The 68,336-nt window shown below is 45.3% G+C and overlaps 3 protein-coding genes and 1 long non-coding RNA gene across 4 annotated transcripts; all 4 read left to right on the top strand.

The window, feature by feature from the left end:
• Positions 1-8,254: 8,254 nt before the first annotated feature.
• On the top strand, positions 8,255-66,131 carry LOC147614294 (uncharacterized). The gene is made up of 3 exons (XM_086780869.1): positions 8,255-9,003; positions 64,814-64,854; positions 64,947-66,131. The coding sequence occupies exons 1-3, from the start codon at positions 8,622-8,624 to the stop codon at positions 66,033-66,035; spliced, it is 1,512 nt and encodes a 503-aa protein (XP_086636995.1). The 5' UTR covers positions 8,255-8,621; the 3' UTR covers positions 66,036-66,131.
• On the top strand, positions 34,950-36,796 carry LOC147614296 (uncharacterized). The gene is made up of 2 exons (XM_086780867.1): positions 34,950-36,580; positions 36,664-36,796. Exons 1-2 carry the CDS (start codon positions 35,094-35,096, stop codon positions 36,767-36,769), a joined length of 1,593 nt encoding a protein of 530 aa, XP_086636993.1. The 5' UTR covers positions 34,950-35,093; the 3' UTR covers positions 36,770-36,796.
• LOC147614295 (uncharacterized) lies at positions 36,740-37,790 on the top strand. Its single transcript, XM_086780870.1, has 2 exons — positions 36,740-36,992; positions 37,115-37,790. The coding sequence occupies exons 1-2, from the start codon at positions 36,855-36,857 to the stop codon at positions 37,574-37,576; spliced, it is 600 nt and encodes a 199-aa protein (XP_086636996.1). The 5' UTR covers positions 36,740-36,854; the 3' UTR covers positions 37,577-37,790.
• Positions 66,132-66,375: 244 nt separating the features above from the next.
• LOC147614293 (uncharacterized) lies at positions 66,376-66,961 on the top strand. Its single transcript, XR_015263103.1, has 2 exons — positions 66,376-66,609; positions 66,693-66,961. It is a non-coding gene; the product is annotated as an uncharacterized LOC147614293 (long non-coding RNA).
• The last annotated feature ends 1,375 nt before the right edge of the window (positions 66,962-68,336 follow it).

Genomic DNA, 68,336 nt, shown 5'->3' with positions numbered 1-68,336 from the left:
GTTTGGAAATGTACCTATTATTACTTGAAATACTTGCGAATCAGGGCCTCCAGAAATAATAATCCATCTTTCTTCTTACACCTTTCAACACCCTTTCAAAGAGAGCTTCCAAACCCCACTATAATGTGAAATCATGTTCATCTTGTATAGGGGGAAATTCACTGCTTTAAGCTACACACATACAAACAAATAAACATTGATTTTATGTTGTGATAAGATAATCCTTATTTCTTAAAAGATAAGATACAGTTTGAGGTAATATACTTACAAATACTACTAGGATATCTACTCCTCCTCTACACGTGTAATAGTGTGTGACAAGTTGCTGCCATCTATCCATGTGCATAAACATAAATACTTAAAACTCCTATGCATAAGACTAAGCATCATAAACTCTATACATAATCTACGCATGAAGCCTATGAGGAATATACATGGATCATACATAATCTATACATAAAAGCATAGAGCATTGAGTATGCACACATAGACTATATGCTTATTTCTTCTCCATGGGTGGCAACGCAGTGAAAACGACCTAAATTTCTTCTTTTTCTACTGTTGCGCTGCGCAAGTTCCACTCTGAGAGAAGACGTCATTTTCTTTTAAAGTCTTTGTAAGATTACAAAAAGCTTAATATTATATGCTTTTTTTTAAAGGGAAAGCTTTCATTTTAACCTTATAAAAGCTTACATAAGTTTATAAAGCTTCTCAAAAGTTCTCAAAGAAGAAAAGGGCTCAATAAAAATTTTAGGTTTGCAAAAAATTAGCAGAAAAGTTACAGAAAAAACACAACTCTTTTTCAAAAAATTGGAAGGTTTGTAGCAACTAAAATTTTGGGCATCAAAAGGGAATAAAAAATTGGAAGTTTTTGGAAGGTGTTATTTTTGGCTCCGGTTTCTTCACTACGTCAACCTCGTCAGGATATTGAAGTGCCTTTAAAAATCTTGCCAAAGTCGACCAATACTTAAGTTTTTTGACCATGCTCGAATTTCATTCAGAATTGAAGTAAAAGGATAGTGTCAAGATCAACCATTTAAGGACTTCAAACCCGAATTCAACACGGTTCAAGAGCTAAGTTTCTCGTCTTTATTTATTTATCCGCATTAGTAAATTGCACTTTTTTTATTGAATTATTTGCAATGAAAAATCTATATGCACAACCCACTATGCAAGAGTAAATTTTTTGCACTTCAAGAGAAAAAATGCAAGTGAGGTGTGAACTCTGACGCACGCTAGGGTCAAGTGAAGCGTTCTAAGTGCAAGCGTGACTTCTTTAACTCTGACGAGGAGGAAAATGATCATGTTAGGCGTAGAGTTCCCAAAAAGATTCACGGATTAGCCGAAAAGCGCCCACTTTCCAGAACTATGATTGCAAGAAAGATGCACGAGTACTTATTGCATGGCTTAGCTAATTGGATGATTATTTTTTCAAAAATCTTGAAAAAGGACAAGAAACTTGATTGAAAGTGATACTGTATGGTCGAACGTGATAAAGCCAGGTAAACATCGACCTACAACATGCAAAGAGTTCTAGAAACTCTTAAAGAAGCACTTTCTATCTTCTCAATATAAGTCTAAAGCGCATCAACGATGGGACACTTTACGTGAGGTCGAGAAAGAGAATGTCCAAGTATATATTAACAAATTCTAGGACATTCTATTACAGGTTCAAGTGATTGAAAAAGTCAAAGAAAAAGAGCAATGAAGGAAATTTATTGCTGGACTTAAGCTTACTATTAGGACTGATGTCAATATGTTTCATCCTCGTGGTCTTAGTTCTGCCATGGATCTCACTTTAAATTTTAAACGTAAAACATTTATTTCTAGGGATTCCATGATGCAAGAAAAGTCTTTTATAAAGTCTTCTAAACATCTTTTCCTGCAAGTACTTTTGATAAATCCAGGATGTACAAGGGTAAAGATGTGGTCAAAGGAGATGCTCAAAAAGACAACAACAAACCCTCTAATGGACAGTGGAAGAATTCATCAAGTGTTTCAGATGTCACAAGGAAGGACACCTCATGCCAGATTGTCCTCATCAGAAGAAGAAGAACTCCGCATCTATGGCTTGTCTCTCAACGTTATTGAAGAAGATGACAATGATTCTTTCAAGGAAGAGGGTAATTCTGATCCTGATTATTCGGATGAAGGTAAGCTTTCAATTCATGCTTTATTGAGAATTCAGGAAAAAATATAAAAAAATCAATTTCTATATTGCATGATGATGGTAGTTCTGTTAACCCAATTCTAGGGTTAACAAGATCTACCTCCATTATCTTACATCAAGGAGTCACGATAGATACGCTAAAGGGTTATACATTCAAGATATGAAGCAATAGTGTCCAAAGTTACAACTTGGACGGGCGCCCGTAATGGTGTGACAGAGTATTTATGGCGATTCCCGCTTTCAAGAGCATGTGGTAGTAAGTTAGGATGAAGTCCGAAGTGATGTACTTCATGGATATATTATGAGAGTAGTCATTGTAATAGCATTAGGCCTCTTATGAGCCTAAAGTGCTTGGCTGGCCACAATTTAAGTGTGTGTGAACACTTAAGGCCATGTATATAAGTGAATCTCTCTTACAATACAACAGACTCTCCCATTGTGCAATTGAGTCTTGCTCTTGTTAATCTCTCTCCCCAATGCATGCTAGTGTGTGTGAGTGAAGTGAGGTGAGAGGAGGGTCGAGTACCCGTAGTGCAATGTGGCGGTGTGACAACACTTGTGGGCAGGCACGGTGGAATTGCTTCTCAAGGAGTTGTAGAGTCGTACTCGTTCAGGTTTTCATCATGCCTCTTATGCATCAGATTGTTATGCTTTGGCTGTGTCTAGTATGTGGGAAGAGGAAGAACCTCTTTCATTTGATGAGGCACAAAAATCAGAAAATTGATTGGTTGCAATGCAAAGTGAATATGATGCTATAATGAAGAATGGTACATTCAAAATCAATGCCCTTTTCTTGAGCATAACCCTTCGCAATCAACACTGCCATCTAGCTTTCGTTTCAACTTAAAAACCCACTTACAACAAGTCTAGCCTTATAGTAATCAACACTGCCATCTAGCTTTCGTTTCAACTTAAAAACCCACTTACATCCAATGACCTTTTTACCAATACGCAAATCACACAGACCCTGTCTTCGGAATATGCCATCAACCTTTTGGTATCGTGCCACATATTCCTCAAAGTCATGGTGAAAAAACCTGATTTTCTCAACCTAGGACATCTTTGCACGGTAGTCATTATCATTATTATGATCCCATGCAAGAAGTTTTTCCTCTTCAATTGTGAGAGCAACATAGATTTTGCAATCTATAGTTCTATAGTAAAGGACTATTTGGATTTTCCTTTAATAGTTCCCTCCTAGCTTCAGTAGAGTGTGAGCCCCCAATGACATAATAGTTATAATTATGACATTCCATACAAATAGAGAGTTGGGGACTTGAACCTCATCATCACAGTTATTGTGGCTACACCATGCTCTCTTCGGGAGGAGGGGAGGGGATGAACTACATTTATTTTACCCCCTCCCCTCCTCCCATCTACAAAAAAAAAAAGAGAATCAGTAGGCATATGAGATTTAAAAACCAAATAAACATCCTTTAAAAAAAATCCGCCAAAGCATAACATAAAAGCACTATTGAGATAAACAAAATATGATGTTTTTGAGATATACAAAATACCAACTTTGTGTCCAAAGTCATAACCTCCAAGCACTATTTCATGTCCCACTCACTATTGTCACTCTCATCAGCCGAGTCATGATCACCAAATACAATTCTCACATTTGTCCTCTCTCTCTCTCTCTCTTTAAACATTACTCTAGCAAGATTGTCTCTCCTTTCTGTGCCCCCAACCTGGGATGAATCAGGCGGTGCTGTTTCGGATGATTGTGCCCTCTGCACAACCACTGAGGTCTCGGTCTGCACCAAGGTTGTAACCCCAGCAAGACCCACTTGTAGGCCATTCTGAATGATTGGATCCAAATCCAATGCATCATTGTTTGCTCTATCCACCTTCGCTTGTCTCTCGAACCCAACCCTCATCAAATGAATCTCCATGCACAATGCACATGTTATGAAGGACCAAACAAGTGCCAACCATGCACAATGCACATGTTATGAAGGACCAAACAAGTGCCAACCATCTTCGGCACATTCTGCAATAACATGTCACATCTCTTCAATAAAATATGAAAGCGGGCTTTCAGCATTCCAAAAGCCCTCTCCACAAGCATTCGTGAACTAGACTGAATGTAGTTCCAAAAGTACCGCTCAAGGGATAATCCATCTTTACTTCCTTTGAATGGAGGAAGCATCCAAAACCTTGTAGGGTAAGCACAATCACCAAGTAAACAATAATTGCCTAAGCTGTTTGATTCACACCTCTGTCCTCGATCACTTCTTTGGAATACATAGAACCTGCCCAACCAATGTAATAATCCCAAACCAAGCAGTTAGAAGCAACAGTCATCTACAAAATTATAGAATGAAACCCCTTCCGATTAAAGTAGTCCTCATGGTGCACATGAGGGGCAATAATTGGAACATGGCTACCATCCACTGCACCAATGGCAAACAAAATGCCATGTATTGCCTCAAATCCTTCAGCCATGATACACATCCTATAAGAAGAAGGCCATTTAATGTACAGGTCATGATGTGGAGATTGCATGACAGAACTCCATAATGATCTTTTGGCATGAAGATGTGGAAACCCCATACAAATCTGCTATTACTTATAAGTTTGATCCGAGAGCTAGACGGTGCAAAGCCACACATACACGCTTCTCCACATTGATTGCCTTTTGATAATTAGTGTTAGACCATTGCAAGCGAGGAGCAAGCCATGCAGTCAAGAAGTGAAATGTTTCCTTGCTTAGGCGGAGCCTACTCTTGAACATTCTGTCTGAGTAGCTTCCAAGCAAACCACGCTCCATAAAAGTTTGGGGTCTAGGACATGACCGCCGCTCATATCTCCTCCTAGAAATCTGAGCTTGCCGTGCAGGCCAAACTCGAGCCATGCGCATTGACTCAGCATGGATACATGTTGCATGCATAAATCGTCCTCATCATAATATGAATCCATCATCTCAATCATTGCAATCAAAGAAATGATGATTGCAATGAGACAAAGTACGAGAATTAACTCATCTTCCATCCCTTGCAATACATGGAAGAATGGCTAAATTCCTATGATTACATAACATTAGTGTATTTACATGTTAAAACTTGAAATTAGCTGAAAATGAAGTGTTTCATGATGGCAAATTTCAATTATAGTAAACATGTTAAAACACCATAATTTATAGTAGAGATAACAAAGTGAAATCACGCCTTTTTAAAACTTTTCACTACACCCAAAAGGCCAGTCACAACTGAAGTAAGCTGGCCTAGCATTTGTAACTTTTGGGCTTCTACTGCCTTGCGATCCACAAGAGAGTCCTTGTGTTGATCTGCCATGACTTTGGCCGTGCTGGCCATGTCGACAAGGGAATCCTCAATCTTTCGATCTTTTCGTGGTACATTGGGCACATTGCTCTTTGGCGCTTCTGTTTTGATAGAGGATTGTGTACCCTCTCCTTCATCTACTTCCGCAATTGGGCCATCGGTAACACAACTAAAGCATGGGTGTAGCTAACCACGTTTGCCCAATTGTGCATGTACTCATGAATGATATCAAACCATTGACATGTTACCTTATGATCATTTCTAGAGATCGAATTATGGGCCTTGTCCGTCTTGTAGTCTGTATAAACACGACCCCATTTCTTTCTACAACTTTCAGAGTCTGTGTCACACTTTGGGAATAGCCCTGCAAGTTGAGTGGCAACTTTAGACCATAGATCAACCCCTTGCTTTGGAGTTTTTCCAAACTCATCGTGCATTGAGCCTCGAATGTGAATGAGCTGAACAACCCATGCATCCTTCCAAACCTCCCTCTTCCGTGTTTGTTCATCTACATTGGTCTTTGGTGTTGAGGCCTTCCTACCTCTCTTGGTCGGGGTTTTATTGGAAACTTCAACCTCCTACACCTCTGCATCATCTGATTGTTGGACTCTACATTTTACTGGTAGCTTTTTTACCTTTTCTGGGGCAGAAACCCCATCCACATCACTTCTCCTTTCTGGAGGCAAAGATGAGATCTTCGTCTCTGCTTGTGAGGGTTGCGGACTTTTGATGCACAGACTGGTAGCCGATTGGGTTGGGCTGTATGGCATAAATGCAAACGGTGAACCACTGAAAGCAGACAAAGGAAAAGTCCCTGGGGCCTGGAACAAGTGGGGGACATGCAAATGCTGAGGATGAGGATGCGAGCAGTGTCAAACTATTGGTTGGAGTGACTGGCACATGCATGTCTGGAAAGTAGGATGCCTAAGAATATTGGGAGTATAAGGGCGTGTACTCATTGTCTTGCAAGTTCTGGGAATCTATTGGGGGATTACTGGAACAATAAAGGGGTCAATCAAATACTAATCAAAGCACTCAATGATGATTAACAATAATCAAAGAAGATGCAAATCAAAACATGCAGATGCTACAGGCGCTTTACACATTGCCGACTGCCCACTGAAATGCGTGGCGCTCAGCCAATCAAATACCCCGCCATGCAACCCTGCCTTATACAGATAATACAGAATAAAGATGATATAGAATATGTAGAACAAAGAGATACGGAATACCACGTTCATTGGTCCAACCTGCACCAAGGGAGGAATACATAACATGCAGAAAATACAAAATATACGGGGTTATACATAACATGCAGAGTTCTTATGAAGTGCTTAAGGAAAGGCTATTACCTACCACCATCCATAAAGACAAAAAACTAGAAAATCAGACATCTTGTCATTCCATTGGGATTTGAAACAAGATGCGGCCAAGGTGGTGATCTACACCAAATGTCAAGTAATTTAAACTCCTAATAACCTATGATTTTAAATTGATTCAAATACAGATATATACAAGCAAATACGACCCTTTACATTGAAATCAATCTGCATTTGTAACATGTGCCATGCATTCATGCCTTACACACTGTTCCAGGCGCCTTGCATTCATGCAATAGAGTATACAAGTGCACAGTACATGCATAGTATACACAGAGACTATGCAGAGTATATACATGCATAGTACACGCAGAGTATATACACACAGAGACTATGCAGAGTATACGCAAAGTACACACATATATATACATGCAGATATATATACGCAGAGTATATACATGTAGAGTACACGCAGAGTATACACAACATGCATCAAAATATGCATCACAACAGAGTATATATACAAGCAATAACTATATGTGCGGAGTATACACACAGAGTATGCACAACATGCATCACAACATGAAGTGACGAGTATACAACATGCATCAAAATAAAAAAACATGCAGATACACACACAGAGATTGAGGAGCAAGAAAGTGAAAAATACGTAGAGCATACCTGGATGCTTTTCACTCTACAAATCGATTCTAGAGCAGTATATACACGCAGAGAGCCGGTGGTGTATATATACGCAGAGTACACGCATATACATATATACATATATATATACACATATATATATACACACACACACACATATATATATATATATATATATATATATGTATATATATATATATACACACACACACACGCAGAGTATAAAAATACGCAGAGCATAACTAGAGCAGTATATACACGCAGAGAACCGGCGGTGTATATATACGCAGAGTACACGTAGATATATATACATGTAGATATACACGCAGAGTATAAAAACGAGTATACAACATACATAAAATAAGCAATAACATGCAGATATATACGCAGAGTTTGAGGAGCAAGAAAGTGAGAAAAACGCAGAGCATACCTGGATGATTTTCGCTTTGCTAATCGATTGTGGAGGGCTAGAAAAAACGCAGAACCAAGAACGTAGTGTGCTGGAAAAAACGCAGAGCCAAGAACCTCGATTTATCGTTGCAGAATGGCGGGAAGGATCGATGACATGGTCCACCAACTGCAACGCGATTGGATGGAGGTAGGTGCGCCCATGTTTGGGCAGCCAAGCTCGGCTGCCCAGGCTCTGGCGAAACAGGGGCAGGAGGTGGAGGCCACTTGGCAGACGAGCACCCAGGAGACATGGCTGTGTGTAAGGCACCAATGCATGGTGCCGCACCCCATTGGTCGAGTGCCACACGTTTAGGTGGCCTTTAGGTTGTGTGTAAAGAGCCTCAGTAGTACTCTTTCTATTTTGAGTTTCAATTAGACTTTGGTTAATGATAAAGGATCTTTCTCTGTCAGCTTGCAACATTGAGTCCTCGCTTTCTTTCTTGCGTGTACTCCCTTCTTCCCTCTGTGGGCAGGCCAAGCAGAGCTCCCGTCTCCACTGCTCCTGTTCTGCAGAAGCCAATCGGAACTGCTCCCGTATTTCTGAGCTTTCTAGGGTTTCCTCCACACCAGTAGCGGCAGTAGATCCCGAAATCTCATAGAAATCTCTTGCAGACATCTGATCTCTAGGTTTAGGGTTTTGCCGAAGCCAATCTATTTCGCCTGAGGGAGTTTTTTTGTCGTCGAGCAAGACGGGGCCGCTCGAGCTTTATAGGGTTTTTTCGCTTTTCTACCTATATGGGGTCGGTTTGCTGCACGGCCACGAGGCCAAGGGACCCCGCGGGGGCACGTGATGGATGGTCCATGGAGCAGACTGGTCATAGACATCACAGGAGGAGCCATGGCGCATTATCGCCTCCACCGCTCTCTTCACGGTGGGAGCGGAAATTGCACTCCTCCGAGGCGCCAGCAGCCCACAGCTGCATGCCCCTTCACAGGACATCGTTTTCTTCCAGCAGGAGCTATATAAGTAACACCAGCGGCGGCGGTGCCACCTCTTCTCACCATCGGCACGAAACAGCCAACGGCCTGCTCGCCATTTTCAACAGCCCTTCTGAGAGTTTCCGTTACTCTCAGCGCTCTTTTGATGACATTGCGGATCCCATAGCCATGCCCTCAGGTAAGGAAGCTTCATCATCACCTCTGATTCTGAGATGTAAATCAGGGTATGCCATGGATATTTTAGATACATTAGGGTATGAGACAGTGTGCTGCAGCTCATTGTGTATGATGAGAATTCTGAACTGGTACAATTGACCCTATGCCATATACTTCACATGCCACACATATTTGTTTCGGCAATCTTTCTACTGAAATCTAGACGCTAGATCCGATTTAGCTTGTGTATTTCAGTTTTATTTGGTCGTTCATTGGCATTTGGTTTGAGCTTCAGCAGTCACTTTTAAGACGTGTAATGAGGACTGGGGTTTGAACTATGCTAGCCACACCTGCTGGATGTTCTGTTGTACGAATAAATTATGTTCTCTAAAAAAAAAAAGTTGGTGGAGACTTGTTGCAGTCATTAGTTTCAAACCTGAGTTGCATGTGTCATTCTAGGGCTACTCATTCTCAGGGTAAGGGTTTACCATCGACCCCTAATCTATAGGCCTTTGAGGCTTGGGCCTTTGCCTCTCTCTCTTGCCTTGGCCTTTGAGGCTTGGCCCTTGCCTCTCTCTTTTGCCTATCTATATAAGAACAAGAATACAAGGCTACAAGCACACACACACACACACCTTCAAGCAACTGTCTCTCTCTCTCTAGTCTCTTGAGTCTTGAGTCTTTGGCACTTTGCAAGTTTGCTCATTGCTTAAGCCTCAAACTTCAAGCGGCAAGCCACACTTTGAGTGTATCTACTCTCTCTAGTCTCTCTCCCTCAAGCTTCTTCCAACTTCCAAGTTCCAAGCCTCACACAAGGCTCTACTCTCTAGACTCTCTCTCTCTCTCTCTCACCTCTCCCTCAAGCCTCTTGAGTCTTCCAACTTCCAAGCCTCTAGGATCTCACACGAGCACTCTAGTCTCTAGTCTCTCTCTCTCAAGGCTCAAGCCTCTCTCTCTCTCTCTCTCTCTCTTGGTCAAGCCATCCTCAATCATGGCATCCTCCTCACGTGTGCTGGGCCTTCTTGTAGAAGGACGACACGATGGACATGGTGGGAGGAGGTTAACTACACCCCATCCGCTCATGGAGGTAGTTCTCGGCCATGGGTATGCAAGCTTTGCCTGTATTGGCGAACGGGTGGAGCCGACAAAGTGCAAGCCCACCTCTGGCATGAGAGTGGGCATGAGGTGCGGTTTTACACGAATGTCACGCACGAAAAGAGACGGGAACTTCTTGACAAGCTTGCCGTCTACGAGACGGTTGAAGCTGCAAGGAGGACACCACGAGTGGCCGTGGATTTCGCTACGATGGGAAGAAGAACTCAAGCCTCTACGATGGAGTCATGTAGTGGATCGGGATCATGCACGCCATCACCTTCACCATCGAGTCGGAATGTTGCTCCATCCATGATGTTGGCACCCTCCATCTCCACGGCCTCTCAACCCTTGCATGGTCCACGGTGACAATCTACAATTGGGGAGGATTGGAATCCCAAGTTGAAGGAGGAGGTGGATATGGCAGTGACTTGCTTCTTCTTCCACAGCCACATTACCTTTCATGCGGCTAGGTAAGTGCAATCGATCATTGCTAATTCATCCTTCATGTTTTCGTCATCCTAGTAGCGGTTGACAACACAAAGCGGCAATGGGAGAGGAACGGGATCTCCCTCATTGTGGATGGATGGAGCGACACCCGCAAGAGGAGTATTCATGGCGTGGTTGCATATTCTCGCGGAGAGATGTTCTTCATCTCATCTCACGATGCATCCGGCACGGCACTGGAAAGAGCGCGGATGTGCTTGCGGCAGAGTGGGCTATCACCATGGAGATCATTGGCTCTCCCTCTCACCTCTCCCTCAAGCCTCTTGAGTCTTCCAACTTCCAAGCCTCTAGGATCTCACACGAGCACTCTAGTCTCTAGTCTCTCTCCCTCAAGGCTCAAGCCTCTCTCTCTCTCTCTCTCTCTCTCTCTCTCTCTCTCTCTCTCTCTCTCTCGGTCAAGCCATCCTCAATCATGGCATCCTCCTCACGTGCTGGGCCTTCCTGTAGAAGGACGACGCTGTCACGTGCATCCCGCACTTGGATGCCACGTAGACATTTCTGTACAGAAGGTGCAGGACCTGGGATGGCGAACTGGTCCCATGTGAGCCCAGTCCGGGACGAGTCAGCCAGGGATCCATCTCAGATGTCCGAGGTCAGGTGTGCATTGTCCTGCACAGGAGTCTAAGGTCAGGTGTGCATTGTCCTGCACAAGAGTCTAAGGTCAGGTGTGCACTGTCCTGCACATGAAACAGTGCCAGTCCGCGCTGTGAGTCTCCCTCTAGAATGATATTAGTGGTTCTGTGTATCTGGTATGGTACCGGATGCCAGATCACTGAGTAGATTATGTTTAGGACAAGGGGCCAGCCCATAGGGCTACCCCGGAGCTTAGTATGGGCATAGGAATGGTGTGAAAACCATCCCCATGAGGGCCAGGAAGGCCCGCCCAGGCTGGATCCACCAGCCATGGAAGGGCTGTGGGACAGCCCTAGGGCAAAGATAAGGCTATTTTCACGAGCATACAGCCTTTAGATGGCTGTAGGGCATGTATGGGGCAGCCCATACAGGCTGCCCAGCCTTGGGATTGTGGACAAAAGTGGTGTCCAGCCAATCAGAAGCAGGCGCATCACTTTCAGCCTCTTAGGAAAAAAAGGCAGTGTTTTTTGAGATTTAATTCAGCTTTTATTGCTGAATTTCCACCAGTCGTGGGACATAGCCTGATTTTCAGTTGGCTGACTGCTCCTGAGGAGGAGTATAAATAGTGGAGGCCATAATCCCATCATTCATCTCAGTTTTCACCAAGTGCTCAAGCCAATCAAGGGCCAGTCAAGCCAAGGAGATTGCCAATCAAAGGGGTGGACTTCTGAAGGTCAAGGGCAGGATTTCCAGCCAAGAAAAGGTCAAGTTTTCTGTATTTGTTTTCAGATTTACATCATTCTAATAAAGCAAATACACCATCCATGGTGGGGGCCCTACAGAGGGTAATTGGGACCCAATACTGTGTCCTCTCCATCTCCCCCTTCTCTCTCTATTTTTCTGCACATCTTTCAGTTTGTGCGTTAATTCCGTCGCGAAAAGAGTGCTGATTTCTGAGTTTTGAAGTACCGATCCTTCTCCGAAGCTTCCGCATATTGCAGACGCGATGGACATGGTGGGAGGAGGTTAACTACACCCATGGAGGTAGTTCTCGGCCATGGGTATGCAAGCTTTGCCTGTATTGGCGAATGGGTGGCGCCGACAAAGTGCAAGCCCACCTCTTGCATGAGAGTGGGCATGAGGTGTGGTTTTACACGAATGTCACGCACGAAAAGAGACGGGAACTTCTTGACAAGCTTGCCGTCTACGAGACGGTTGAAGCTGCAAGGAGGACACCACGAGTGGCCGTGGATTCCGCTACGATGGGAGAAGAACTCAAGTCTCTACGATGGAGTCATGTGGTGGATCGGGATCATGCACGCCATCACCTTCACCATCGAGTCGGAATGTTACTCCATCCATGACGTCGGCACCCTCCATCTCCACAGCCTCTCAACCCTTGCGTGGCCCACGGTGACAATCTGCAATTGGGGAGAATTGGAACCCCAACTTGAAGGAGTAGGTGGATATGGCAGTGACTTGCTTCTTCTTTCACAGCCACATTACCTTTCATGCGGCTAGGTAAGTGCAATCGATCATTGCTATCTCATCATTCATGTTTTCGTCATCCTAGTAGCGGTTGACAACACAAAGCGGCAATGGGAGAGGAACGGGATCTCCCTCATTGTGGATGGACGGAGCGACACCCGCAAGAGGAGTATTCATGGCGTGGTTGCATATTCTCGCGGAGAGATGTTCTTCATCTCATCTCATGATGCATCCGGCACTTGGAAGAGCGCGGATGTGCTTGCGGCGGAGTGGGCTACCACCATGGAATCATTGGCTCTCTCTCTCTTCTCTCCCGCAAGCCTCTTGAGTCTTCCAACTTCCAAGCCTCTAGGATCTCACACGAGCACTCTAGTCTCTAGTCTCTCTCCCTCAAGGCTCAAGCCTCTCTCTCTCTCTCTCTCTCTCTCTCATAGCCAAGTACAATCTCTCTCTCTCTCTCTCACTGCCAAGTTGACATGCTAGGCTTCACAACTATGGTTGGTACTACACGGGCTTCAGCTTCAGGCTTCAGAACATTATTTGAACAAACCCCTTCTCTTTTTATTATACGGTGCACACAAACCTAAAAATTTTGCCTTAGTCTCTCTCGTAGTTTTAGACTCCAAGTGGCAGAGATAATTTTCTCTCTTGTAGTCTCTGTCTATCTCTCTTTCTTTCTCTCTTCCGCCCCCTTTTCCCACCCTGCCCGGCTTCCGCCCCCTTTTCCCACCCAGTTCGCCAGTTCGCTGCCTCTCTGCCCGCTTTTCCCCCAGTTCGCCAGTTCGCTGCCTCCAGTTCGCCAGTTCGCTGCCTCTCTGCCCGCTTTTTCCCCAGTTCGCCAGTTCGCCTCTCTGCCCGGCTTTCGCCCCCTTTTCCCACCCACCCATGCTCAGGCCCCCAAGGCAGCTACATAACTCTCTCTCTCTCTCTCTCTCTCTCTCTCTCCTCCCTGCCTGTGGGAAGGACTGCAGAGTGATTTGGAGGAATGGCCCGGAGTCTCCAAGAGAAACTCGAGGCCCTCGAGATGGCAATGAAGGCATTAATCAAGGAGAACAAGAAGACATCCGATTCCAACCTCAATGAGGTGGAAAACAAACTACACAAGCACATCATAGCTCTCGAAGCACGGGTCACGAACCTCGAACAAGAGAACACGGCACTCAAGGAGGAGGTGAGTGCATTGAAAGTGGAAATGGTAGCCATCAAGAATGCTGAGAAGGAAGAAGGGGAGATCAATGACAACACTCTCACGGCCATCAAAGAAGAGATCTCCAAGGAGATCACAAAGGACATGGAGGGAAAGCTCGAAGCCAAGCAGTCAGGATGGGTCGAGGTGGTGAAGAAGAACATCCGTAAAGAAGTGAGGGAGGAGACTCAAAGGGAAGAAAACCAAATCATTCACACTACCATTGAGGAGGAGAAGATGAGGCATGCCCGCCGCCTCAACATTCGAGTCACAGGTATAGCCGAGACACCCGACTCCACTCCCGAGAAAGATGGACAGCTTCTATGCATGAAGCTCGGCTACAAGGAAGAGCACCCTCTCCCCTTCACCAAAGCATGGAGAGCCGGAAAGACTCAACACGCAAGCGAGCCCTCATCCTACAGTTTGCAGGAGAGACGGAGAGGGTCACCTTCATGAGGAAGAGGGTCATACTACGGGGTTTAGAGGGAGCTCCTATTTTCTTGGATGATGATCTCACGAGGATGCAGCTTGAGCATAGGAGAACTTGCATGCCACGAGTCTTACACGCGAGGAGAGAAGGCAAGAAGGCCTTCTATCGAGATGGTCGGGTCATCATTGATGGCTGGCCCATGGATTAGCGGTTTGGGGCCTATGGGACACAGACCAGGCCACTGACAGAGATACACATAGTAGTATGGAACTGTAATGGTTCACTATGGGTGCAGCCTGGACGACTGGAGCATGTTATGGTGGGGAGAGACATCATACTTCTGACAGAGACACATCAGAGCCCAGAGAGAGGGCTACCTCGAGTAGAGGGATTCCAGTGGGAGTCAGCATACAGGAGGACCACACGCCAGGGTACCTCGAGAGGGTCGGGGGGAGTAGCAGTCCTATTCAGACGGGAGCTACAGGGGAGACTGAGAGTGGTAGCACAGGATCCAGAGGCCAGATACATGTGGATCAGCTTACAGCTCTCACAGGACAGGGTTATATACATAGCTCTATGTTACTTTTCTCCATCAGGATCCTCCTACGTCATTACAGAGGACATGCCACAGGAGGAGGAGATAGGAGCCTCGCCATACACTTGTTTGCCAGAGGAGATTATGCATTATTCTACACTAGGGGAAGTATTTCTTACGGGCGACTTCAATGCCCACACACAGAGCAGACAGTGTGAGGTGTATGACTATGATGACATGGAGATCCTCCACCCTGTGGATCCAGAGGAGATAGGGGCTAGTCGGGCATCAGAGGACACTGGACCAGACAGAGGGCATTATGGGGACCACTTACTAGAGTTGGGAGCCAGGCATCGTCTCGTTATTTATAACGGGATGCTACAGTGGCCGGGATCAGGAGGGCTGACATGCTTCCCACATGGGGGTCATACACGGACCGGAGGCACGGTGGTAGACTACATTATGGGGTCTTTGGAGGCATCACAGCTTGTCACCTCATTCTCCATTCCACCTCGTCCTATTGGGGCAGATCATACATACTTGGCATTTTCACTAGCCGGATCACCAGTATCACCAGCCCCCCACATACCGACGCCACACACTACCATCTACTTCACACATGACATGGCAGACATATACACTGGCAGAGTAGAGGATGGGCTCCTACTCATGGATCCCCTGGCATCTATGGATACCATTACAGCCCAGCTCGCATCACTCCTACACACGGCTGCATTACAGAGCTTCCCACAGCGTGTACACTCAGGAGAGCCTGCGAGACCTGGGACTATGCCCCAGAACAGATGGTATGATGACGAGTGCAGAGCCCTATACTCACGACTCCGCATACAGAGAGCCTTGGGAGCCATCACAGAGGAGGAGTCGAGGAGAGAGATGAGGAGACTTACTCGCCGCAAAAGGCGGGCCTTTGCAGAGATACAGGAGCTAGAGATCTTTCATTTCTTCATGAGTAGAGATAGCCCTGTCTCATGGCGGCACTTCAGAGAGCCCCGGACCCCGACACCTATTGCAGACCCACATACATGGCACACATATGCAGAGGGTCTATACCATGCCCCACAGCAGCCACCTATACCTCAGCCACAGGAGCCTCGACCTACCACAGCTAGCTTCTTTACCCACTCGATGGTACAGGAAGCTATCCGCCGCCTACAGCATGGACGGGCCGCCGACCATATGGGCCTGCAGGGTGAGCATCTCATATATGCAGTAGATTCTTTAGCTCCTTTTCTTGCACACCTGTTTAACAGGGCACTAGCAGAGGGTTTGCCTGCGGAGTGGACGATGCACACCATTGTGCTGATTCACAAAACAGGGGATATGCTCGATCCGAGCAACTACAGGACGGTTATGGTTGGCCACGTGCTAGCCAAACTCTATGGTGCAGTGCTGGAGCAGGAGCTTAGCTTATATGCTGAGCGAGCAGGTTTACGCTCATCAAGGCAGGCAGGCTTCAGGAGAGCTTTCTCTACCACTGACCATGTATTCACTTTGAGATGTATGATTGATCAGGCCAGAGTGAGGAAGAGAAAGCTCTATTGCTGCTTCGTGGATTTCCGCAAGGCATTTGACACAGTACCACGAGAGAGGCTCTTTCAGCGCCTGCAGTCTCTTGGCATACCAGCAGATATGACATGGGGCATCTATGCATTATATGAGCAGGTTTTTGGGCGAGTCAGATGTCCAGGAGGTATGTCCGAGACTATTGCTAGCACCATTGGTGTGAAGCAAGGATGCCCACTTTCCCCCACGCTATTTGGGTTATACATTGATGAGGTGGCTGACTTCATTACACGGGGAGGCGGAGATGGAGTTGATTTAGCAGGTTCCTCAGTACATATTATGCTCTATGCTGATGATATTGTATTAGTGTCTGAGTCCCCAGGTGGTCTACAGCAGCATCTACATGCACTCCGTGATTTCTGCACACATGGGGGTCTTACTGTGAACCTTGGGAAAACCAAGGTTATGGTCTTTCATACATCGAGACAAAGGCAGGAGTCAGCTGACATTCACTCTCGCAGGATGCCAGGTGGAGGTGGTGACATCATACGTGTACCTAGGGGTTACCTTCTCTGCAGCAGCCACACGCTTTACCATGGGTTCAGCAGCCAGAGCTAGATTGACACGGGGATATGCAGCATTGGCTATGCTAGAGAGACAGTGCCACCAGGCGCATTTTCAGGAGCCCCGGACGAAGGGGTGGCTATTTGACACATTAGTCACACCGGCATTGATGTATGGAGCAGCAGTATGGGCGCCAGGCCTTGCTACTCATTGGTGGACACAGATAGAGAGACCACAGGCCCTCATGATGGCACGCATGATACGCAGCAAACCGTCAGTACCTCATGACATTATCCGAGCAGAGTTTGCTGCGCCTCCTATGATGGTAGAGGCCATATTTCAGACTATATGCCTGCTAGACAGATTCAGAGAGATGCCACAGGACAGATTATCATACAGAGCTTTTCAGGCATCTAGACAGTTGGCTGAGGCAAGAGACAGAGGATCATGGTATGCACAGGTCACACATTGGTTCTCACAGCATGGCCTAGACATGGATCATCTACCACCATTCCAGTATGACAGGGATGCACCACATATCCGGCTCTCTCATAGTGAGAGGAACAGAGTATTGAGACAGGATCTATGGCAGCTCTATACACGAGAGACATGGATATCGCCTACACAGCCTCTTCCACCGAAGATGCTATACTACAGAGATCACTTCATGAGTATCACTGATGATGGATTTATAGAGAGGCCTAGATACATGGAGGGCTTTTTACCACACGGCTCCCGAGTGGCTATTGGTCAGCTCAGAGTTTCATCACACCGATTGGAGATTGAGACTGGCAGAGCAGCACGGATCCCCCGAGAGGAGAGGGTATGCAGATTGTGCAGAGAGGAGGTGGAGAGTGAGGAGCATTATGTATGCAGATGCAGAGCATATACAGCCATCAGAGAGAGATATCCCATTTTATTCAGAGAGCCACATTCCCTACGCCAGATCTTTGAGACAGCAGACCAGCGCATACTGGGGAGATACATTCTAGACATACAGCGCCACAGAGAGACATTATTACAGGCTCAGACAGCTCCAGAGGGGGGGCGACAGACACAGATTACTACATTTTTTCAGAGATCCATACCCCTCCCAGCCCCTACACGGCAGGGAATTACTCTCCAGAGAGCAGAGACACTTAGAGCCCGCAGGAGACAGAGGACACCTGGCTTTCGGACACCACGCCTATACCAGAGAGAGATGACAGAAATTAGAGCTCAGTTTCACAGAGAGGGTGCGGAGCGACTGGCTCGCTTCAGAGCACACCCAGGCATGTTCTTCAAGGAGCTGTGGACACCCCCTTCACTGATGTATACCATTTTATACCCCCAGTATGGTATAGGATGGAGCTAGCTAGGTTGCATATCATGATTGTATACTCCATGCATATAGCTTTGCATTCTCCTAGTAATAGAGCTCCATCCCCTGCACACCCAGATTCAGCTTTTTTATTCAGTACTTTTTCATTTTGTTGGGATGACAGAGGATACCCCATACAGGTACTCCGATTTGTCTCATAGGCCGAGTTCGGTCTTTTGGAAGACATTAATAAAATCTTTCTTTCTTTCTTTCTTTCTCTCTCTCTCTCGGTCAAGCCATCCTCCATCATGGCATCCTCCTCACGTGCTGGGCCTTCTTGTAGAAGGACGACGCGATGGACATGGTGGGAGGAGGTTAACTACACCCCATCCGCTCATGGAGGTAGTTCTCGGCCATGGGTATGCAAGCTTTGCTTGCATTGGCGAATGGGTGGCGCCGACAAAGTGCAAGCCCACCTCTTGCATGAGAGTGGGCATGAGGTGCGGTTTTACACGAATGTCACGCACGAAAAGAGACGGGAACTTCTTGACAAGCTTGCCGTCTACAAGACGGTTGAAGCTGCAAGGAGGACACCACGAGTGGCCGTGGATTTTGCTACGATGGGGAGAAGAACTCAAGCCTCTACGATGGAGTCATGTGGTGGATCGGGATCATGCACGCCATCACCTTCACCATTGAGTCGGAATGTTGCTCCATCCATGACGTCGGCACCCTCCATCTCCACGGCCTCTCAACGCTTGCGTGGCCCATGGCGACAATCTACAATTGGGGAGAATTGGAACCCCAAGTTGAAGGAGGAGGTGGATATGGCAGTGACTTGCTTCTTCTTCCACAGCTACATTACCTTTCATGTGGCTAGGTAAGTGCAATCGATCATTGCTATCTCATCATTCATGTTTTCGTCATCCTAGTAGCGGTTGACAACAAAAAGCGGCAATGGGAGAGGAACGGGATCTCCCTCATTGTGGATGGATGGAGCGACACCCGCAAGAGGAGTATTCTGTGTGGGAGAAGGAATTAGGGTTAAGTCATGTGGGAGACATACACAGAGAGAACAAGGGAGAGAGAGAGTTGTGGGGATAAGTCAACTCACCAAGTGTGAGTGTGTGACTCCCCTATCACACATGTATATTGCACTAGTACACATAGTGCACTTAGTACATTAAAAGTACTAAGTGTACTATGTACTATAACTTATGGGCTTGTACACACTATAAGGGTGGGCATTATGCCTTTACCCCAACAACCTCCCACTTAAAGGCAAAGTGCCCTTAAGTAAAGGAAAAGAAAAAATCAGCATGTACATGATAATATACAAGGCCAAATCAAGGCTGAAACTGGCCTCATCCAATGCCCATCAAGTGTCTGCAATGAGCAAACCGCTCCGGAGGCAAACTCTTTGTCAACAGATCAGTCGGGTTGTCATCCGTATGAATCTTAACAAGCTGAATTTGCTTGTTCTCTATCACCTCTCTGATGAAGTGATACTTCACATCCACATGCTTCGTCTTTGCATGAAAGACAGGGTTCTTTGCCAACTGGATGGCAGTCTGACTATCACAATGCAACAATGGAATATCCCCTGTATAGCCCAAATCAACCACTAACCGAGATAGCCATAATGCCTCCTTGCAAGCCTCTGTGGCTGCAATATACTCGGCCTCTGTAGTAGATAAGGCAGTACACTTCTGCATCCTGGATATCCATGACACAGCACCTCCTGTGAATGTAAACACATAACCGGTAGTAGACTTCTGGTTATCTGGATGACCGGCATAATCCGAGTCCGTGTAACCATGCACTAATGCATCCTGTTTGCCAAAGCAAATGCACATATCCTGTGTGCCCTTCAGGTATCTCATGACACCTTTCACTGCTTCCCAATGCTTCTTGCCAAGGTTGGCCATGTATCTAGAAACCACTCCCACTGCAAATGCAATGTCCGGCCTAGTAGCAACCATGGCATACATGAGACTGCCACAAGCTGAAGCATACAGAATCTTGGCCATATCAGCCCTGTCTCTATCTGACTGTGGGCTGTCCATAGCACTGAGTTTCACATATGGAGGCAAAGGAGTACTAGTCTTCTTCCCCCCATCCATATTGAACCTCTACAAGACTTTGCCAATGTATTCCTTCTGAGACAAATACAACATTCTGTCCCGAAGTATCCGCATACCCAAGATGTGATTTGCATCACCCAAATCCTTCATATCAAAGGTTTGATGCAGCCTCTGCTTCAAGGTATCCATCTCCTTACGAGATTTTCCGGCAATCAACATATCATCAACATACAAGATGAGGATCAATAGACTGCCATCCAAAGCTTTTTTGGTGTACAAGCAGTGATCTATGTCACTTCTCCTGAATTTCTGAGATTTCATGAATGTATCAAATTTATGATACCATTCCCTTGGTGCCTGTTTGAGCCCATAAAGACTCTTTTTCAGCTTGCATACAAGCTTCTCCTTTCCACTTACTGCATAACCCTCTTGCTGCTGCATATATATCTCCTCATGGAGATCACCGTGAAGAAAAGCAGTCTTCACATCCATCTGAATCAAGTCCAGATCATCATGCGCAACCAAAGCCAACACAGCTCTAAGTGTGGTCATTTTGACCACTGGAGAGAAGATCTCATCAAAGTCCACACCATATTCTTGCTTGAAGCCCTTAGCCACTAACCTGGCTTTATATCTTGGCTTTGCATCAGATGCAACTTTGAGCCTGTATACCCACTTGCATGGCAAAACCTTCTTGCCTGTGCAGGCAAAGGCACCAACTTCCAAGTTCCATTTTTGTGCAGAGAATCCATCTCTGACTTCATGGCACGCTCCCATAGAGCTTTGTCTGCCCTCTGTAAAGCCTCCTTATAACATGAGGGCTCCCCACAGTCAGTAAGCATCAAGTAGTCAACCCCTGGAACAAACCTGTCAGGGGCTCTGGAGGGTCTAGTGGACCTCCGTACCCAATGACCATCATTTACAGGTTGCTGTCCAGCCTGCATATCACCCATTGGTGGCTCCTGTTCCATGCCATAAGGCTGAAAAATCATGCCCGGTATCTCCTCCAACTGTGGTATATCCATAGGGATATCTTCTGCCATCTTTGGCTGTCCATTTGGACCATTTTCAGCACCATTTAAGGGCTGGTTTTCCTGCTGTAATGGCTGATTTACAGCCCTTTGTTGTTGTCCATGATGTCCATCATCATCAAAGATGACTCTGCCAGGCTCTTGTTGCCTTGCAGGCTCCTTATACATGCATGTTTCATCAAAAATGACATCATTGCTGCGTATGATCTTTCTATTCATGGGATCCCAAAGTCTATACCCCATTTCACCTCTGTCACCATATCCTAGGAATATGCATTTGTGAGACTTAGGATCAAGTTTGGTGCGCATTTCCCTGCGTATGTGCACGTACGCAATGCAACCAAACACTCTCAAGTGCTTGTATGACGGAGGCTTCCCTGTCCATACTTCTTCTGGCACTTTCCCACCAAGCCTCGTGTTAGGTGACCTGTTTATAAGGTGAACGGCTGTCATAACAGCTTCAGCCCAAAAACCATGAGGTAATGCAGCATGTGACAACATAGAACGGACCTTCTCCTGAATGGTCCTGTTCATCCTCTCTGCTGTCCCGTTTTGTGGAGGATCATAAGGAGTAGAGAGCTCCCTCTTGATGCCTTTAGCATCACAAAAGTCCTGAAACTGTTTGGACATATACTCTCCACCATTGTCGGAACGCAAAGCCTTCAGTGTTTTGCCAGTTTGATTCTCAACAAGAGCAACAAACTTCTCAAACACTGAGAATGTATCACTCTTCAAACGAAGAGGATAAACCCACACCTTGCGTGTGGCATCATCAATAAAAGACACAAAGTATTTTGCCCCTCCCAAAGAAAGCTGAGGCATCTCACATACATCCGTATGCACAAGCTCTAACTGAGCATCTTTCTGTCCAAGAGCTTTCTTGTGGGGGCACTGTAGTTGCCTACCATATATACAATGCTCACAAAACTGAAAACTTGAAAACTTTAGAGAAGGCAAGTAACCCAAACGAGACAATTGCTCCATTCCTTTTACACTCATGTGTCCCAACCGGCTATGCCACATAGAAATTTCCGGCAGCTCGGTTGCATTTACATTAGCATGGTGACAAACACCTGCATGCATAAAGTAAAGAGTGTCCACCTTAGAGCCTCCGGCAACAACCAGTGAGCCCTTACTAATTTTTCACTTTCCACGACCAAATGTGGTAACATAATCAGCATCATCAAGCTGTCCAGTAGAAAGCAGATTCTTCTTGATCTCAGGCACATGCCTGACATCATGGAGCATAAGCTGTGAGCCATCTCAAAATACAAGCCTCGCATCACCTCTGCCAAGAATCTTGCATGCATGGTTATCACCCAAATAAACCACTCCTTCATTGCCAGCAGTATACCTGACAAACAAGTCTCTGCAACCTGTGACATGAAAGGAGGCACCTGAATCAATGATCCATGAGTGCATACCATGACCACCTGTAAGAAGTGAATGGGCATCAAGTGAAGAAGTAATTAGGACCTCATCCTCACTGCCACCTGCATGTGACACATTGATTTCTTCAATCTTGACTCCACTTTTGCCCTTCGGCTTTACATCTTTGGCTTCATCCTTGTCTTTGTCTTTGCCTTTTCCCTTTTCTTTTTGATCATTTTTCCATTTGTAGCATTGCTTTTTAATGTGTCCCTTCTTGCCACAATAATGGCATTCCAAATCCTTTTTGGAGCGAGACTTGCTCCTTCCCCTTTCTTGGCTTTTTCCCCTTTGCTGGGATCTCCCACGTGCATTCATTGCATTGGACTTTCCAACAGAGTTGTTTTTCCTGTTCATCTCTTCTTGAAGAAGAGCACCCTCAACATCTGCATATGACAGCATAGCATGCGAATTGCTAGTGGCTGTCCTGAAAGTGTCCCAACTCTCTGGCAAAGTGCATAACAGAAAAGTGGCTTTGAACTCATCGTCCATTGCCAACTTTTGATTTATAACTTGGCTGACAATACCATTAAACTCATTGAGATGGGCTGTCATAGATTCCCCTTCCTTCATCTGGAGACCTATGAGTTTCTTCAACCAATACACTTTGCTTGAGGCACTTTGTTGGGCATACAAGTCCTGCAATCTCTGCCACATTCCCAAAGCTGTCTTCTCTTCACGAATGCTGAAAAGTAATGAGTCTGACACAGACAACATGATAGTAGATCTTGCCAGCTCATCCATATCTTCCCACTCTTCAGCAGTAAGAGAAGCGGGCATCACACCCCTTTCTTTGATAGGCTTGTGCTGCTTTTTCTGGAGCAACACATTGTAGCACTGGGTTTGCCAAATATCATAATTATGCGAGCCTTCAAGCTTCTTGATGTGAAGCAATGAAGAGCTCTCACCTGTGGTTGCCATAGCAATATGCAACCTGTCAATGCCTGACTCCCTGCAAAATGTGCAAACACTGCACCAAAAGCACACAAAGTGCTCACAGTTGTTCTCCCAAGCTTTATCTCCCATTGCAGAAGCAAGAATGCAACTTTTCTCCCACTTTATGTGATGAAATCACCAAAATCTGGTTGCTGCAGATTTAGGACAGCACCTTAAATGTGCTCTGTTGCCCTTCCAAAGTACTGTACAGCAGTACCAAGTGCTCACCAATGATGTACCAAACCTGTACCGGCAAGTACAGCAGCTGAAATTGAGCCTTTTGGTCACTCAAAACAGTGTACAGCCATGCCAAAACTTGCACAAAGCTGTGCCAAATCTGTACCAGCAGGTACAGTAGCAATAAATGCTCTCCTGGCTGTCCAAATGAGTAAAAATCAGACTTTTACAGTCCCGAACACTGCATAAAACAGTCTCGAACAGAAATTGGGCAAAAGCCCCTTGACTGCAAGCTGATTTTTGAGGATTCAAGGCATAAATGTCTTGCCTGCTGCTTTGCCAAGCTCAACAAGCATACGAACTTGAAAAGCCCCTTGATTTAAGATCAATTTCTGATCATACATGGTACATTGACGCACATGAAGGCATCCAAAGTCTTCGCGATGCTTCCCCCTGGCCACATATACATCAAATACATGAAAGCCCCTTGATTTACAGGCACATTGAGTGCTTGTAAGGCATCAACACATTATCCACAGCATCAAATGCGATTGCTTGCATGCAAATCAACCAAATCGGCACAAAAGCCCCTTGATTTGCACTGCAATTTGCTGCAATTTTGCCCAAATGTGCGATTTTTCACATCATACAGCATGTATGAGTGCTTAATTGCACAATTACATCAAAAGCCCCAAATTTCGACATCCAATTTGCTGCAAATTGATCCTGATTGTGACCAATTTCTTGCAAATTGATCCTAATTGTGACCAATGTCACCCAATTTTGCCAATTTTGCTCAAAATTTGAGCAATTCGGCGCCTGTATCTGCTCAATTAATGATTGCACCTGCCCAATTGCAAATCCCAAAAAAAAATTTGAGGAAAATACCTTGTAATTTCTTGATTTTTCTCTGATTTGCAGGCGGGTTTTGTTGCAGGAAAAGAGGGGTTGATGATTGCTAATGATTGCTGCTTCTGTTCTGTGCAGGTGAGGGGGGCGAAAAAGCCAGGCTGCTGCAGCCAGGCGCCTCCTGTAAGGCCAGTCAGCCTGCGCTCAGCCACGTAGCGCTCAGCGCATATAGCCAGCAAAGAGGCGACTCAACAGCCACGTGTCCTCTGCAGCAGCAGGCAGCTCTGATACCAGTTGTGTGGGAGAAGGAATTAGGGTTAAGTCATGTGGGAGACATACACAAAGAGAACAAGGGAGAGAGAGAGAGTTGTGGGGATAAGTCAACTCACCAAGTGTGAGTGTGTGACTCCCCTATCACACATGTATATTGCACTAGTACACATAGTACACTTAGTACATTAAAAGTACTAAGTGTACTATGTACTATAACTTATGGGCTTGTACACACTATAAGGGTGGGCATTATGCCTTTACCCCAACATATTCATGGCGTGGTTGCATATTCTCGCGGAGAGATGTTCTTCATCTCATCTCATGATGCATCCGGCACTAGGAAGAGTGCGGATGTGCTTGCGGCGGAGTGGGCTACCACCATGGAGATCATTGGCTCTCTCTCTCACCTCTCCCTCAAGCCTCTTGAGTCTTCCAACTTCCAAGCCTCTAGGATCTCACACGAGCACTCTAGTCTCTAGTCTCTCTCCCTCAAGGCTCAAGCCTCTCTCTCTCTCTCTCTCTCTCTCTCTCTCTCGGTCAAGCCATCCTCAATCATGGCATCCTCCTCACGTGCTCGGCCTTCTTGTAGAAGGATGACGCGATGGACATGGTGGGATGTATGGACATGTCATGGTGTCCTTTTGTATGGCTCATTGCCTAAACAACCTCCTCAAGGACATAGCGGCATTGCCATGGAATAGCCCGCTCATTGAGGAGGCCAACACCATGGTCTCCTTTGTCCTCAACCACCAAAGACTTCGGCATGAGTTAAACAAGACGTCCTCTCTCTCTCTCCTCAAATATTCGGACACCCGGTTTGCCTAGAACTTCCTTATGTTGGGCCGGTTGAGGGATTGTAGCGGTGCTTTGAGGGGGCTTTTCCTTAGTGACGAGTTTGTTGACATGCAAGAGTCTTGTACAAACATTGGCCAAGAATGTAGGTTACGGGCGCATGACGCCTGTTGGTGGGAGCGTGTGAAGACCATGGATGCTATGGTGAGGCCCATAGTTCACCTGTTGAGGATTGTAGACGCTATGCAATCATGCATAGGCAAGGTCTACGAGGCCATGGATTGTATGATAGAGAAGTTGAAAGACTTTGTGCTCGACGAAGACAAACACGAGGAGATCCCTTGTTAGAAGTCATCTCCTGTCTTTACTGAGACACCAGGGTCTCTGTTGTGGGTGTGCCCGCCCTTGTAGGTCCTTTTCTCATTTTTCCTCACTCCTCGTATTTTTCCCCATATTTTTTCCATTTTTCTATGGCTTGGGGGGGCAGTCATGAGCTGGCAGGCGCATTTATTATCTGGCCAATTGTACTCAACTTCTGTACAGAGCTGGCCGACCGGTCTTTAGGGCTGGTCGTGGAGTTTTGTGCCCGTCGGCTGCCTTTGGAGCAGGCTGACTGCTACTTGGGGGCCATATAAAATGGCCCCATAGCCCTTTGTCATTTGTTTCATTATTTCGGGATCTTCTTTGTGTATATAGAGTAGAGTTACACGCCTCTATCTCTCTCCCTCTCTTGTGCTGTTTTTTTGCATTGCGTTTGCTCTCGCGTTCCCAAATTTGGTCATCATCTCCGCCGCATATTTTGACATGATATCAGAGCCCTAGGCTCTTGATTGTTCTTGGGATTTGTGTGAGCAAGAGGGGGACTGTTGTGTTGCTGATTGGTGGACTGTTAGGGACTGACGCGGAAGCTCTTGGGGTCTTCTTTCAGCCCTAAACACCACTGGTAACATGCTGATGCAAAACGCAGACATGAAGAGAGAGTAGAGAGAGAGAGAGAGATGCTGGAAATTCAGTATATTAATATGGTACAAAAAGATACCTAATCTATAGCCCTAGGCTGTCTTCATTACAAAAGGTGAACATCACCAAAATCTGGTCCCTACTTTGACCCTAAGGACCCATCCCCGTAAAGGAATGAATGACTAATACAATGAGCTAATGTGCCCTTTGGACACAAGGAGAGCTGGCCGACTGCTGGTCGGCTAGCCGATGTCATGACCTTGTGTTTTTCTCTGGACAGAATGCAGGTGTGCACGGGGACATGGTGGACAGTGTGAATGGCATCAGATTGGAGTTAAAAAGGAAGCCCATGTGTGGACAACCCCAAGTGTGAAGGGGGCAAAGAGACTTTAATTAAAAAGGTTTTATAACCTTTGGTGGCCAAAACTTAATGTTATAAAGGTTTTAAAACCTTAGGAGGCCCCTAGGTAATATTTAGAGGCTATTCTACTTTTGGGGGGAGGTGCGCCTCTCTCTCTCTCTCTGGCTTTTGGGGAGAGATCGTAGAAGTTGGCTGCCTGGAGGAGAAGAGAAACAGGCTGGTTGGCTGCGTGGAGAGTAGCGGTACCGTACAGTAGCTGTGAAAAGGCTTGTACAGACTGGTACGGGTGCTGCAGGTTCAGGCGCCTACTGTGCAGATGCAGATCTGTACGAACAGGTACATGCAGGCGGATAAGGACAGTTCTGTCCAGCAGGTACAGGCGGGTCTGAGCAGCTGAATAGCTTTGGCTTTTTGGAAAGGGCAGCAGGCAGGCTGTGCTTCAGAAGTTGTAGGTGCAGCTGAATATCTCCACAGGCATGCTTTTGGGAGAGTAAAGGGCTGGCTCTGCTGTGCTGTGCTACAGAACAGAGGCACAGGCCTTCCTTCTCTCTCTCTCTCTAGCTCTTGGAAGATGCGCTTCTTTCCCTCCCTTGCTTGCTATGAAACGCCCAATAGCATTGGTGCTTTTTGGAGGGGGCGTGTTTTTGCAGAAGACAGGGGGCTGGTTTCTCTGGACATAAAGGTGGACAAGGGCTGGTTTTTCATGAACATAGACATCATGTCGATGGTGTTCAACTGATGGAACTTTCAGCTTCTCTTTGCTTTGGTTCGGGACTGTTTTGGAAAGGGTTTATGGACTGTTTCGTAGCAGTGCATGTGGCTATGAACATGAGCAATGCTCGGGACTGTTTTGAGATCAGTTTGAGGACTATTTATGGGCTGTTTTTGTTTGGCTGCAAATTCAGCTATGTACTTGGGTTTCTGGCTGCAAGTACAGGTCACTTGGTTATGTTTCTTGGCATGGTAGTGATGCAAGCTCGCATGGCTGCGTGCTCATGGAGCAGATTGTTTTCTTCCTCCTAGAAAGGAACAGAGGGACCTACAGTTATGGACATCTCTGTGTTGCCAGATGTTTCATGAGGGAACAGGTAACTAGATGTATGCTGTTGTTGGCACTGTTGTTGAATGGTGCCATGAATGGTTCTGTATGGAAACAGGACAGAAGTTTCAAAGGGAACAGGCCTAAGGGTTTCATGTGGAAACAGGTCGTAGGTTTCTCGAGGAAACATGTTTTTGGGTTTCTCTAGGAGATAGGTCACATGCAGGCAGAAGGTACAGGAATGGACACATGTTTGGTACAGCCTTGCTACTGATTGGACAGGGGACAAGGAATCCATGACAGAGATGGATAGTACCCTTGGAAGGTAGAGAGGGTTGGTACAGGTGTGTCGACTGTATGATATAATCGTATAAATGTGAACAAGATTCTGAGCACTTAACACTTGAGCATTACAATCACAAAGCTGAAAATGACAGTACACCACATAAAGGGGCCGATGATAGGCTGACCCCCCCCCCTTTAGGTTATATTACCAAAAGAGTCTGCAAAGTACAAGATTACGGGTGCCTGGGGATTCACCACCAGCCTGCACTTGATTCTTCCAAATACATTATGAATGAATACATTTCAAACAAGAGAATCTGTAGGTACATCCGCCCTACACACAGGTTCATCCGCCCTGCTCAAGCCTCTTCACATGTACATCCGCCCTGCACAAGAGTATCACAATCCTCACAGGTACTCCGCCCTGCACAAGATGTAAATGGATCTTTAGGCCCTGTTTCCACGCGAGAAACTGATCCAGAAACCTGTGTTCTCCGCGAGTAAGTGTCCCTAATGCTTGCCCTAAGCACGTGCTATACTAGGAATCCTTGAGACACATCCATGTTCACATATTCCATTGCTGTCTGGCATGTTTTGTGCAATAACCAGTCCAAAACAGCAACTTTCTGTCGCGAGAAATCCACCTGTAAAGGGTCCTACAGCCCTGTGGAGGTCCCTAGAGCTGTCCTGTACTGTCCAAGTTGACTTTGGACACCTGTAACCACCCAAAACTCGCAATAACCAGAAATTGCAGGTCTGAAATTTACCAACCAGCCCTTTAGAAGAGTGTGGGGATCGTTGTCCAAGCTTGTGTGAGTCCGGGAAGCAAGCAACCAGCCCTGTAGCAACTCCCAAAGCTCCAACCAGCTCTCCAATATGTTGAATAATGAGTAAAACAGCCCAAAACGGCCTCTTGAGGGAGGCGCCTTTTTCAGGTGCCACCTCAGGGGCCTGGTGGGTACACCTGCTGGCTGACATGTGTCCCCATAAGGTGTCCAGGTAGGTGTCTAGTCCATAGTGCTCCATTTGTCCTGTTTCTATTAAGTTTAGGTCCAACCAAATGGGAAATGGCCATAAGCTGTCCGGACTTCATTAATTTTGGTCCAACCAAATGCGAACGCATTATAAGTTGTCTGGCCACTTATTAATGAGTGTGGACCTGCAAACCAATAAACCTTAGTAGTAAATGAAGTAAGCTGTAAATTGAGTGTGGATGCACTTACCACCTGCAAAACCTATAAGCCAATTGTTTTAGGCCCAATCAGGAGTGCACACACGTGTCCACAAGGTGCCTGGGCGTCCCCGGTCCCTCGGACTTCACAACTAGGCAGCAAGACAATGTCACACAAAGTAAAATAAAGTTATGGCATGCATCATTTATGCATTGTGCACATGTAAACTTGGAGAACCACCTATCATCATTCTTGTCTTGAAAATATTCCGCTTGCCATCATAACACACCATGTGTGCATGGCCGGAATCCACACGGGCACCGCCCGAAAGTCCACAAATGTCCTGCCATGTCCTTGGACTCATATGTATCCACTCATATGATCCATACACATGCCCAGGTATAATACATACATGCATCCGCATGTTTCTAGGCCTGACACGCATCCGCATGTCCCTAGAATATAGGGGTTTGTGATAGATATGCTGTGCTGTGATGCGAGTTCTCTTTTGAGAGACAGTTTGGGAGTCTGTGTTGTGATGTAGAAGCATTGGATGTGTCAGGATGTGATGCTGTTCATAGTGTGAGAGGCTATGGATGGTTGTGGCAGCCCTGATCATGGGAGAAAGCTTCTGTATGCAGACTCAATGTGAGAGAGTCTTTCGATGTGAACAATGGCTGGACTTGTTTGTTGATGCCGAGTGGACAAGAAGCCATGATGTAGATTCTTTGCAGGCTTCAGGGGTTCTACTGTGACGGCTGAGTTTCCAGCCTTATTGTAATCAAAGCTCTTTTAATCAATTAAAGAAATACCGCAAGGGACGCCACTACGTTTTGGGGCCAATCGGTGTCCATGTACTGTTTGCAGGAGCACTCTAGCTCCCCCTGTTTGTTTTTCCTTTTGTTGGTCCTCAATGGCATTGAAGTGTTTTATGTGCGAGTGTTTGTTTCACCGCCCGTCAGGCGGGTTACAGCCGACCTGCTTATTTTATTCATAAAATTCAGCGCATGCAGTCGCCCTGTCTTTTGGTACATCCGATAGTTGTTTGTCCCAGCCGACAACACCCTGGTCCTCCTCCAAGTCCAAACTTGCCTCTTTTGCATCTGATGCCCCTAAATTCTGGTTCTAATTGTCTTTTTTGGGTGCCTCTTCTGGATACTCTCTGAGAATGTCCATGGCACATGACAGTTCGGGAAGAGGAGAAGTAAGAGGACGGCGGGCTAATTTGCTGGACAGCCACTTGCAGGTGTAAGATCTTCTTTGTTCCCACGCACCCACCCTTTTTCAGATTACATCCCCGCAATGGCAAATTTGTTGGAGATGGCCGAGAGGCATGTGAAGATCCCTACATTCCCCACGTTCTCAGTGAACCGTCAGTTGGACGGGAACAACTACAGCATATGGAAGGTTATGATGGAATCTATTTTGGAGTCTTACGACCTTGCTGATTTCATCGTTGTTGGGGTTCCACGGCCGGAGGTAGAGGAAGGGGAGTTACCGTCGACCCGAAAGGAACGGGAGGCATAAGCACAGTTGTGGGATCATGTCAACGCCAGGGTCCGTTCATTTATCTTCCTCAACTGCACACCGCAGGTAATCAATCATGTAAAGCATATGGCACTGGCCAGAGATATATGGTAGCATTTGGCTTCTCTTTACAAAAGGGTATCGCCCATAGGATTTCCTTGGAAGTACAGATGCGGGTTATGAGCCCTATAAACTCGTCGATGATGCATGAGCATATTAACAAGCTGCAGGCTCTTCAGCAGAAAGTTCTCTAGGTTGGGAAGGAGATATCGTTAGAGGATAGGCCATAACGTTGCTGTCGCATTTGCCCTCTCAGTACTCAGCATTTTACTCGTCTTTGATTACCAGTGGTAGGCTTAGCACCATCACGTGGGAGGAGCTTGTGCCCATGGTCTTGGAGCAGGAGGAACAATTCAGTCTTGTGAGAAGATGTCCGACGTTGACGGTAAGAAACTAAAGGCAGAGAGGACCTGTAATGATTGTGGCGAGAAAGGCCACTATTGGAGGCAATGTTCCAAGCAGAAGACCGAGAAGGGTGAAGACTCCTCAGCAGCAATCGTGAAGAGACTAGCATTTGTGCACTTGGAGGTGATGGACACCGATGTTTCATTTTCTTCGGGCAGGGAGGAGGTTGGAGGACTTGTCGCTAGGGATACTCGGGAGTGGATTCTAGACAGTGGTGCTTCCAGGCACATGACTCCTTCCCGTTCAGGTTTACAGGATCTCTGCAGGTATTCTGGTCACATTCTTACTGGGGATACATCCACTATCCCAGTTCATAGTGAGGGTAGGTTGGAGATAGTTCTCGATGGCAGGGGGGAGAAGCATTCCTCCCAGGTGTTGTATGATCCGTCACTTGGTTTTCATCTGTTGTCAGTGCATCAGGTTTGCAAGACTGGCGTACGGGTGGAGTTTGATGAGCATTTTGTTGCTCTCCGAGACAAGGCAACAAGCCAGGTAGTTTGGGAAGGCGGAGTGGAGAATGGAGTTTACAAACTTTCAGCACTCTCTCCCAGGTTCTCAGTTTTGTGATGAGTGGCAGTCTGGTAATGGTCACTTAAGTGTGGATATGCTGCAGGTGCAGGCTTTCCGACACTAGATGGAGGATAGCTTGCTAGTTGATGGCAGCAGTTGGCAGGAACTTTCCAGTATTGATGTTGGTGGTTCTTGTGTTCGTCAGTCAGAGGAAACTGAACAGGTAACTTATGCTCTGATGTCTCGTAGTATTCGGGACAAAGAAACTCCTGTAGATGAGGATGTTCTTCCACGGGGACCTCTCGGAAAGCCAAGCAGGTGGCAGTTTATTACCTGCAGAAGGAGGTACATACTCCAGGCTTTGTGGTTTCAGATTCAGAGGGGGTGGTTGACAGGTTTCAGAAGGCCTTGCGTGGTCTTCAGTTTCCAGGACTAGGCTTTGCACCCTAACAGGTGTTGATCCTTGTGATGAGCAGTGTGATGCCTCTTTGACTCGGAAGCAGAATGGTTCATTGATTTGGTCGATGGATACCAGATTGGATGGGAGCTTCTTGACGAGGCAATTGAGCTCAGGGCTGCAGATGACTCTTTGGGAGGTAGGATTGCGTATCTTGTGGTTTCTGCAGCATGCGAAGGATCTTGGTCTCTTTTACACTGGAGGGGGATTGATGGATGGAGTCCGACTCCACGGTCGGAGTGACTCAGATTGGGGAGGAGATCGAGACACGAGGAGATCTACTTCAGGCCGAGGAGCAGTCTTATGGAGTAGTAAGAGGCAGTCATCTTTTGCCTTGTTGTCGACAGAGGCAAAGTACCGGGCTGCTTGTGAGATGGTGAGGTTACAGAGGTTGCATGGCAGGATTGGGCCTCCACTGGAGGAACCCACGGTCATCCAGAGGCACTTTGTTCATGAACAGATCGTTGCTGATGACATCTTGCTAGAGTTTTGTTCGACGGAGGACAGTACGGTGGACCTCTTCACGAAGTCGCTAACTCAGGATTTGCTCAGGCGGCACCCTAGCTCCCTGTGGTTGGTTTCACAGCCAGGAGCTGAGAGGGGGTGTTAGAAGTCATCTCCTGTCTTTACTGAGACACTAGGGCCTCTGTTGTGGGTGTGCCCGCCCTTGTAGGTGCTTTTCTCATTTTTCCTCACTCGTATTTTTTTCCATATTTTTTCCATTTTTCCTCATGAGCTAGTAGGCGCATTTATTATCTGGCCAACTGTACCTGACATCTGTACAGAGCTGGCCGACTCTTGAATGTTGGCCAACTGGTCTGTAGGGCTAGTCGTGGAGTTTTGCGCCTGTCGGCTGCCTTTGGAGCAGGCCGACTGCTACTTGGGGGCCATATAAAATGGCCCCACAGTCCCTTGTCATTTGTAATATTATTTTGGGATCTTCTTTGTGTATATAGAGCAGAGCTACATGCTTTTATCTCTCTTCCTCTCGTGCTGTCTTTCTACATTACGTGTAATCGTGTTCCCAGATTTGGTCATCATCTCCGTTGCGTATTCTGACACCCTTGTGTCTAGGAAGGCCTGCTACCTCTCCATTGCATGTAACAGCTTATGTGGTGGACCCAGAAATCCAAGGCAACAAGCAGGAGAGCGATCGGGAGGTGAGCACTGGATGGAGGATCGTCTTGGACCATCTTGTGTCTGATGCATCAGTTAGGTGCAAGATTAGGAACTAGCTTTCCATGTACAGGTCATTTCATGGCTCCTATGGTTGTCATGATGCATAGAGCGACTGGGAGGTGAGTGCTGGATGGAGGATCATCTTGGACCGTCTTATGCCTGATGCATCGGTTAGGCGCAAGATTAGGGACTAGCTTTCCATGTACAGGTCATTTTCATGGCTCGTATGGCTGTCATGATGCAGAGATTGACCGCTCCAAAGTTGGTGTTGCTCTATGGTGGGAGGACTTTGGTTTGGATGGACCGGAGCTCCAGCAGTTGGCCATCCGCATACTTAGCTAGGCCGTCAACTCCTCTTGCTTGGAGCAACTTTGCCACATTGCCTCTAGGAAGAGGAACCAACTCGGGGTAGAGCATGCCAATGACCTTGTCTTCGTCAACGTGACCAAGAAGGCAGATCCCTTCACCGAGTGGGAGACGAGTCAACAAGAAGAGCAACAAGAGGATGAGGTGCAGTAGCAGCGTGCCAATGAGGATGAGAGTGAGGATGAGCTTGATGCTCCTTTGGCACAAGCTACCCATGACCATGAGGCGAGCACTTCACGTGGATAATCATTCATGGATCATGATTCATGGGTCTTACTACTTAGCTCTAGCCTCTAGGCTTTATCACTTTTTGTCATTGACTCATTTGAGTCCTTCCATGTATTGTGCCTCCTTAAGGCTTAGTCCTGACTCTTGAGTCATGATTCATTTTGTATCTACTTAATTTTTAATACAATCAACTGTCAACGCCTTCACTCTTTGATCGGCGTATTTTGTTAATATGACTCAAAAGCTTACCATTTTAGTGTAAATTTGGATGTACTTCCAAAGTAGAATAAGTGTAGAGTAGAAAAACTTTTAAAAAAAGTATTTTCCGAGTGCCGTTCCCTCTCCTATCCTCGTTTCCTACTTATGGCCGTCCCCCGTCCCGTCCTTGTCTGCCGTTACCGTCCCCCGTCCCTTGTGACTATGGTGTAAGTCCAACGCAGTGTTGCATAGAAACGCGTTTCATACACTTATGAAACGTACGAAAGGTTTCTAAACGTTTCGTACAGTATGAAACGCGTTTCATAAAACTTGCAGTTTTTAAAAACCTTAAAAAACGTTTCTTTCCTGGATTCGTACGGCGCATATTATCACGCTTCCCAGTGGCCGCCGCATGCGAGTTCGCCGATTTGCGTGCATCCATCTTGTCCTTCCATCGCATCTGTCGACCCCCAGCTCCTTGGTGTCCTTGGGCCTTGTGGAGGTCTTCCAAAGGGGTAAAGTCCTGTTTTGCTTTAAGTTGGTTTTCTCTGCACAACTCACAAAACAGCACACTTTTTTCTCTTCCATCAATATTTATGGCATATCTTCGACGGTGTCGCACTTGCAGGGCCAACAATCTGCATTTATCCTCATCTTGTAGGATGCCTCGAACAGGTGATTCTCTTTGGAACAATGTCACCTTCGAGTCTAGATATGGTGGCTCAGGCTCCGGAAAGTGGAAATGCAACTTTTGTGCTGATAAGCACCATGGCAGTGTCACCAGGTTGAAGGCACATTTCTCACAAACAAAGGGTTTCGGCATTGGGCCATGTAAGCATGTGCCACAAGAAATCTATGATAGCCTCAAGGCTTGGAAGGCCATGCAGCTAGGTATCCCCCTTGAGGATATCCCCAATCTGGGAGAGCCTGAAGCACGTCAAAGTGTCTCCAAGAGGACTCGCAGTATCAGAGAGGAAGATACCAGTGGTGATGTTGCAGGTGGTGTTGTAGGTGGTTCTAGCTCGGCACCTCGAGCCAAAAGAACTAGTCTTCCAGTGTTCAAGAAAGGACATGTACAGGCAGGGATGCAAAAGACTGCCATGAAAGAGGCAACGAGGGAGTTGATGAAGTTGTTTATTCAATGTGGATTATCCTTCCACATTGTCAGGACTCCTCGATGGAAGAAGGCAATGAGAGCTATCTCCCGCATTGGGTGTGAGTGGGATGGCCCCTCCTACGAGACATTGCGCACTACTGAGCTTCGCAAGGAGCAACTGGTTGTGGAGATGGAGATGGAGCCTCTCAAGGCCACTTGGGCAAAGTATGGTTGTACTTTGCTTTGTGATGGATGGACAGATGCGCGGAAGAGAAATGTGTACAACATTCTTGTGTCCTCCTGCAAAGGCACAATGTTCATTCGTGCCATAGATGCATCGGTGCCAGGGATAGTGGTTACAGGGGAGTTCATTATGTCCCACATGCGCCAGGCAATCAATGAAATTGGGCCTGATAACATTGTGCAGGTGATCACGGACAATGGGTCCAATTGTGTATCCATGGGCAGGATGTTAGAGGAGGAGTTCCCCAAGATTGTGTGGACACCTTGTGCAGCACACAGCCTTGACTTGATGATTGAGGATGTGGGAAAGCTTGATTGGGTGAGCCATGTATTTTCAGCTCCATCTACCATGGTGAACTTTGTCACAAAGAGGCCAAAGGTTTTGAGCATGTATAGGGCCAATAGTGATCTTGAGCTTCTAAAGCCCTCCAAAACTCGGTTTGCATATATGTTTATTGTGGTGGAGAGACTAGTGAGAGTGCGACATGGCTTATTACGCACAGTTGTGTGTCGTGAATGGACAGCATGGGAGGACAAGGATGAGCCCAAGTCTATAGCATTCTCTCGTATGGTCATGAGAGATACTTGGTGGCAGGATGTAGAGGGACTTGTGAAGGCACTTCAGCCCATGTATAGTGTCCTTCGGCTCACAGACATGGAGGGAAGTACCATTGGGTTGCTTTATGAGTTCATGGACAGAATTGGTGAAGCTCTCAATGATTTCACTACCTTGTCGCGTGACAGGTGCTCACCCTTGGGCTTTAACTTTAGTCTTTGAGTTATTTTATAAATCTTGATCTCTTATGTGTGTCACATGTTACATGCAGAGTTCAAGATATTAAGGAGATCTGGAATCGGCGTTGGGATTGGTTTCATAGGCCAATCCATGCTGTAGCATGTTGCTCACATTTTGCATCCCCTTTGGAGGAATGAGGAGCAATACCTCAATGAGGAGCTAGAGTCAGGATGGATCGAGTACATTACCAAGTTGGTGGGAGTGGGAGGTGATATACAGCTGATGAGAAAGCTCGAGGATGAGCTTCTCATTTACCGCAACGGTAGCCATATGTTTGGGCGAGCTACTGCATTGCTCAGGGAGACACAGTTGGAGCCAGTGTCTTGGTGGGAGAAATACGGTATTGGGACACCGAACTTGGTAAGGTTTCTTGATTCTTGAATCTTGTATCTTTGTCTCGTGAGTCCTATTCTTTCAAAATCTACATTCAAATGCTACTGTCTTTTTGACTCTAACTTTACATTCTTTTTTGTGCAATGTAGAGACGGATTGCACTGAGAGTTCTCTCCCAGGATTGCAGTTCAGGGCCTTGTGAGAGAAACTGGAGTACATGGGCTCTTTTTCACACGAAAAAGAGAAATAGACTGTCCTCAGCACAATTGGAGAGGCTTGTCTTTTGTCATTGCAATCTCCGATTGCTAGAACAAAAGGGTCATCCCATTGAGCCTTGCCAAGTGAATCCAGACAAGATTGATATCATGAAGTGCAAGGAGATTCCCGACATTCCTCAGGAGGAGAGAGACATCTATTCTATGCTCTATGAGGAGATCATGGCTCCGGCTCGCACTACACGATCTTCTCGAGAGGCTAGTACTAGTGGTGCACCTGCACCTCTAGAGGATGAGGCCTTTGAGGACTCGGCTACCGGCAGTGACCTTGAGAGTGAGGCTGCAGAGGCAGAAGATGCAGATGAGGATGAGCATGAGGATGCAGATAGTAGCTAGCAGCTGCCAGTATCATTTTATTTGGACATGTTATTTAGTTTGAACTTTAGACATGTTATTTATTTTGATCTTGGATTTAGAGTCATGAATCATCACCCACGTGGTGATGCTTTTTGATTTTTGTTTAGTCATCAGTGATCACCCACGTGATTTGTGATATCATCATATCTTACATGTATTCTGTTTTTATTGAAATGAATTCAATGTGGTCTCTTAAAAGTTCTGTCAATATTTTTTTCTTTTGTATATTTCAAGTAAAAAATATACATGTTTTTTTTGTTTTGTATGAAACCTTTTTTTACCCGTTTCTTACCTTTTATGAAACGTTTCAAAACGTATGAAACCCGTTTCATACCTGCCGTTTCTGAAACGCCTGGCAACTATGGTCCAACGGGGCTTGTAGTGACAGACTCAACCACGTGTCCAAGAGATAAAGATATAAAGAGAGAGAGGGGAGAGAGAAAAGGGAATGGGGATCTTGCACAGTACACCACACTGAGCGGGGAACACGTCTCGCCCCCTTTCGAGAATTTATTCAGGAACATTCCACGAGCACACTGGCCAGGACCCCTTTCAAAAATTTATTTAGGAACAGGCCTTGTCCCCTTTCAAGAATTTATTCAGGAACATTCCACGAGCACATTGGCCAGGATCAATACAATCAATGAATACAAAACAAACAGATACGTCGATGTAGGTTATCCAAGTCGATGTCGATGTCTAGAGACGAGATCTCTGATGCCGAGCACACCACAGGGACGACCCACAAGTATCTCTCATCGAGCTAGTACCAGATCCAATATCCAAATCCAAATCCAAATCCAAATCCAGTGAATCCAAGTCCAAGTTCATATCCAAGTTCAAATCCAAGTTCAAGTAGTCCAAGTTCCCATGAGTAATCTCCACAACTCCTACAACCTTATCGATGAAGAAAACCAAGGAAAAGCTCTTTTTGGCAAGAAAACTGATATAAAATCTGTTTTAATGGTTTTTGGGCGATGAAAACATCCAAAAAGGAGTTTTTAGGGTTTTTGGAGCAGTTTTAGGATTTATGAAATTTTTAGGGTTCTTGAATTTTTTGTCCATACAGCTCCATACACGCGTCCATATTGCCCATGCATATGCCCATACAAGTCTAGGGCTGATCGTACATCTGAAAAGCAAGTTGGAGAAGGTGTTGATGGCGAAGAAGAAGCTCTCCATGATCATAATGATGTCCACAGACACTCCACGATCTCCTTCATGATGCTACAAAAGAGGTTCAAGTCTTTTTATACTTGAAAGGGGCTCTGCTTTTTGCCAAAAGCTTGTCCATGCTTTTGCTTTGCTTGTTTATGCTTTGCTTTTTCTTTTTGCCTTTGCTTTTGCTCTTTTTACTTTTATTAATAAAATATTACTCAACTTTTGGTGCTTTGCTTTTTTGGCTTTAAGGCCTTGCTTTTTGGCCTTAGAGTTGCTTTTTGAGAAAACGCCTTAGCTTTTTGGTTCAGCTTAGTCTCCTCTTTTCGATGGTGCCCTTGGCTCACAGTCAATCCTGTTTGACTTTTTGCTTTTTCTTACTTTTTGACCAAGAATGGTGCTTTTTCTTAATCAAACGTTATGGACCCTATCTCCATGTCTTCTTCCACCTGTCTGATGTCCGGGCGTGGGTTTCATCATGTGAAATAGAGCTAGGAGGGCCAAATAGTTACAATGTGATGCATGCTTCTCATGGGGAAAGTGATAGGTATGTAAGCTGCAACACTTTGCCTATGGAATTGGCTAGAGAAGAGCCCCGTCATGGGCTGAAAGCTATGTATAATGTTGGGACAGCCAAGGAAGTCCATGTGTCATCCGCTACCCATGCGACCGAGTATGCCCATGGTGAACAAGTTTCACGTAGGGACCCTTATGTGAATGCAAGTACTGGGATACCACCATTGCAGAGATCACCATTGAAGAGGGCACTTGCCTTTGTGCCGCACTTTTCTCGCCATAGACACATGCATGTATCTATTGCTGCCCATTGGACAAGGGAAAGCGAAAGCTGGAAGATGAGCATCACCACGCCAAGAGGCTAAAAGAATTTAAAGCAGGTGACAAATTTGTGAAGTTTGAAGCCTATCATGGTGATTATGATGCGAGGAAGGTAATGTCTTTTATAGCCCAGTTTGACATTGCCTTTAGTGATGAGAAATTCTCTAAGAAATCCAAGATTTGCCATGTTAGCATGTTTCTAAAGGACTCGGCTTCCCATTGGTGGATTACGGAAAAGCTTTCTAGTAGCCTTGTCCAGACATGGGTGGACTTCAAAGAAAGCTTTTATGCACATTTTTTACCTCCAAATGTGGTAGAGAAGATCATGAGCAAATGGGACAAGATAGAGCAAAAGGACAATGAGTCTGTGTAGGCATATGTAAACAGATTTTGGAAGAACTATTTGGAGGTCTCTCCATTTTTGTTTGTGGGTGAACTTGACAAGAAAAGGAAGTTCAAGTACGGTCTCCAACCGGCCTACAAATCCGGGCTTGATAATACCGCTTTATAGGGCTACATTGTGGCCGTTCTTGCCACCAAGCAATTGGAGCACAAGTTGCAGCGTTCTGGCAAAGGAGACCATGCATTCAAGGGCAAAGAAAGGGTTGGTCATAGCATGCAAAAGAGCAGACATCATGCGAAACCTTTTGTGAAAGATGTAAAGAGTGGTGGGAAGGCTGAAAATAAGCACTCAAAGGATGCCTCGTAGATAAAGCACAAGTTTAGCCTCACTCTTGAGCAAAGGGAGCAATATGCCAAGGAGGGTAAGTGCTTCTCATGTGGCAATCGAGAGTGGCTGGGTGGGAACAAAGAAGAACTTAAACTTGCAAGTGGCTGTCCAGCAAATCAGCCCGCTGTCCTCTTGCTTCTCCTCTTCCCGAACAGTCCACTAATCAGCAACGCACCAGTCACCCTCTTGCTCACACAACTCCCAAGATCTATCAAGAGCCAAGGGCTCTGATACCATGTCAGAATACGCAGTGGAGATGATGAGCAAATCTGGAAACACTTGAGTAAGAACAGTGCAGAAAAACAGCACAAGAGAAGGTGAGAGATAGAGGCGTGTAACTCTGCTCTATATACACAAGAAGATCCCGGAATACAACACAATACAAGACAATAAGTGGCAAGGGTGTGGGGCCCTTTTATATGGCCCCCATAGTGCAGTATGCTTGCTCTAGGACAACCGACAGAACCATGTCCACCACGACCAGTGTAAATACTAGTCGGCCAAGTATGAACAGTCGGCGAGCATCATCAAGGTGTCCACGACCTCTAATACACAGTCGGCCAGCACGAATAGACATAGATGAAGTCGGCCAAGAACTAGGACATCTTGCCATCTCACGGTTGCCACCAAGCCACAGAAAAATGGGGGAAAAATACGGGGAGTGGGGAAAAATGAGAAAATACCTATAAGGGCGGGCACACCCACAATAGAGGCCCTGGTGTATCAGTAAAGACAGGAGATGACTTCTAACAAGAGAGAGAGGACCTCTTGTTGAACTCATGCCGAAGTCTTTGGTGGTTGAGGACAAAGGAGACAATGGTGTTGGCCTCCTCAATGAGCGGGCTGATCCATGGCAATGCTCCTATGTCCTTGAGGAGGTTGTTTAGGCGATGAGCCATACAAAAGGACACCGTGACATGTCCATACATAGCTTGGAGGATAGCTCCCACCGCCCTATTGGAAGGCTCCCCATCCGCAACAAAGCCCACTACATGCTCGGAGCCAATGATCTCCATGGTGGTAGCCCACTCCGCCGCAAGCACATCCGTTGCCGGATGCATCATGAGATGAGACGAAGAACATCTCTCCGCGGGAATATGCAACCATGCCATGAATACTCCTCTTGCGGGTGTCGCTTCATCCATCCACAATGAGGGAGATTCCGTTCCCCTCCCATTGCTGCTTTGTGTTGTTGGCCGCTTGCTCTACAATGCGCTTCTCCTTTGTGAGCAATGTAGTGCGCAAGCTCTCGGATGAGGGGGGCGTATAGGTTGAGCCATACTCCCCAATCTTCTTAACCATGACCTTGAAGTATTCCAACCTATTCAAGAAAGCAATTTACTAATGAGGATGACGAAAACATGACTGATGAAATGGCAATGATCGATTGCACTTACCTAGCCGCTTGAAAGGCAATGTGGTCGTGGAAGAAGAAGCGGGCCACCGCCATATCCACCACCTCCTTCAACTTGGGTTTCCAATACTCCCCAAGTGTAGATTGTCGCTGTGGGCTACGCAAGGGTTGAGAGGCAGTGGAGATGGAGGGTGTCGGCGTCATGGATGGAGCAACATTCTGACTCGATGGTGAAGGTGATGGCATGCATGATCCCGATCCACCACATGACTCCATTGGGCAAAGCTTGCATGCCCATGGTCGAGAACCGCCTCCATCAGCGGATGGGGTGTAGTTTAACCTCCTCCCACCATGTCCATCCCGTCGTCGTCCTACGGGAAGCCCCGTCACGTGAGGAGAATGCCATGGTTGAAGATGGCTTGAACCTTGAGAAAGAAAGAAAGATATATATTAAGCGTCTACTAAAGAGCCAATGGGCCTATGAGACCAAAGTGATACAATAATGTCCATGGCATATCTCATCATGGAATGGAAAATAAAACAGAAAGAAAACATAAATATAGCTCTCTCACTAGGGTGATACAAAACTGTCCATGGAAATTCATCATGGGAGAGAGAGAGAGAGAGAGAGAGAGAGAGAGAGAGAGAGGCTTGAGCCTCGAGGGAGAGGCTCTAGAGACTAGAGTGCTTTTGTGAGAGCCTAGAGGCTTGGAAGTTGGAAGACTCAAGAGGCTTGAAGGAGTGGTGAGAGAGAGAGAGAGAGAGAGAGAGAGAGAGAGAGAGTAGAGCCTTTGTGAGAGGCTTGGAACTTGGAAGTTGGAAGAAGCTTGAGGGAGAGAGACTAGAGAGAGAGAGAGAGAGTAGAGCCTTGTGTGAGAGGCTTGGAACTTTGAAGTTTGAAGAAGCTTGAGGGAGAGAGACTAGAGAGAGTAGATACACTCATAGAGTGTGGCTTGCCGCTTGAGGCTTGAGGCTTGAGGCTTGAGGCTTGAGGCTTGAGGCTTGAGCAATGAGCAAACTTGCAAAGTGCCAAAGACTCAAGACCTAAGAGACTAGAGAGAGAGAGTTGCTTGAAGAGGTGTGTGTGCTTGTAGCCTTGTTCTTATATAGATAGGCAAGAGAGAGAGGCAAGGGCCAAGCCTCAAAGGCCAAGGCAAGAGAGAGAGAGGCAAGGCCCAAGCCTCAAGGGCCAAGGGTCAAGGCCCAAGCCTCAAAGGCCAAGGCCCAAGGGGCAAGAGGGGAAGGTATCCCCAAACAGCCAGCTAAACAGCCAGAACACGGACAAAAAAAGGATCGTTTTTGCAGGGCGCAACAGCTCCCACAGGTCCATCCCCCACAACGTCCCATGGCAGCAGTTGTCCATGTCCCCCATCCCTTGTGAGGGACGCCTCCAGTTAGACGTCCGACCGTCCCCTTCCATCCCCGTTCTTGACGTGTCCCGAGACGACGTCCCAAGTTGCTGTCCCTTCCGTCCCCAGTGACTATGTGGCTCTTTCTTTGTTGCATCATGCAGTTCTTCCTCTCGCTTTCTGGGGTGAAGCTGTGGCTACCTCAGTTTGTCATTAATCGCTCTCTCACGAAAGCGGGTGAGGGGATGACTCTGGAGGAGGCTTTTATAGGACACAAGCCTTTTGTTTCTCATCTACATGTTTTTGGTTGTGTTGCTTATGTGCATGTCCCATATCAGAAGAGGACCACTCGCACTGAAGTCAATGAGGATGATCTTCATAGGCTATAGTCTGAGATCCAAAGGGTACCGCTTTTGGGATCCGGAGGTTGATGACATCATGATGCTCGGTTTGATGAGAGCTTGTTTAGCATCGACTCCTCTCCACTTGATGCACCTTTCGACTTTTTGGATGATCCATTCCCGGAAGATGTTAGTTATCTTATACCTCTTTCACGTCCAGCTCCTCCTCCTCCTCCAGCCACTAGTTCTTGTTGCACCAGCTTCTGCAGCTCCCAGTCCCTCTACGATTCTTGCTTTGACTCTAGGATTACCCCCCACAAGTGCTTACTTTTGAAAGAAAATGAAAACGCAGAAAGAATGCCCAAGTAGATGGCTGGAAACTGAGTTTATTGCTGAATAAGAACACACGGGAAACGCTTAGGTGCTTACAAGATGCAGATAGGATATTGCAAGAGCCAATGATGACAGGTTTTTATCAGAAACCTGAGATAATTGAATGAGGAAAGTAGCTAGGCCTTATATAGTCCTAGGGGAGCATGTCGGCTTGCTGTAATAGGCCAACATCAGAAAAAATGGACAAAATAATCATAAATAACCAAAAAATGCTAGAAATCACCAGAATTGGTGCCAGAAAAATAGGTAGACTAAATACAGATGCAGGGCCTCATAAGTCTGGCCTGTACAAGCATGAATAGACCTAGATATGATCTGGAGATGACACTTTCCAACACCTCCTCTTCAGTGCCAGATGGGTGGACCAACTCCGGCACAGTGCAAAAAATCCTCCAAAGAGTTTGAAGGAACAACCTCCTAATAAAAGGCACAAAGCTTGCGAAGATATGGTACATCTGAATATCGAGAAGGTCTCCGGAAGAAGCCATGAGAAGATTGAGAAGATATCGACAAAACACCAAGATCAATTTGGAGAGAGAAGCCCTCAAGAGATGGAACCATAGATGGCTCCGAAAAATGTGGTACCTCCTTTGCATCTGCAACAAATATCGGGACCGAAGTAGAATCTTCCTCTGAAGAAGAAGGAAATGAAACAACCACTGGAACAAACTGATCATCAGTGATAACTGAATTTGCCAGGTTTGAAGTAGGAACATGATCCAAGATAGTGGAAGATGCCTCCTCTGAAACATAAGAAGGAGAAGCAACTGCCAGGAGAGAAGGCGTCAAAATAGGAAGCTCTAGAATAGGTGAGGATATCTCAACAAAATCATCCACCTGCTCTATAGAAGAACCATTATCCTCCTTTGAAAGAGAGGAGAGAAAATTTGCAATAATAGCATCAGCGTGAAACAGCACAAGGGAAGGAAGATACTCATCCAAAGGGATTAGAGGGACTGATAAGGTCTCTGTTTGAAACTTTTGTAAATAATCCTCTTTTGTGGATAAGGCATTGACTTTTGAATCAGAAGTCTCTTGTGTAACCACCAGGATGGACTCATCTTGCTCCTGTGAAGATGAAAGAACAGGGGGATCATAGACAGCAAGAAAAGCCATCTTAGCATGAGACTTTGTACTCTCCTCTATCGTTGGTGATGTATCTGAGCCATCTGTCATGGGTGAAGTGTTTGAGCCATCGGAGGAGGACTCTTGCTTTGCTTTAGCTTTGCGGGAAGCAGCTTGTCGGGCAAAACATTTGGCCTTTGAATGACCAAGTCGGCCACAAAACTCACAAGAATCCTTCATCGTGGAACCCTTGATGCTGTTAGAATTGTCAGAATCGTCGTCATTGAAAGATGACTTTGTGGTGACTTTTTGCTTGTTGTTGTTGTAGTTCCCTTTTCCGCCTTTGCCTTTGCCCTTGCCCTTGTCAGAGGCAACAAAAGCAGACTGTGACTTGCCTTTTCCGTGAAGCATGCACTTGTCGTGGAGATAACTCACGACTTCCTCAAAAGGGGGGAGAGGATCACGGAAATAAATATTATCCTTGAAAGAGTCAAAGGAAGTAGGCAACTTACCAAGAAGTTTATGGATGGGATTGTTGATGGTGCTCTTGTACTCCTCCGGGTGAACTCTCCAATCTTCTCAAACAAGTTATTTGACTCATTGATTGTAAGGTTCTCTAGATCTGACTCCAATTTGGCAATCTTGTGGGACACGGGAGCAAGACCTGGATGAGAGAAACTCAGATAGGAAAGATTGGGAATAAGAACCACCTGTGGAGCGGCAGGAGCAGGGGATCCAGGCTGTGATGGAGCGGGAGAAGAGATAGGAGAAGGAATGGCTGTAGAGAAGTGGTCTCCTGAAGCCATGTCTGCATACAAATAATCCTCCTCTGTCTCAGGTGGTTTGCTGACAACCTGCTAAGCACCACTGCTGTAGTGCATAACAGTATGGAGAAGTAACGGGAGCAGAGAATACTCTACTAGCCGTCTTTTGACAAAGAATCCTTCTCTTACTCAAGTGGGCTGTAAGAAAAAAACAGCAAAGTACCTCCTCTCAAGCTTGCAAAGCAAGAGAAAGAAGAAAGAATGGAAAGGGAGGGGGGGAATCTGAAAATAGAAGCAGACTATCTCAGGGTTCCTATCCTCAGCACCTATGAAGAGGGTTTCAGCTAATAACAGCAAAATGCAGAAGCTATGCAGAAAACGCAGCCTACAGTAGCAAAACGCAACCACTATGTAGAAAACACAGCCCTCTGAAGAAACCTCAGCTCCTGGAGAGAAAACACTGATGTACGGTTCTACGATTGGTCCGGGGTATGACCACTTTCACCCAAGAAATATCCTAGATATAGAACATGGGCTCTGATACCATGAAAGAAAATGAAAACGCAGAAAGAATGCCCAAGTAGATGGCTGGGAACAGAGTTTATTGCTGAATAAGAACACGCGGCAAACCCGTAGGTGCTTACAAGATGCAGATAGGCTATTGCAGCAGCCAATGATGACAGGTTTTTATCAGAAACCTGAGATAATTGAATGAGGAAAGTAGCTAGGCCTTATATAGTCCTAGGGGAGCAGGTCAGCTTGCTGTAATAGGCCGACAGCAGAAAAAATGAACAAAATAATCATAAATAACCTAAAAATCACTAGAATTGGTGCCAGAAAAATAGGTAGACTAAATGCAGATGCAGGGCCTCATAAGTCTGGCCTGTACAAGCATGAATAGACCTAGACATGAGTCCATTTGGAGATGACACTTTCCAACAACTTCATCACCTCTCCTAGCAGCATTGGATGAGTCCTCTACTGCAGTTGTATCTTCTTCTCCACGCTTTGAGAGGAAGGTTGGCCTACCTCGGTGGGTTCAGCAACTTCTTAGAGATTCTGGTCTCCCTGATGCACAACTCCATAAACGAGATCTCTACCACCACCCCTGGACCTCGCCGTTCATCTCGGGCTTCCACATCTCAACACAGTGAATTATGCTCTCATGAGTTGTCTCCACTGATGAGATGAGCCTGAGAGTTGAGAGGAGGCTCTTTCACAACCGCAGTGGCGGCAAGCCATGGCAGTGGAGATGTCCTCTATTGAGAGTAATCACACTTGGTCTTTGGTGCCACGGCCTTTACATCGTCGTGTGATTGGTGTGAAATGGATTTTCAAAGTCAAGTTTCATGCAGATGGTACTTTGGACAAGTACAAAGCCCACCTTTGTTGCTCGAGGATATACTCAGATGGCAATCGAAGACTTTGACGAGACATCTCCTACAACTAGGTATACCACCAGCAAGATTGTTTTGGCTCTGGTTGCACACTTCAGATGGCCCCTGTTCCAAATGTCAAATCTGCTTTTCTGAATGGAGATTTAGAGGAGGAAGTTTATGTTGAGCAGCCTCCTGGTTTTGTGATTCGGGGATAGGACAGCCATGTGTATCTTTTGAAGAAGGCCCTTTATGGTCTCAAACAGATACCCCGTGCTTGGTATAAGAAGATTGATGCCTTCTTGTTATCTCTTGCTTTGAGAGAGAATATGCAGACAACAATCTCTATGTGCTTCTTTTTGATGGAGATATTTGTGTCATTATTTTGTATGCTGATGACCTCATCCTTTCTGGATCAGATACTGAGTTGGTCACTCATGTTCAGTCAAAGCTTTCAGCATCATTTGAGATTGATCTTGGCCGCCTTCATCATTTTCTTGGGCTGGAGGTTTGGTAGAAAGATGGTTGTATCTTCATTTCTCAGCAGAAGTATGTGAAGAAGCTGCTCTCACTTTATGGGTTGTCAGACTGTACGCCTCTCTCTTGTCTCATGGATCCCAATGCCAAGTTATCCAAGGAGGATGATACACCCTTGGTGGATTCCAAAGAGTATCGGGAGATTGTTGGCTCCTTGCTTTATCTTGCCAACACCCATCCAGATATCTCCTATGCTATGAGTGTCCTCAGCCATTTCTCAACAACCGCTCGAAGGTCTCATTGGCAGGCAGCCTTGAGAATTCTTCATTATCTTCGAGGTACTTCAGATTATGGTATCACCTATTCTAGTGGTGCTGATTTGGTTGGTTTCACGTATTCTGATTAGGTAGGCTGCATTGATACTCAGAGGTCTACATCTGGATATTACTTCATGCTTGGTATTGGATTGGTTTCTTGGAAGTCTCAAAAGCAGAGGACTGTTTGTACTTCTTCCACCGAGGCTGAGTACAAATCCTACCTTCTCTCCTCCACTGAGGCACTTTGGATTCATCAGATTCTAGAGCATTTGTGCTATGCTGACACTTCCTTGGTTACCATCTTCTTGGATTCCCAGAGTGCTATTGCTCTAGCTCAGAATCTTGTGATACTTGGACAATCCAAGCATATTGAGGTGCATTATCATTTTGTATGCGATTAGATCATGCGATCCATGGCCTCGTAGACCTTGCCTATGCATGGTTGCATAGCGTCTACAATCCTCAATAGGTGGACTATGGGCCTCACCTGTCATGTGCACAGTGTGTATCTATCGTGTGCTACACGCACACAAGACTAGCCTCGAGGTTTGGGGAAGCTTGGAGCTAGGCACGTTGATTGGCGAGCTGAGTTAGGGATAGACTAACGTGCGGGCACCCAAGTATGGACGGGCAGGCGCCCAAGTGTGGACGCCCGATGACAAGCCAAGAGCCTATAAAAGAGCGGCCAAGGTTAGTTATTGGGATATAGAGAGTCTCGCGAGTTTGTGAGAGCTCTATGGTCTTGGAGCTTGGATCTAGTGCAGACGTGCACCTGCTTTATGCAGCCGAGGCCGGCAGCAATCTCGAGGCCTGCGAGGGTAGCTTTGTGGCGGTATGGGACGTCGCGAAGAGGAGATTAGTCGGTACGTCAACCTAGTTAGCTCAGCTCGTGGCTCGGTGGGGACAGCCAAGACTGTGGGTGGCTAACACGACAGAAGGAAAGTCTTCGGATCAACCTTCGAAGAATTCAAGTTCGACACCAGCGAAGAAGAAACGACTCCTTAGGGCCTTAAAGCTCAAGATGGAAGGACGTTGTTTTATCTGCAAAGAAAAAAGACACATGCGTAACGAGTGCCCGAAGCAAAAGGGTGCAAAGACAAACGCAGGACCCAAGCCAAAGGCAGCTAACCAGTTGTCTTTGACAGGTACGTCAATTACTGTACTTTCTCGTCCTAGTACTTGTTGTGATTGTCTGTTCAATTCTAAAGTATTTGGCTTGCATGATCTTCTCCGAGTTTATGGAGAAGTGAATGGCCATAAGATTCACATTCTTTTAGACCCTAGCAGCTCACACAACTTTGTCAACTACAAACTTGTGCAGAAATTGAGTCTTAATACGACACTCAGCGATCATACCTATGAGGTACGCCTACCTACGGGAAGGCAAGTTTGGGATCGAAAGGTGGAGATGCTTCCAATCCAGATTCAGGACTACAAAGACACTCTGGAATGCTATGTAATGCATCTAGAAAATATAGATTTGTTATTGGGGATTGAGTGGTTTAAGACTCTTCAAGTCCAGATAGATTGGTCTAGTCATATTTTTTCTTTTCAGCATAGGGACACCAAGTATAGTATTTTAGGTGATTGTATACATCCTTCTGAGGGACCTCTTGTAAATACTATTGATTTTGGAAATATAATGGATTCTTCTTTGTATACCGCTTTCTATTGTGTATTGATTCCACTTTCTTCCTTTCTCATTCCTTCCTTGGATGTAAATGAATTAAGTGTGTTTGAGAGCAAAGAATTACAGAAGATACTTGATTCGTTTCAAGACGTATTTCCTAAGGAACTGCCATTGGGTTTACCACCTGAACAGGCAGTAGATCATCGTATTGACTTGATCCTTGGTGCTCATCCTGTCGGGAAAGTGTCCATATCCCTTTCATGTTAAATTCAAAAAATATTCTCTCCCAAAAGGAAAATTCGTATTTTTCACTAGGCGCAAAAACAATTAAAATCGAAATTTAATTTTCACGTGAAGTTCGGTTCACGCATGAAAACTGTTTCACGGCGTGAAACACTAGTTTACGCAGTAAAAAAAACGAAATTTATTTTTTCGTAAAGTCCAACGTGAACTGTTTTACACCATAGATGTACTCTAAAAATACAACAACTTCCTCATACAGTGTTTTTTAAAATTCTTCCTTTTGGAATACTCTAAAAAACATGTTGCGAAACAAGGAAAAAATTCTCGGGCGGAAAATTTTTTCGTCTTGAGATAGTGGTGGAAAATAAGTTTTAGGACCTCCTCTTCCATCTGGAAGTCCCTAGCATACGTTTTTTCCGGAAAAATATCTCTAAGAGGTCATTCACGTGCGTAAAGCGCCTAAGACCAAGGTCGAGTTAAAAGTTAGGGAAAAAGAGCCTGCGGAGGACAAAGACCCAAAAGGGAACATAAACACGAAAGAGCCAAAAGCTACACAGGATGCAAAAGCATCCACATCAAAGACCACCACACAAACCTCAACACCCATATGTACGACACAGGAAACAAAACCCAAAAGAAAATTCGATCTCGTCACATGAGTAAATATAATGAAAAATTGACAAACCAAAGAAAGTCGGAGAATGAAACAAGTTCTAGTACATCACTAAGTGAGGATAAAACAAGTTCTTACTCTTCGCTCAGTGCACTGCATAGACCAATCAAGAAACTAGAACCCACCCAACCACCCCAAATGGATAATAATGATCACATGACATATGCGGAACGCAAAAATCAAGCTCAGGAGAGCATGCTTAGCTTGGCTGAATGTCTTACAGGGTCACTGGTTGTGATTGAACCTCATAATGCCAAACCTAAAACAGCAACCAAAATACAAAGCCTAGAGGAGTACCGCTTTCCCTTTCAAGAGGAAGACATACTCTCTACCATAGCAGCTATAAAACGCGTTTTTTATATATTGGACGCGACGGGACGTTTTTTATAATAAAAAACGTCCAATTGATAAAAAACGTGAATTTTTTTTTAATTTTTTTTTCAAAAAAACGTTAAAAAACGTTTTTCAAAAATAAAAAACGTTTTTTATAATAAAAAACGTTTTTTATTTAAAAAACGTGAGTTTTTTATCATTAATAAAAAACTTGCTGAATGATTTTTTTTCTAATACATACATTAATAAAAACCTTTTTTAATCCTTTTCATGTATATATGCATGTTAACACCTATATGTATATGTACATATATGAGTATATACACGTGTATATATATATATATATATATATATAACCTTTTTTGATGTTTTTCATGTATGTATGCATGTTAACACCTATGTCTATATGTACATATATTTGTATATGCACATGTGTATATATACATGTGTGTGTGTGTGTGTGTTGTATGTACACACACACGCGCGCACACACACACACACACACACACATATATATGTATGTATGTATGTATGTATGTGTGTGTGTGTGTGTGTGTGTGTACATACATTATATATATATATATATATATATATATATATATATATACGTTTTTTATTATTTAAAAAAATGGCGTTTTTTATTTTGGCTTGATAAAAACGACGTATTATACACGTATTATACTTTGCCGTATTATACGTCCCGTCCCGTACCTGGCTGCTATGCTCTCTACAAAAGAGTCATTTGAAACAGACTGTACGAATTACAGGCTTGAGAAAGCACGTAAGGAATTCGATAATTCCCTTACAAGATTAAAACAGTCTCTCAAAATCTCATTCGGAGGAATGCTCTTCTCTCATGATAAAGCGAGTATCACATCAACACTTGCACCTTTAATGGCTCAACTTGAGTTATACAAGGACATAACGAACTACATAAAATAGGAATGTCACGATTCGTAAGATTCCAAACAGTCCGCATTAAGAATTGTTAGAGAGCCAAGTGTGTCATTGTACGCATTGGGTACTCTTGAAAAAGCTGAGATTCAAACAGAGGATGAAAGTGAATGGGAATATGAAACAGACACAGGAGCTGAAGCTGAAACAATAACCGAAACTCCTTGGTTCCTTTGGAAGATTCTATCATGGTATGGTTGGATTTCTCTACAGGTAAGTGCAAATGCGCATTGATCAGTGAAAAGATGTAAGGGGGAAGAGAGCTTGAGCTCTTGCAAGCACACACACACTCACAAAACCCTAATAGAGAACACACAAGGTGAGAGGCTGAAAATCTTCTTCTTCTTCACTCAACACTCAACACACCATATACAAGAATAAGAGTACACACAATATGAAAGGTACTCAACCAAATACATACACGGGTTCTCTATAGTGTGAACCCGACTAAATGAGCTGGCGCTATAACTATGCTAGTCTCTAGAATGGCTGTCACACAGCCTGTCATCCCACTGGCCACATATCTCCCATGATCTCACCAACCATGCCAGTGGTGTAAGTGTGGGGCCCATCTCCCAGGCGGGTCATCAGTGTCCACCGCCTCACTAGACGAGCTCGATATCTCAACACTCCTCCTCGAGCTCAACTCCATCTCATGTACACCAAGCGAAGCCCTGAATCTGCGGAGCTTCTCTGTACCCAATGCTTTGGTGAAGATGTCAGCTACCTGATCTTCTGTGCTGACATAAACAAGGTCAAGGTCTCCTGCCAAGACCTTCTCTCTGACGAAATGGTAGTGGACCTCTATATGCTTCGTGCGAGCATGAAAGACTGGGTTCCTGGCCAACTGTATACTGCTAATGTTGTCACAGAAAATGACAACTTGTCTATCCACTGATAGACCCAAATCTGCAAGTAGCTTTCTCAACCAAGCTGCCTCACATGCTGCCATAGCAGCTCCTCTGTACTCGGCCTCTGTACTGGATAGAGCAACCGTAGGCTGCTTCTTGCTGCTCCAAGTCACAGCAGCACTCCCCAAAGAAAACATGAATCCACTGGTAGATCTTCTATCTGAGATACTACCAGCCCAATCAGCATCTGTGTACCCATGTACACATATCTCTGTCCCAGTCTCATAGAATAGTCCACAATGCAAAGTAGACCTCACATACCTCAGTATGCGTCTCACTGCATCCAAATGCGGTTTCCGTGGAACCTGCATAAACTGACTCACCAACCCAACAGCATAGCTCAAATCTGGTCTGGTGATGGTCATATAGATCAAGCTTCCTACTATGTGCCTATACATAGTAGGGTCCTCCAAGATCTCTCCTGAATCTGCACTCAACTTGCCATTCTGATCCAATGGCATTGAGATAGGCTTACAGCCTGTCATACCATACTTGGACAACATGTCCAAGCCATACTGTCTCTGCAGTAATCCAATACCATGTGGTGACCTAATCACCTCAATGCCCAAGAAATATCTGAGCTCCCCAAGATCCTTCATCTCGAACTTCTGTCTAAGCAAGATCTTTACATCAAAGATCTCTGCATCATGGTCCCCCGTAATGATCAAGTCATTTGCATAGATGACAACAAGCACAACCCCTCTATCACCATGTCTCACATACAGCGAGAAATCTGCATTGGCTACATGAAAGCCAATAGTGACAAGATATTCAGAAATCTTGTTAGACCATGCTCTTGGTGCTTGCTTTAAGCCATACAAGGCTTTCTTCAACCTGCAAACATGCTCGGGGTGACCCATATCCTCATAACCAGGTGGCTGCAACATATACACCTCTTCTTGCAAATCCCCATGCAAGAATGCATTCTTTACATCCATCTGATGTAAAGACCATTGCTTTGACGCAGCCACTGCTATCACAACCCAACCCTCACTGTTGCCATCTTGGCAACTGGGCTGAAAGTTTCCTCATAATCAATCCCATATGTTTGCGCATATCCTTTGGCTACCAATCTAGCCTTGTACCTGTTTATGCTTCCATCACTGTTATGTTTAACTTTGTACACCCACTTGCATCCAATGGCTTTCTTGCCTTCAGGCAATTGCACTAAATCCCAAGTTTCATTTCCATATAGTGCATCCATCTCCTCATCCATAGCTTTCTCCCAACACACATTTCCAACAGTCTCATCAATGCATGTGGGCTCTACAACCTGCACAACCTTTGCCATATATGCATAGTGATGTGCCACATAACCATCATATGTAAATCTCTGCACAGGGTTCTTCACTCTCCCTGATCTTCGCAGCTTTTCATTCATGGCTTCCATAGCCTTCTTTACACCAGGTGTTCTCATAGCTGGGATCCCAAGCTCCTCATCAAGGCTCATATCTGAGCCACTAGACTCTCCATCAACATGAGAATGCCCTGCAGAAATGTCAGGCATGCCAAGGGACTCAACCACTTTCACTTTTCCTTTACGTGATGTACTAATCACATTTGCAGGATTGGTATTATGACGTAGCCTGCCACTCCATGGTCTATCAATAGACCCACTAGATGAGGACTCTCCTGGTCCCCGCTCAAAGACTGTGATTGCTGACCTGCATTCTGTGCAACCACACTTCCACTGACATCAGTCCCAACAGCTTCTTTTTCAGCAGCATACCAGCTGCTCATCTCATCAAAGACAACATCCCTGCTTACCCTCAACTCACGTGTAGCAGGGTTATAACACCTGTATCCCTTTTGCTCAAGGGAATATCCAATAAACACACATTTTTCAGCTTTCGGATCCAGCTTAGTTCTCAGCTCATCTGGCACATGCACATATGCAATGCATCCAAAGACTTTCAGATGAGACAAATCTGGTTTTCTGCCAGTAAACCTCTCCTCTGGAGTTACATCATGTATGGCTGCAGTTGGAGTCCTGTTCATGATGTATACTGCTGTAGAAACAACCTCAGCCCAATAGCTATGCGGCATATTTTTCTCTTCCATCAATGCTCGCGCAATTTCAGCAATGTCCCCGTTTTTCCGCTCAGCAACTCCATTTTGTTGCTGAGTGTATCTGCATGTAAACTGTCTCCGAATACCATTCTTCTTCAAAAATTCAGAGAACTCATTGGAGAAGTACTCTCCCCCTCCATATGACCTTAGGCACTTTACATATTTCCCTGTTTGCTTTTCAACCAAAACTCTGAATTCTGAAAGTGAGTGAACACCTCACTCTTCTCTCTCATGAAATATACCCACACTTTCCTTGTGTGGTCATCAATGAAGTCACATAATACCTGCAGCCTCCCATAGACATGGTCTTCGTAGGACCCCATACATCTGAATGCACAACATCTAGTGCATTTCTGCTCACATATCTATTACGTGGAAATACATGCTTTGTTTGCTTTCCAAATTGGCATGCTTCACATATTCTCTGCATACCTTCCACTTTAAACTTTGGCAGTCTTGTCACAATTCCTTTAGTCTGCATAGACTTCATTCGCTGCACATTCACATGTCCAATTCTTTTATGCCATATGTCTGTGTCTGCAACAATTCTTGAACCATTTGCAAACATCGCAGCACTCATTTCAGGCATGTCTACATTCAATGTAAACATTCTGTCCACTCTGTTGCCTTTTGCAACCAACCTGCACTTGTCTTTAAAATCTTCAACATAACAACCATCAAGGTTAAACCGAATCTGCAAACCCTGCTCAATCATCTGGCCAACTAAAACCAGATTCTTTGTTATGTTCGGTACATGAAGTACATCTGCAAGGTACTTCACTTTGCCATCTTGCATAGACAATGGCACATCTCCAACATGGGCAATTGGATGAGCAGTGTCATCCCCTGTTTCCGCAAAACCTGGTCTTTCCGGGTTTTTCATCTCCTTGAACCACTCCCCATGACTCGTCATGTGGTTCGAAGCGCCTGAATCCACATACCATACATTATCTTTTTGTGTTGCATCAACATTTTTAGACATGGCATTCACGACATGCTGCATAACAAACAACCTTTCATTATTCTCATTATTTCTGCTTGAGGATGCATAGTTGTTTTGCTGCACTTTCCCATTTTGCATGTCAGCCTGCTTCTTATAACATTCTGCTTGCACATGTCCAGGCTTACCACAATAATAGCATTTACGTGCATCATTATATTGTCTTTGCCAATTTCCACGGTCTCTTTGACTCCCCCTGCCTCTGAATTTGCCTCTTCCACCTGCGTGTTGTTGTTGTTGTTGTTGATTCTGGGACTGTTGCTGCTGCTGCTGCTGGCCATAATTCTGATTACCTGTTCGGCCACCTCCTTGACCGCGTCCACGGCCTCCTCTACCTCGTCCTCTTCTTGAACTTGTGTAGAAGGCCTGTTGCTCTGAACTGTTTTTGCTTTGTGAAGACTGTTGGTCTTCACCCAAGCTCTTCTCTTCGATAATCAGCATAGACACCAAATCTGTAAAGTTGGGAATGTTTTTCCGAGTCTGAATAGACGTCTTAAACGCCTTGTATTGTGGCCCGAGACCACGTAGACAGACTTCCACTTTGTCATCATCATCTACTGACACACCAATAGATGCAAGGGATTCCACAATACCCTTTATCTTCAGCGCATAGTCATTCACAGACATGCTCTTTTTCTCTACAGTATGAAGTTCATTCTTCAACTGTATCTTACGTGCCTTGGTATTTGTTTCATAGAGCTTTACCAAGGTGTCCCACGTCTCCTTGGGGGACTTGGCATCCTGAATATGCCCAATCATGGTGTCCTGTATACTAATGGAAAGCCAATACATAACCTTCCTGGCTCCTTGGTTCCAGTCTTTAAACTCTTTCACATCTGCAACAGTCGGATTTATATCCGGTATCTCCGGTGCCTCTTCATGCTCACCTTCTATGTAGTCCCAATAGCCTTTTCCCATTAGGAAATTCGTCAACCTGAACCTCCAAGCATGGAAGTTATTCTTATCAAGCTTCTCAGCCACAATCTGAGTTATCCCATCATTTGACATCTTGCCAAACACACAATTTTACCAGAAACTGCACTCTGGTTTTTCTGCACAAACTGCTGTATTTTTTGCACAGCGGTACTGTAGTACTCTCAAATGTCACAACCAGTAACTGCAATGTGCATACATACACCCAATGGCAACTGTTGACCTCTTTGCAGCACCCACAGTGTCTGCACAGTCAATCTGTCTTCCTACAGTTCTTAAAACAGAGTTCTGCAGAGAATCGATGACTTACTCGCAGTGCTCGAAATTGCCTGCTTTCAGAAAAAACGGAGGTCCAGACGCGCCCGAAACGCGTTTTCGGTCCAAAAAATGGAGTCCGATAGGACAAAATAGTTGCCCTATAGCTTTACTCCCGCGAAGAAAGCTCCTCAATCAGAGATCATTTGCCGGTGCCTCTCGTAGAGCTCCCGACAAGGGTGTAGTCACCAACACAAATAGGGAAGAGTAGTTGCAGCTCTTACCCTCGTACCGCTTCCTGTGGTTCTCTTGCTTGCAGCTCAGCCCTTAGCACGAACCAGGCTCTGATACCATGAAAAGATGTAAGGGGGAAGAGAGCTTGAGCTCTTGCAAGCACACACACACTCACAAAACCCTAATAGAGAACACACAAGGTGAGAGGCTGAAAATCTTCTTCTTCTTCACTCAACACTCAACACACTATATAGAAGAATAAGAGAGCACACAATATGAAAGGTACTCAACCAAATACATACACGGGTTCTCTATAGTGTGAACCCGACTAAATGAGCTGGCGCTATAACTATGCCAGTCTCTAGAATGGCTGTCACACAGCCTGTTATCCCACTGGCCGCATATCTCCCATGATCTCACCAACCATGCCAGTGGTGTAAGTGTGGGGCCTATCCCCCAGGCGGGTCATCAGTGTCCACCGCCTCACTAGCCGAGCTCGATATCTCAACAATCAGCCCTCGAGCAAGTCATAACATCATGACAATAGACACTTGGGTGTCGTTGGGACAACCTAAACTCACCCCCACAAGCAATAGTCTTGCAAAAGGAACCAATGACTAAAACATTAAAGTTCCAGGTTACTTTAGATACACTACTCAAACAATCGATGGCGATATGGAATTAACATTTCATGTTACCTTAGATTCCCTTGAGTATGATGATGTCTTTGGTGGACCGTGGATAAGTGAATCGTTGTATTCCCTAGATGAATCCATGCAAACAGTCCATAGTTACCACGGAACGGGAACGTTCCGGGAACGTCGGATGCTAGAACGGGAGCGGGAACGGGAACGGGAGCAGATCGGGAACGTCGCGGAACGCCACGTCATATGACATGTCAGCATATGACACAAAAAAATGTAACTTTTTGTATACGGATAGCTAAATATGCTTCCTAATATTTGCTCCCCCAAGACATGAACATACATTTCTGCAAGCAAAACACACCCCCTCCCCCATTTTTTTTTTTTTTGCGGAACGTTCCGACGTTCCGGGAACGTGCCTTCGCCCGGAACGGCGTTCCGGCGTTCCAGGAAGGCGAAACGACGTTCCGTGGTAACTATGAAACAGTCACCTTGAACATTCTTGCCGGCAATGTTGTCATGTGCACAGTGGGTATCTACCGTGTGCTATACGCATGCAAGACTAGTTTCGAGGCTTGGGGAAGCTTGGAACTAGGCAGGCTGATTGACGAGCTGAGTTAGGGAAATACTAACGGGCGGGCACCCAAGTATGGACGGGCGAGCGGCCAAGTGTGGACGCCCGATGACCGGCCAAGAGCCTATAAAAGGGTGGCCAAGGTTAGTTATTGTATTATAGAGAGTCTCGCGAGTTTGTGAGAGCTCTATGGTCTTGGAGCCTGGATCTAGTGCAGACGTGCACCTGCTTTACGCAGCCGAGGCCAGCAGCAGTCTCGAGTCCCGCGAGGGCAGCTTCGTGGCGGTATGGGACGTCACGAGGAGGAGATTGGTCGGTACGTCAACCTAGTTAGCTCAGCTCGTGGCTCGGTGGGGACAGCCAAGACTGTGGGCTTGCCCACGGCTGTCATGGTTGGGAGGTGAGTCAGGCCTGCACCCCCTTGCTTGTTTGTTGTTCGTTTGTTTGCAGGATTCGAGTTTCGAACCAAGATCGATCACGAGGGGATCCGTGGGGATTTGACAGTGGTATCAGAGCATACCTCGTGAATGAGCAAGTCGGTAGGTAGAGAAGAAGAGGTCGAAGAACGGTATGTGTTAAAAAGCTTGCTGTTTTTTCTGTGCATATTGCAGTTTTCAGATTTGGTATGTGTTTTTTATTCATCAAAGAAACCCATGTTGATGGGAGATGGTAGTTAAGTAGGGTTGATTGCTTTTGCAAAGAAGAGGCTTGCTTTGTTGTGCAGTCGCATAACCTGTAGGGAGAGAAAACAGAAAAAAAAAGGAAGAAAAAGCACGTTTGCTTTTTTGGCGAACGAGAGAGAGAGAGCGAGAGACGGGCTGGATGGGTTGGATCGCCTATTTGCTGGCCGGTTGTGCGCTGGCGGGTGATCCTTGACGACGTGCTGCAGGCTGGGATAGGTGTTGCTGGCGTTGGGCTACAGGCGGTTGAAGGCTAGGCCTGCCAAGCCAAGCGGCCAGGCAGCCAAGCCATGTAGGCGCCCAGACTAGGCGGTGGGCGGGTGTCCAGGCCAGGCCGGCGCCCAGGCCTACGGAGGTGCCCAGCCATGCCCTGTAGGCGGCCAGCGCAGGTAACGCAACAGGCTGGCAGCAGGGGCCGGTTTCTAGTAGCCGACGGGCAGGCGTGTAGGCGACGGCAAGAAAGCAGCCGGCAGCTTCAATCGACGGCAGCCAGCACATCGTCGGGTGAATCTTGGAGGAGCGAAAAAAAAAACAAGGAAAGCTTACGTTTACGTTTTTAGCTTTCGTTTTTTTTAAGAGTTTAATTTTTTTTAAAAGTTTTAAAAGACCCTCCTCCAAAGTTTAAAGGTGCTTATTTTTTTTTAAAAAGGAAAAAGAATATATATATATATATATATATATATATATATATATATATATATATATATAAAACACACAAAAGCTAAGCTTAGCTTTTGGAGATTTTTGGCTTTTGGGAAACCTTTATAAACCCCTCAAGTGGGCTTCTTGCCACACATCTCTCAAGTTCTCAAGTTTTCAAGCTCTCAAGCTCTCAAGTTCGCTCGCACTTTTGTTGTGCAAAGATCAAATTTTCTCTCCGCGCACCCTCTTCACGATGTCGACCCAAGAATCGGAGTTGGAGCCCCTTGTGGAACGCGAAGGCTTGCTGGCTACGGAAGGTACCGATGCCGATCTTTTTGACGATTTTGTGTCAAAATCAGATTTCCAAGAGTTCAAAGTAGCTCTCGAAGCTTCCTCGATGGAACGCCAGGCACAAATCGCAGCCCAGATGCAAGCTTTGCAGAACTCCATCGCTCTATTGACCACTATTCTCTCTACTTTCTCGGGTATGGATACCTTGGCTTCAGCTTTAGGCCCCAATATTACTCCGGAACCGTTCAGGGGTGAGCAAAAGCAGTGAACCAAGGAGATCGTGGACACGTGGCTACACAAGTGGCAAGTTCACTTTCAGTTTCATCCATATGATGATGGAAAGAAAATCCAATTAGCAGCACGTTTCCTGTCCGGCAAAGCTTTGCTTTGGTGGAAGGAACTCAACCCACTTGGGCACAATTTGAAGATATCTTCAAGAAAGAATTCCTCAAGAAAGAGGATGATTACGATGTTGTTGCCCGGTTTTCAGCTTTGACCATGACCTCGCAGCACCTCACTTATGAGGTCTACCTCCAGAAGTTTTGTGACTTGCAGATGAAAGCAAGTCTACGGGATCACATGAGTGGCACCAAATCCCCTGCATAAACAACTGCCATGGACACTAGTCCAATGTACATACATGATAAGAAAGCACGGGTGAATCAATTGGGTGGCCAAATGGTGACATGCAGCAGCAGCATGCCAGTGAAGATGAGAGTGAGGATGAGCTTCATGCTTCTATGTCACAAGCTACCCATCACCATGAGGCGAGTACTTCATGTGGATGATCATTCATGGATGATCATCTTGGACCCTCTTGAGCCTAATGCATCGGTTAGGCGCAAGATTAGGGACCAGCTTTCCATGTACAGGTCATTTCATGGATCGTATGGCTATCATGATGCACAGATCGACCGCTCCAAAGTTGGTGCTGCTCTATGGTGGGAGGACTCTGGTTCGAATGGACCGGAGCTACAGCAGCTGGCTATCCCTACAGCACCTGGCCATCCGCATACTTAGCTAGGTCATCAGCTTCTCTTGCTTGGAGTAACTTTGCCACATTGCCTCTAGGAAGAGGAACCGACTCGGGGTAGAGCGTGCCAATGACCTTGTCTTCGTCCGTCCGAAATTGCGAATGCTTTGCAAGAGCATGACCAAGAAGGCAAATCCCTTCACTAAGTGGGAGATGAGTCAACAAGTAGAGCAACAAGAGGATGAGGTGTAGTAGCAGCATGCCAGTGAGGATGAGAGTGAGGATGAGATTGGCACAAGCTATCCATGACCATGAAGCGAGCAGTTCACGTGGATGATCATTCATGGATCATGATTCATGGTCCATACTACTTAGTTCTAGCCTCTAGCCGCTAAGCTTTAGCACTTTTTGTCATCGACTCATTTGAGTCCTTTCATGTATTGTGCCTCCTTAAGGCTTAGTCCCGACTTGAGTCATGACCATTTTAATGTAAATTTGTGCTCATTTTGATGTACTTCCAAAGTAGAAGTAGTGTAGAGTAGAAAAACTTAAAAAAAGAGTATTTTTTTGAGTGCCGTTCCCTTTCCCATCCCCGTTCTCGTCCCCCGTTACCATACCTCGTCCCTTGTGACTATGTTCTACACCCACTATTTGGCACTGATGACGTTAGTGGGGATGTCGTAGTATCTAGGCCATACTATGCATAATGGAGTTGATAGTTATATAGTCGTGTGGGATGACTACCATGAGTATATAACATGCACGTTCCTAAAAGGTGAATTTGGGCATGTTCCTGGATTCATCTAGGTATATATATATACATTTCATTTTCCCAAAGAACTCTCACAACTGAGAGTAGAATCATTGCTTTTCCTTCATCGTGTACTTGAAACACATGAAACTGAATGGCAAGGTGAAAGTTTTGATTCTTATGAATATTTCAACAGTGAATCTTGAAGATTTAATAGTTGTTGCAAAACTTGTAGGCCTGAAATTAGGGTTTGCAGAATCTAATTCTTGAACGATAGCACATGATAGTGTTCCTTTCTTTGTGGGCAACACTCAAAGTCAAAAAGACACAACAGCTGAAAACAGCTAGTAATGGGCTGTAAAACAGTTTTCAACAGCTATGGAGATATATAAATTTCTTCCCATTAAGAGTTGGATGAAGATAATTGATTATAGTAGCTTGTAGAAGAGAGCAAGCTATAGCTCTAGGGTTTTTCAACACTTCAAACGGGTTTTTCCTTCATAAGATATGAGCAAAAACTCTATATCAGTTTTCTTAGGCAATAAAAAGAGAAATACGATTTTTTGTTCTAGATAGAGGAGAGATAATATGAAGTGGTGGTAGCATGGGGTGATCTGGTGTGGGAAGCATTGCCATGTGTCCCTTGAGTCATAAGGTGGTTTCCTACGCCCAAAAGCCCAAATTTTGGGGCTTTCGAGAGTCTGCCGAGGTAAAACTTTGTCTGCCCAAAAATTTAGTGTTGTGAGAACCCGCAACCATTCAATATGAATTAAGGTTTTAAACTAAATACTTACTACCTGCAAAACCCATCAAATGTCCCATTAGGCAAACAAGTGATGCAATACACTTGTCCATCAGGGTGTCCCCATCATCCGGACATCACATGCCTTTTAACCAGGCATTCAAAACTAGCCATACAAATCAAAATTAAATTTAGAAGCACTTATGCTTTCAATTTGAGCTCATCAAGGAAAGAAGCTCCATCTACTAATGACACTTGGAAATACGTCCTGCCTTGTCAATGGGCTCCCTAGGATTTATCCATAGTACATGTCAATAGAACACCTGGCATGCCACACACACATGTCAAATGGTGACCCATCCATGGCCATGTACATGCACAGAATTTAATCTTAGGCCCGAGAAATTAGGGATCTTGGGACAAATCCTTCTTTCAACTTGCGTTCTTCCTTGTGAGTGTTTATCCCTTTTGTAACTTTTTGATAGCCATTGGTACCTTTATCTGTTGTGTAGTTCATAATTGCATTCTGTACTTGTACTCAGCCTTGTGACCCATCCATGGCCATGTACATGCACAGGATTTAATCTTAAGCTGGAGAAATTAGGGATCTTGTGACAATGCCATCTTTCAACTTGTGTTCTTCCTTGTGAGTGTTTATCCCTTTTGTAACTTTTCGATAGCCATTTGTACTTCTATCTGTTGTGTAGTTCATAATTGCATTCCGTACTTGTACTCAGCCTCGTGATCCTACCATACTTTGCATACCGCATGCATACTGTACTCCATGCAAAATGCATAAGCTTCTATGTAAATTTCGAAGTTTCTATTCATCCGAGACCTTATCGGGCAGCCCCTATGCCTCGTTAATGCATTCCCATGCAACCTGCATGCATTATATATACACTTCTGTTTTCAATATACCCTTTTTTTTGCATTTGAATGGAGAAGTCGTGTCTGAGGGGCATCTGAGCTGTCAAAGGTACTTGGGATTTGCACCCAGCCTCAACCACACCACCGTCATTCAATCGGGTTCTCTCTCTCTGGACCGACCGTTCTACTAGTTGAACTACACGCCCGTCGATTTCAATTTATATTCCTACTATTCAACTTAGAAAAAGAATGGCGTACTTAACATACCTTTTTATCTGGCCATAGGTGATGCTGCGAGGAAGCACCTTGTGGGTTTTTGAACCCAGGATCTCTTGGTCCTAGGCAAACACCTTTACCACTTCGGCTATCACCTCATCGGCTGGGCTCGGTCCTTTGAATCAATACAAGTTAGATTAGGTTAGGTGTGTATAATTTCTGCTGTTCTCTCTCTGTTAGCACTTCCATAGCATCGGTAGGTCTACACTGAGGGCCTTGAGGTCCTGCCTACAGTCTAAGATGCATATCACCATCATGAAAGAGTACTACACCCCTGCGGCCTATTCTGCTGTTCTCTTTCTCTATTAGCGCTTTAATAGAATCAGTAGGTCTACACCAAGGGCTCTGAGGTCTTGCCTATAATCTAAGATACATCTCACCTATTCTTAGGAAAGATACACCTATGCTGTAGACCTAATGGTGCATGCTCCCATTGTCCTCCATGGTCACAATCAGGATCTTCCTATTCAAAGGATTCTGAAAGAGCTTGGATGTGGTGTATGTGATGACACTTTTATTGACGTGGAGATCGGAGGTGCATGTGATGTATCATGTGAGTTTCCCAGTATCCTGAAATGTCTGCCATGAGTGTAAGGAATTGATCTCTATGTAGGCTCATCTTTGGTGGTAGGGTTTGTGGTTGTACCCATGTCATATAAATGCATATCTGCCAGATTGATCTCAGTGTAGGCTCATCTTTGGTGGTAGGATTTATGGTTGTATCCATGTCCTATGAATTTATATCAGCCAGATGTCATCTGGAGCTCCTGGCCACATACTGTATGTGGCTACCCTGTTATTGAATGGTGGTAATGTGTCTATGGTGAGGTCATTTGTTGGATCCATTTTTATGCCTTGGTATACCAACAATTGTCTACTTCCTGTAATGTAAATGTATGGACCAAGGCAAAGCCAACCATTGGAGTGGCTGCATGTCATCTGGCATGCTCCGAAAACTGCAAGCCCTCTGCATGCAATTCACCAGTTGCAGAGACGTGGTGTGAGATAGAGGGTTTGCTGCAGAGAGCATCATAATCTAGTAAGCTCCAATCTAGCAATGTGAGGTCAACTGCACAAAAGGTTGCTTCATACTTGCTTCTGGTCAGACCAATCAATCAAAGAGGAGGTATTTTGTTTGAACCTACTGGAAATGGGATTGAAAGCCTTGCTCTCTAGCGTGCACATCTTCTGGCCACTCCTGCCTCTGCAGCTGGTTTCATATGAAATTTTGGGCCCCGTCTAAGAGGGAGGGAGGGAGGGAGTTGCAATGTATATTTTCTAAGATATTTCAGTTCTGAAATTATTTATTTGAGTTGCTTGGTTGAATGATCATCTATAGGAAGTTTGAATTTTTTTACCTTTTAACTACTTTACAGAGCCAAGATTGAGAAGATCTGCAGCATCTTCAAGTCAGGAGGTCTGCGTCTTGTCTAATTTTTGATTCTGTATCTTCTGAAGAACATGTGATTGTGATTTTGATTTTAATAAGCTTATGTTATTGAAATCCAGGAATCCACATCTTCTGGGTCATCACAGAAGGCATTGGAGGATTCTGAAGATGCACCGTACAACAAGCAAACACAAAGCCTCTCCACTTGTGGTCTTTTTATGTCAGAGACGGGCTTGCTGTCCAGGCAAAGTTTGCAACCCTCTGCAAGCTATGCAGGTGGCAGTATTAGTGAAGTGGCTTCAATGGAATTGGAGTCTCTTCGACAGAGAATCAGAAACAGTGTGGATGTGCTACCAAATTATGCTAGAGAAAAGACGGATTCCTGGAGAATGCGTGCTTTTTCTGAACTCGTGGAATCATCACATCCGGGAAGTTCAAGGTGGTCCAACATTGACATTTCTTCCGACAGTTTTGCAGACACAAGTCAAGAGGACTTCATTGAATCATATATAGGAAGCTTGGGGGGGGCAGTCCACGGCCAAGGTTTTCATTCTGCTTCTCATGATGAAGTCCAGAAGTGTGGGCTATGTGTCAAGGACCTATCTCAGAAGTCACCTTGGAGTTTTTCCAGGATTCCCGGCAGCAAGGAGTTGCCTGTGGTTGGCATTCTTGATTGTGGTCATGTTTACCATGCTGAATGTCTTGATCAGGCCACTCCACTCATGCACGCACATGATCCTCCTTGCCCTAGATGCAATGTTGAGAAGAGATTTCAGATCAAGGTGCAAGGAGAGAGTAACGATAATCTAAAGACCGTTGGTTTTACAGGACATGCCTTTGTAAAGGGTAAGCTTTCTAGGGTGGGTGTGGCAACGGAGGATTTTACTGGTCTGGAGCTGAGTTCTAAAAATTCTGAACCAAGTTGGAATCATCCTAGCTCCTCTGAAAGCTCTTCAAGGAAAGGGGTTGTACATCCCTCACCTCGCAGTGCTGAGAGGAATTTCTCAACCAAATCACTTTTAAAAAAGCAGTTCTCTTTTAGGGGAAAGCTAAGCAGAGACCCAACCATCAGTAGCTCTGGATCCAAAAGGCCAGGATATCCGGCAAGGGTGTCACCTGAAAATAGTATTAAGGAAGACGCCCCTATGGATAATAGGAGAAAAATCCAGTCAAGTGCCTTAGGATTTGGACATTTGAACAGACAGTAGAACCGATTCACGATTTTTTATTGTTATGGGCAGAAATAGACCTTTTGGCATTGTTAGGCTCACACAAAATGAGTCAATTGAGTGGCCCTATTAAAAGCTGTTGAGCTTCACTTGTTCTGATTTAAGCTTTAGAGAGCATCAACTGCACCCAAGGCATGAGCATATAAGGTTTTAAGATTTATCACAGAAGTACTGTCTTACACTGGCTATGATTTGCATTAGTATAGATGCCTGTTCAGAGAAAAAAATTCACACTTTTCCATGCTACAGCTTTGAGAAAAAAGGGAGCTTTCACTCAAGCGGCTATAATTCTATCATGTTCCTTTTGCAGGAGCATAGTCCTGCATCTTCGGAAAAATATTCTGTTTCATTTGGTTGTTTGCTATGCATTTGCTAATTAAGCATGGTTCTACATTGGTTAGCTGCTTGCTCTTAAAGCTGGGAAAGAAGCATTTTTTCCTTGATTTGAGGAGGGGGATTGAGTTCATAGCTATGAATTGAGCTGCTTCTAGAAGGCATGTCTGCAGGTGGTGGTAAAGAGGAAGAGGATGGAGTTGGCCATGCCAAGAGCCAGGTAAATATTTGAAGCTTTGGGTAGCTGGATATTACAAAGTTGAGGTTCTTTTCTTACAATTAATGGTGGGAGGTATTGCGCAGTTTGCGATTGATGCGCTTCATGAATTGCATATTTCAGTATATGCTTGTAGTATTCAAGTTGTTGAGTATAAAAGTAGTTCTAGGAGTGGTGTGATTGATGTGCTTCTTGGATTCTTGTATTCAAGTTAAGTGAACTGTAAAGGACAATTGTTTTGAATAGTAAGACAATGATGTACAATTAGTAAAGTGTCCTTCCTTACAAAGGACCTACCCCCTTCACAAGGAAGTCAAGGTTGGATTTATATATTTATCAAGGTCTTTTAAGTGAAGCAATGGAGAAACAGAAACATCTCATTGTACATGTTCAATAAAGTGTGTTTTTAATCCTGAGCTTGCAAGCTTAAGGCAATTGTAGCTTTTGTTGGTGTGGTTATACATGGTGTATGTGTGTTGGGTGCTTAGCACTTGGGCAAATTGTAGAGTGAAAGGGCGTGGGCGAAGCTTGAATGAAGGACAAAGTGGAGCAGTCGGTAATTTTGAAGCGGACTCGGATGCGTCTAGACATAGTAATAGAACTTGAATTTTTGACTAGGCCGAGCCAAGTTTTGTTTTTTGTTTTATTTATATGTAGTGTTTTGGTGAATTACAAAGAAACAAGGTCGGTCAAGGTCTCATAGAACTTGAATTCTTGATTGGGCAGAGCCATGAGGAAGGCTTTTGATTGAGTTGTTTTCTGTTTTATTTATATGTAATAGTGTTTTGAAGAATAAAAAAAATAACAAGTAAGGTCTCATATTTCGGGAAAGAAAGAAAAACACAAGAAGGGGGTCGTCATGTATCATGTACAAGTGAGGCACGTATCAAGAATTATTCACACTTAGGCACTCGAGATGTGAGGTGTAATGTTAATTTCCAAAATTCCTCACATTTTTGGTGGAGTTGGCTAGTCATGTACAACTCTTGCAGTTTGGAATGTCTTGGTGCTCCCTTTCTTTTGCAAGGTGAGTTAAGTTGGTTGTCATGGGTCACATCGATAAGGAAAAAACTTTGGGTTTGCATGCAATAGCTGAACACTTGGAGGAGTTGATCAATGAGGTACATCAACAAGAGTATGAGCAGGTATAGCTTACTAAGCGAGGATTCAAGAAAGCTTTGTTATCCTCTCATATCATCAAATATTAAGTGGCCTAAGTTGTATGCCTTTAAGGGTGCTTTGTGGACACATGTTAACAAGTATGGCTCCAAGAGACTTCCTCTAGTTTTTGTGAAGCAAATTGTAAATGCACAAAAGTGTTGCACACACGTGTGAATAGGAGTTTTGAGTAATATTGAAGTTTATTTAGCAGAATGGAAGCTTCTTTGTCGAATCAAAGAAGGTTCGATGTTTATGGTCCTTTTTTTTTCTCTCCAGAAACAACGTATTATTTAACAGAAAATAGCCTTAAAAGGCTAAATACAAACTTGCCTCTATGTAGCACAGAACAAAGGAGGGGAGAAGGCTTTCTCATACAAGAGTTGGGGGAGGGGGGTCAGGGATTGGGGTCAGCCACTCCGGAGGAATGGTGCAATCGATGCCAAGGTTGAGCCTATCTGCAGTCTGCAGTCAGGCCTATCTCTTGAGCCATTGGGGGGATCTCTCCTGAGCCATTGGGGGGATCTCTCTGAATGCAAGCCAATCTCCAAGGGACCTAGCAAGGCTAGTGC

The sequence above is a fragment of the Cibotium barometz genome, chromosome 42 (assembly GCF_041138505.1).
Source record: "Cibotium barometz isolate CiBa-2024 chromosome 42, ASM4113850v1, whole genome shotgun sequence".
NCBI lineage: Eukaryota > Viridiplantae > Streptophyta > Polypodiopsida > Cyatheales > Cibotiaceae > Cibotium > Cibotium barometz.
Note: the sequence above shows the minus strand (reverse complement) of the source record. Positions and strands in the feature narration are given on the sequence as shown.

Excerpts from the sequence above, each read along its gene's own strand:
- LOC147614294 (XM_086780869.1), top strand. The coding sequence starts at position 8,622 with ATGGGGTCGGTTTGCTGCACGGCCACGAGGCCAAGGGACCCCGCGGGG. Across the intron at positions 9,004-64,813 it reads TCCCATAGCCATGCCCTCAG|AGCCAAGATTGAGAAGATCT; the intron begins GTAAGGAAGCTT and ends ACTACTTTACAG. Across the intron at positions 64,855-64,946 it reads CAGCATCTTCAAGTCAGGAG|GAATCCACATCTTCTGGGTC; the intron begins GTCTGCGTCTTG and ends ATTGAAATCCAG.
- LOC147614296 (XM_086780867.1), top strand. The coding sequence starts at position 35,094 with ATGGCATATCTTCGACGGTGTCGCACTTGCAGGGCCAACAATCTGCAT. Across the intron at positions 36,581-36,663 it reads ACTACCTTGTCGCGTGACAG|AGTTCAAGATATTAAGGAGA; the intron begins GTGCTCACCCTT and ends TGTTACATGCAG.
- LOC147614295 (XM_086780870.1), top strand. The coding sequence starts at position 36,855 with ATGAGAAAGCTCGAGGATGAGCTTCTCATTTACCGCAACGGTAGCCAT. Across the intron at positions 36,993-37,114 it reads GTATTGGGACACCGAACTTG|AGACGGATTGCACTGAGAGT; the intron begins GTAAGGTTTCTT and ends TGTGCAATGTAG.